This window comes from Helianthus annuus, chromosome 16 (assembly GCF_002127325.2).
Source record: "Helianthus annuus cultivar XRQ/B chromosome 16, HanXRQr2.0-SUNRISE, whole genome shotgun sequence".
NCBI lineage: Eukaryota > Viridiplantae > Streptophyta > Magnoliopsida > Asterales > Asteraceae > Helianthus > Helianthus annuus.
Window position 1 is genome coordinate 155359848 of NC_035448.2, and position 70356 is coordinate 155430203.

The following is a 70356-nucleotide window of genomic DNA, read 5'->3' on the forward strand; positions in this document are numbered from 1 at the left end:
CTGCCCTAAGTATGCCAAGAAGGCGGAAGAGACAAAGAAGTCAAATGCGAGAGTTTTTCGCATGGATGCAAAGGAAGCGGTCCAGAACGACAATGTGCTTACAGGTACTTTCCTCGTAAATAATATATTTGCAAGAGTACTATTCGATTCTGGCGCTGATAAATCCTTTGTAGACCAGAAATTTTGCCAATTACTAAATATGCCTATCAAAACCCTTGATATGAAATACGAAGTAGAGTTAGCAGACGGCACGATAGAAACCGTCTCAACTGTTCTAGAAGGATGTGAAATGTCCATTAGGAACCATTCTTTTCCTTTATCTCTACTTCCCTTCAAATTAGCGGGTTTTGACATTGTGCTAGGCATGGACTGGTTATCCCATAATCAGGCCCAAATCATTTGCGGCAAAAGGCAGATAGTTTTAAAGACTCCGAGTGGTGAATCGCTTACCATTCGAGGAGATACGCAGTACGGGTTACCCGAGGACGTATCTATGCTGAAAGCTTCAAGGTGTTTGAACAGAGGCTGTGTAATTTACATGGCTCAGGTGATAATTGAAGAACCGAAGCCGAAGATCGAGGATCTTCCTGTCATATCTGAATACCCCGAAGTTTTTCCCGAAGAACTACCTGGTTTGCCACCAGATAGACAAGTGGAGTTCAGAATAGACATCATTCCTGGAGCGGCTCCGATAGCAAGAGCACCTTACAGGCTAGCTCCAACGGAAATGAAAGAACTGAGGACCCAGTTGGATGAACTACTGGCGAAAGGTTTTATCAGACCTAGTTCATCTCCCTGGGGAGCACCAGTCCTATTTGTAAAGAAGAAGGACGGATCGATGCAGTTGTGCATCGACTACCGAGAGCTGAATAAAGTTACCATAAAGAATAGATATCCCTTACCAAGGATCGATGATCTGTTCGACCAGCTGCAAGGAGCAAGCTATTTCTCAAAGATCGACTTGAGGTCGGGCTATCATCAACTAAGGGTCAGAGATGAAGATGTACATAAGACAGCATTTAAGACTCGCTATGGTCATTACGAGTTCCTAGTGATGCCTTTTGGGCTCACAAATGCACCGGCTGCGTTCATGGATCTCATGAATCGCGTCTGCAAGCCGTATTTGGACAAATTCGTCATAGTCTTCATCGATGATATCCTTATATATTCCAAGAACCAAGCTGACCACGAGAAGCACCTCCGTTGCATTCTCGAATTACTACAGCGTGAGAAACTCTACGCCAAATTCTCGAAATGTGAATTCTGGCTACGAGAGGTTCAATTTTTAGGTCACGTTGTGAGCGAGCGTGGTATCCAAGTGGATCCCGCTAAGGTAGAGGCGGTTATGAACTGGCAAGAGCCAAAGACGCCTACCGAAATCCGTAGCTTCCTGGGGTTAGCAGGATACTACCGGAGATTTATTGAAAATTTTTCGAGGATTGCTGCGCCCTTGACTTCCTTGACCAAGAAGAAAGAAAAGTACATTTGGGGCCCAAAGCAGCAAGAGTCCTTCGAAATACTGAAGCAAAAGCTAAGCAACGCACCTGTGCTGACATTACCAGAAGGTACAGATGAATTCGTAGTTTACTGCGATGCATCACACACGGGCATGGGGTGTGTGCTTATGCAGAAGGGCAAGGTGGTTGCCTATGCTTCAAGGCAATTAAAGGTGCATGAAAAGAATTACACCACCCATGATTTGGAGTTGGGTGCCGTTGTATTTGCACTGAAGTTATGGAGGCACTACCTTTATGGTATTAAATTTGTGATTTATTCTGATCACAAAAGCCTCCAGCACTTGTTCAACCAGAAAGAGTTGAACATGAGGCAACGCCGTTGGATGGAGACCCTGAATGACTATGATTGCGAGATCAGGTACCATCCCGGCAAGGCGAATGTAGTCGCTGATGCCTTAAGCAGGAAAGAAAGGGTAAAACCCATTCGAATCAATGCCAAGAGCATTGAAGTCAAGAACAACCTAATCGAAAGGATATTAGCTGCACAGCGAGAGGCTGTGTTGGAAGCTAACTATCCAAATGAAAAGCTGGGAGTAACTGAGGAGCAGTTGACTCTTAGCAAGGATGGAATCTTGAGGCTGAACGGACGTATATGGGTTCCGATTTATGGAGGACTACGAGATGTTGTTCTCCAGGAAGCCCATAGTTCCAAATACTCAGTTCATCCTGGTGCTGATAAGATGTACCAAGACTTAAAGGCAAATTATTGGTGGATAGGCTTGAAAAAGTCTGTAGCCGCCCACGTAGCAAAGTGCTTGACTTGTGCTCAAGTCAAAGCCGAGCACCAAAAGCCGTCTGGCTTGCTACAACAGCCTGAACTTCCCGAGTGGAAGTGGGAATGCGTAACTATGGACTTCATAACCAAGTTACCCAAAACCAGGAAAGGAAACGATACAATATGGGTCATAGTCGATAGGCTGACTAAATCAGCTCATTTTCTACCCATCAAGGAGACGTATAGCTCCGATATGTTAGCCCAACTTTATGTTGATAAGATTGTAGCCTTACACGGCATACCTGTGTCTATTATCTCCGACAGGGATACTAGATACACATCTCACTTCTGGAAGAGTTTCCAGCAATCTTTGGGCACGCGTTTGAACTTTAGTACGGCTTACCATCCACAGACGGACGGTCAAAGTGAGCGTACTATCCAAACGCTAGAAGACATGCTTCGTGCATGTGCGATCGATTTAGGTGGTAACTGGGATAAGAACCTACCCCTGATCGAATTCTCCTACAATAATAGCTACCACACCAGCATAAAGGCTGCGCCTTTCGAGGCATTATACGGTAGGAAATGTAGATCGCCTGTTTGTTGGGCGGAAGTAGGAGAGGTCCAATTATCAGGACCAGAGATAGTTTTCCAGACGACGGACAAGATTGTCCAGATCCGGGAACGTCTCAAGGCTGCCCGCGATAGGCAGAAGAGCTACGCTGATCCAAAGCGTAAGGATTTTCACTTCGAAGTGGGTGAAAAGGTATTACTTAAGGTGTCACCCTGGAAGGGAGTGATGCGTTTCGGCAAGAAAGGCAAACTGAGTCCGAGATACATAGGACCTTTTGAGGTCATTGAACGAGTCGGGTCAGTCGCCTATAAGTTGAACTTGCCTGAAGAGCTCAATGGAATTCACAACGTGTTCCACATCTGCAATCTCAAGAAGTGCTTCGCCGATGAATCGTTGGTGATTCCGCATACAGATGTGCATATAGATGAGAGCTTAAAATTTATAGAAAAACCTTTGTCGATTGAAGATCGACAGGTGAAGAAGCTTCGCAGAAAGCACGTACCGATTGTAAAAGTCAAATGGGATGCTCGTAGAGGTCCTGAATATACGTGGGAAGTCGAAGCTACAATGAAAGAAAAGTACCCCTATTTATTTGAGTAAATCTCGGGTCGAGATTTATTTTAAGGGGTGAGGATGTAACACCTCGAATTTTTGTGTCCAATAATGTGTTAACACGTGTCATTGGTTTACACGTGGCATTGATATTAAATAAAGGACCAATTTTGACAAACCTTGAAAGTATATCAATTCGAGGGTTATAAATGTCAACAAGGGTAAATATACTGTATAGTAACCCTAAATAACGCTTGTACCTTCAAACGAATAAATCATAGATCGTACGGAAGCGAAACGCGGAAGAAAGTGAGAGATTACGAGCTACAGGAGTTAACTGTGTCAACATGTTTAATTATACCTCTGAGTGACCCTTTAACGTTCCCAAGGCTCCGTAACAGTATTATACGCTCACTAGAATATACTGTATAAATTCCGCGAAGTTCCGTCTTAAAACGAGAGAGTTATACTCGAATTCGTATGAGAAGGGTTAAAAGCGTCAACAGTGAAAGTTAAGGCTTTCCAAATAATTAATAAATTAACCGGGGACTTTATAATGCGGATAAATAACACGAGGCCCCTATCGGTAAATAACCGAGGGCCAAACCGCAAAGTTACCCCTTCAAACCCGAAAGGTCAGGTAAATCATTACGAAAGATTTCGTTATTAATTACCAGGATTTCGTAATCATTTCAAAAGATTTTAAAAATCTGAAAAACAGGCCCCACGCGACCCGCATTGCATTTGTGGTTAAGTTGAGGCGGGCCGCGAGCCTCCTCTTTTACTCGCCTGGTATTTAAATCCCAGGCGGCCCGCATTAGAAACGCATGGAACTCCCATGCGGGCCGCATTAGACGCCCAGATGCAGAATACTTGTAACTACATGCCTTTTGGAGCCTTTGAACGACCAACAACCAATTAATGGAGCATGGGCGCCCCCTACTCGACCCATACACCTTAGGGACACCTGCCCATGATCCATGATCAGTATAGGCCAATGTGGAATGATCTTGGGGTTCATTTTTCACTATAAAAGGCCATGTTGTGGTTACAACATTCACACAACTCAAACAACTCATCTACTGATCATTCTAAGCTCTCAAGTCCTTTTCTCTGCTCTATAATCAAGATACAACTTCTGTAAGTCGTTCACAACCATTTTGGTCATGCATTTCCATAGTTTTAGCCTATAAACACAACCGTCGTAACTAACGGTTGTCATTACAATAACTCAGTGATGGTTCAGTCTTATGACGAATCAAAAGTGGTTATAAGTTGGTATCAATGAGGGTAATAAACCCCTAAAAGGGTTCCCCCTGATCACCACTCTAACTATGTCAAATATCGAGTCAAACGTGCGGTTAAAAAGTCAACAGGAAGCTATTTTAGCGATTTATGCATAATCTATAATGTACATACTATGGAACCTGTTTTGACAATCATAAAACATGATAATAAGTATATAAACTTGTTTGCGCTCGTTTGAATCGATCATTTGCTATATTGAACCGGTTCGGAGCCGAATGTCGCAAAAGTTTGACTTTTGCTTTGACTTCAGTTCTGACCCGTTTTAGTGAGGTATAGATATACCTTAGGACTCTCTTAGGACCAGGTTACATGATGGTATAAACCTCTGTGATCGGTTCATGAGTTACCCGAGTCTTTTGCGCAATTCCGTCATTCGCCTAAAAGTTGACCGTAACGGCCTTTTGAAATTAAAACGAGTATTTCGGACACGTGAACGGACCAAAACCTTGCTTATTAAATTATAAGCATGTCCTTAAAGTTTCACGTCAATCCGAGGTCTAGAATGAGAGTTATGCTAATTAGCGCAATTTAAATAAACTTTTGTAATAAACGGCGCAATTAGCATAACACCTATCTAAACCAAGATTTCGTAACCAAAACTTTTACCCACTGTATTAAAATAATATTTTGGGAATTTTAAAGATTTTTAATAATTTTTACCTCGCTCATAACCTGCGGTTATGGCTACGGTTCGGTAAATACCGAATATGCCCTTTTCGGCCAAAACATGAGTTCTACAAGGTCTTTTGACCCGATTCCAGTTGCTACTGATTTTAAATAATAAATAAAGTATTTTAAGCTTTATAAGCTGTTCGGGAAACTCAGATTTCCTGTAGAACTCGAAAAGCCCTTTTAAAGCCTTTAAAATGACCGAAAAGCCCCTACGGGGCATAATATTAACTTAAACTCGTTACGGGCGTCACGGAAGGTATCCTACTGATACCGCAACCCATTTAAGGCATATTGACTTAGGAAATAAGCGTACGACTCTCATGGTTAACCGTTTCGCCTATTGCGCGCACGGTTCGGCTTATGAAACTAGTTTTCATAATTTAGCCGATACGGGTCAAATAATATCATTTGAACCCCAAAATCCAGAGTGTGAACCATTAACCCATATAAAACAAGTCTCTGAACTTGTTGGGACAGAATCACAATCCATTCTCGGTTTTCGCCTTTTCGCGCGATTAAACCATATCTATATATATCGGAACCAACCGGTCTAGGCTACGGCCATTATAACGACTCGTTAGGATTCTAAGAGGTTAATTAAAACCTTCGTTCCAGATTAGGAGCCCCAGTAAAAGCTATCGGTGATTTAATCCAAATTAAGGAAATATACTTGCAAAGGTAAATACTTTAACTTATTTCCCCTATATGGGCTTGGGTTACGGTATATTAATACCGCTTGATTGAGCATTGTATTCTTCCATCGCTTAGGTGGTTAAATTAAATAATATGATCGGCTCATTTAAACAGTTTTGTATCTTATAAGCCTTTGGGGGGTTTAATGACCGTTGTCCCGGATATCCTTGGCATCATTTTACGAAATGGCCACGACCATCGACATCCCGGTGTAGGCGTACACCCGGTATAAAGTGTCGACATTAAATTAAAAGACGTAGCCGTTGGTTTTTATACTACGGTTTTACGCAATGTGGTGTGTCTATAAATCTTTAACCCGGCACGACCCGGGCTACTGAACGCATAAAAGAACATGTAAAACGTTCACAAGATTTTATTATAATTTTCCCAAGTTATAAAAGAGTTTGTGCCTTGTGCATTCAAATCAATTTTAATAAACATTTTCAAATGTGTCAGTTGAATGTATTTACCAGTGTAAACTGACGTATTTTCCCCAAAAAGATTAAGTGCAGGTGCTAGACGAAATTGGCTGGTATTAGCTGCCTAAGCATCACGAATAGTCTCGCAAACTCGATGCCGTATCTGAATGAACAATATTTATTTATTTTGATCCGTTGTGGATACATTCGACTTCTGTAATACATTTGATATTACAATCAGAGGTTGAAATATATTTATTTATCTTTAAGCTTCCGCTGTGCATTATATAATTGTGTGGTTTGACTATATTGTTGCCAACATCGTCACGGTAATCCCCCACCGGGCCCACCGGTGAGACACGTGGAAATCGGGGTGTGACATTGGGCCATATCATAACCGAAGGGGGAGTTAGTACGGATCCGAAAAAAATAGAAGCGGTCCAACAATGGCCCATTCCGAAAACGGTCAAGCAACTTCGCGGTTTTTTGGGGCTGGCGGGGTATTATCGTCGGTTCATACGTTCATTCGGCATGATTGCACCACCACTCACCGACTTGCTAAAAAAGGATGCGTTTAAATGGGGTGAGGAAGCACAAAATGCATTCGAACGTCTCAAAGGTGCGCTCACGTCAGCACCGGTTTTGACATTGCCCGACCCCGCCAAACAATTTGTGATTGAGACCGATGCCTCGGCCAGAGGAATAGGTGCGGTTCTGATGCAAGAGCGACACCCGGTTTCTTTTTTATCACGAGCATTGTCACCAAGACAGAATGCACTCTCCGTTTATGAGAAGGAGTTATTGGCAATCATGCTAGCGGTAAAACAGTGGCATTACTACCTTATCACCGGACCCTTCATCATTCGCACGGACCAGAAAAGCCTCAAACACCTCCTCACACAAAAGGTTACCACCCCCTTACAACACAAATGGTTAGCGAAGCTTATGGGATATAATTATGCCATTGAGTACAAACAGGGCCGTGAGAATGTGGTAGCCGATGCGCTATCAAGAGTGGAAGGATCAGAATTATTTGTGTCAGCCGTCTCGCAGCTCGAACCGTTGCTGTTAGAGAAGATAATCGAAAGCCAAAAAAAAGATATCGACCTCCAACAGATAGCGAGCAAGATGGCAACGGGTGAAGGGCAGCCCAAATACAAGTGGAACGGCAGGTGGTTGTCTCGTGAAAATCGGATGGTGGTGGGTAACGACATCGCATTAAGGGAGGAAATGGTTAAACTGTGTCACGAGTCACCGGTAGGGGGCCATTCGGGAGTCCGAGCTACAGCGCAAAGGGTAAAGGAATTATTTTTTTGGAAGGGAATTAATAAAATGGTGAGGCGAATTGTCCGTAGGTGCGACGTATGCATGAGGGCTAAAACTGAGAACGTGGCGTCACCAGGTATGATGCAACCGTTACCGATTCCGCAGATGATTTTTTCGGATATCTCGATGGATTTTATTGGGGGGTTACCGAGAGTTAAGGGCAAGGACACCGTATTCGTGGTTGTTGACAGGCTCACGAAGTATGGGCATTTTATGTTATTGGGCCATCCTTATTCGGCTAAGGAGGTCGCACAAGTGTTTTTTGACAACGTGTTCAAGTTGCATGGGTGCTCGAGTTCCATTGTGTCCGACCGTGATCCGATTTTCTTGAGTTCTTTTTGGAAGGAGTTCTTGCATCTCCAAGGTATAGAGGCTAAGTTGTCCACGGCTTACCATCCGCAAACGGACGGCCAGACGGAAGTGGTGAATCGATGCTTGGAGGGTTATTTGAGATGTATGGTTATGGAGCGGCCTCACACATGGGTTAAATGGATAGCGACGGCGGAATGGTGGTATAATACCTCGTTTCATTCATCGTTGGAACGTACCCCCTTTGAAGCTTTATATGGCTACCGACCCCCACTCCACATTCCGTACATTCCAAGGGACGCTGCTGATAACGAGGCGGATGAGGTGATGCGGGATCGGGAGGCGGCTATTGGGGTGCTTAGACAGTCACTGTTGAAGGCCCAAAATAGGATGAAGCAGCAGGCCGATAAATGGAGATCTGAAAGGGAGTTCGAAGCGGGTCAGTGGGTGTATCTCAAGCTCCAGCCATACATGCAGAATTCGTTACGGGTACATCGGCATTCCAAACTTACTCCTAAATATTTTGGGCCGTTTTTTATTACAGAAAAGATTGGGATGGTGGCGTATCGGCTCGATTTACCGGAGGAAGCTCATATCCACCCGGTCTTCCATGTTTCGTTGCTGAAAGGACCGTGTGGACCGCCAGAGAAGGTTATTCCTCTACCTAATGAAGCTCGATTTAATTTGCAACCAGTGGCCGTGCTAGATAAGAAGATGGTTAAACGTGGTAATCGGGCGGCGGTGAAGGTTTTAGTGCAATGGAAGGATCAAGCAACTCAAGACGCTACCTGGGAGTTCTTGGATGATTTGAAGCTGCGTTTCCCGGATTTCAACGACCTCACTTTTGAGGACAAAAGTGGCTAAGGAGGGAGTCTTGATACGATTCAAGTTTTAAGTTTATGTTTTAATTTTAGTTTGCTTGTAACAAGGACCATTATGGCCTTTTTATGTTTTTGTGGGTTTGTTTTGGAACTTTGGTTTGGATTATGTTATTTATTGTGAATGAATCTCTGGAAACAAACATCCAGAAATTTACGTAACCTTCCGTCCTCCTCTAGCTTCTTGCGAAACCCTATCATTTTATAAATAGGGAGTATGCATTTATGGATTTGAAATCAGTCTAACCTCTCAGTTTCTTAGGCCACAGGGTGTGGCTTAATACCACCCCACCACCTCACCAACTATAGCGTCCCGGGGCGCCAACCACCATACCACCGCCGCTAAGAGGGGGGCGCTATAGCCCTTCCGCTAGCGTGCTAGCGAGCAAAAAGGGTGTGCAGGTGGAGCCCACCTCTTTTCAACCAATAAAATCTTTTTTTTTTTAATTTTGTTTAATAGGGGAGCTTTAAACCATTGCATGCAAGTTAAAGGAAGGGGCTTTAAAACCCCCTGTGTGATGTAGCGGTGAGGTGAGGTGGCGTGATAAAGCCCCTAGGGGCTTTTTAACACACCCTGTAGGCTTAATATGCAGTCCAACAAACATGACTTGTGAACTTGGTCATGTCCTCATATTTATAGGGTTGATACAAGTTACATCATTTATTGTAGTTTGTAGGTGAACAACAAGTTCTGTATTTGGAAACAGGGGCGGAGCTACCTTATGCCGGGGGGCAACGCCCGCTAGGGCTTGGCGCGGAAAAATTTGGAAAAATTAGTGTAAATTTTGGAAAAATTTGAGGTTTTTTGGATTTCGTTACGGCTTATTTATAAAACGTTACGGCTTGGCGGATTTTCTAGATCCGCCACTGTTGGAAACTCATTTGGAGTCACAGTGTGGAAATGAGTTTAGAACTAATCGCTCGCCTTAGCCTTACGGGATCAATTTTCCAAAAAGAGTGACCACTAAATAGGAGTAGCGAACAAGTGGGAATATAATTAAAGTTATTTAAACTGAAACCATGCTTTAATTATCTCCTCACTTGTCCACCACTCCTATGTCTCTCTTTAATAAGTAGCGTATATGCATTTTGGATTTGAAGTCAGTCTTGCCCCTCGGTTTCTTAATTTGTAGAAACCAAGTTCTGTATTACTTCATATTTCACGCCGAAATGAGTTTAGAGCTAGTTACTCGCCTTATGGGATTATTTTGCCAGAAGTTGTGACTGGTAGATTCACCAACACTCGTACCTCCAAAGACATCATTGGTCAGGTTCTTTTTTGTTTTGAGATTCTACATATTGTATGCATGTAAATTTTAGAGTAAATTGCTAAAACGTCCCTGAGATTTGGGCATGTTTGTCATTTAAATCAAAAACAACTTTTTTGTACCATATAGTCCTTTACTTTTGGGATTTTTTTGCTATTTTTATCCAAACATCTAATTTGTTTTATTTTTTCTATCAAACATTTGGATAAAAATGGCAAAAAATCCCAAATCCCAATGACGATTTTGGCAAAAAAGTCGGTCGTTTGGATGAAAATGACAAAAAATCCCAAAAGTGAAAGACTGTATGATACAAAAAAAAAATTGTTTTGGATGAAAATGGCAAACATGCACAAACCTTAAGGACGATTTTGGCAATTTACTTTAAATTTTAAGTTCTATTCAAGCATTGTAAACAATCAAGAGTGTATCTTTGACTCTTTGTAAGCTTTATTGTCTTGTTGATTACAGGTGAACTTTTAGCTTTTCCTAAGCTCATTCCACCTTCCTTATGGTACCTGAACTACCAAAGATATCAAAACCTATATTTTCTTCTGATGTTTATATTTGTGTTAAACTTCTGCTCAATTTTTAGTCGGTAAGGCGTTTTAGGAACCTGCACGTACAAGTACTTGAACACGAAATTAATACAACTAGACCGTATCAATACCATTACAGCATTACAGCTGAACTCGCCTCAAAATGATAAATTGTATAGTGATTCATAAGAGCTCGACAAGCTCGGCTCATCAAGCTAGTAGGCCTGGATGGTGAAACAAGTTAAGTCGACTAAACAGAAATAGGCTTCTAGAGTTCTTTTTGACAAACTGGATCAACACAGTGACATAACCCATTGAAGAGGTCACAATACACTCTTTGATAAATGCTCATGATGCCATTGAAGCCCGTTCTCCATTTTCGGACCCTTGTCTCATGTTGCAGCGCTCAACAATCTTAGTGAAATCCTCGAGACTTAGCTGCCACCAGGAACAGAAAGGTTTATAAAATAGCAAAGGTGGGTGATTTAGAAGAATATTATTAATACAGTACGATGAAGTGCTAACCTTCCCATCTCCATCACTATCAAAGAAATGAATCATATGCTCCATCTCATCATCGTTCCATGTAAAATCATGTGACGCTGCTGCTCTCTGCAAGTCGCGTAAATTTATCCCCCCTTTGCCTGCTTCTGCGATAACAAGTGTCCATTTAGCAATTCCTTTTTAGGGCAAGAAGTTATATATATAAAAAATACAAGGTGAACGTAATTTGATGTGAAAAAAAAAGACGAGAATACCCTTTATTGCAAAGAAAAGATGGTAAATCTGGTAGCTTTCTCATTTGTCAGTTCAACAGAGAATAAACTATTGGACTTTGACAAAAGATATAACAGTAAAAACTAATTTGAGAAATTACCGTCGAACTGGAAGAAGTGTAATATCAACTCATCCTCAGTCATTTGCACTCGACTTGTGAACTATTTGCCATGATCAAATCAAAGAAGTTCAATAACAAGCAAAGTAAGATTGTATATAAGTAAATATGCCAGCTGCCCAAAAAACAATTACCAGGTTTTTCCTCTTCCGTTTCCCAGAATCATCCTTACGTACACTCTGCTTTCTTTCAACATTTGACGCATTTGCATCAGATCTTTGAGGCGGCGTTTTGCTCTCTATATCCAAAAATCCCAGTGAATCTTGTAGAGAAAGAGCAATGGCCTGAATCAATAGGGTTGACTATTTGGTTATGAATCTTTAGACGAATGAGAAGCACACATTCATGCAAACAAAGAGAAATTTACCTTCATTAAAGCTTCATCATCATCTACAACATTTGAGGTGCCTGAAAGCTTTGAAACTTTCTTGCTAGGTGTTGAGTTCTTATGTTTTGGCTACAAACAAGTGAAAAAAGATTGAAAATTTACAGTAAGAGAGATCGCCGTTTTAAACTGTTATGGACTTCTCTTTCATTGAAAAGTTAAACAGAAGAATATGTGTTTTTCTTGCAATAACATATCACACATAATGTTTCAAAAATCAACTGCTCATAGTGATAAGACAGTAAGGTAACTTATTTTAGAAATCTTTAGCTAATGCAGCGTCGCTACACAGGTGTTTAGATGTGCATAAGAAGTCAATCAATCAATCAATCGTACCCAATAAATCCTACAAATAGCAAAGCTATTGGTAGGGTCTGGGGAGGGTGAGATGTAGGCACACCTTACCTCTATCCCTAGGGATAGAGAGGCTGCTTGCTGCTTCCAGAGAGACCCTCGACACCAAAGACATATAGTAGAAGAGCGAGAAACTAAACATATCTTTAAAAAGAGCAATACTAAATAACGAAAGAAGTGGTGGATAGGTAACATATATGAAAAAACACAATCAATGCAAAATCCGCCTAGACCATAAAGAAACGCTGAACATATGCCCCAATGTTCAGACCTAATGAATGTACTCCTAAAAGTCTTTAACCTTACTCCTACATCTCCATAGACCCCTATCCTGGACCATGTCCTCAGAGAGGTGTAACTCTAGCAAATCTTTCCTAATCCGCTCATCCCAAGTCAACTTGGGCCTACCTCGACTCCTCCTCCCTTCCACAGTTAAGCCTTCTACTGCTCTAACTGGTGTTGTCAATTGCTTCCTCTTCACATGCCCAGACCATCTCAATCAATTAGTTCTCGGAAACCAATCATTGAAGCAAATGTAACGCTACCAAACTATCTAGAGGTTTTAATCAACTGATTTCTGATCAACCATATGCCAATCAATCGCGTGGCATTAATCACTTCGAAAATACATATCCAACCACCCAATGACTCTACCACATGCGTGCATCACAAATATCGACAAAATACAAGCTCCTAAAGAACTATCAGAACACAAGAATAACTTAAAGCTTAGGGCATACTACATCATTTCTAGTAGTTACACTTCAAAATTTTAGTTCATACATATTTACTTCTAAATGCATAAAAGATATCAATTTTCTAAACAAATTGATCACCATAGTCGTATTCATCCATATGAATAATATGATGATAATAAATCCAATATACTACTTATACAAAAAAAAAAAAAAAAAAAAACATCTTTTTAACTGTTTTTGTGCAAGAGTGAAACTACCCAAATGTAAACAACTACCTTCCATCGAGACACACAAACCTCATCTTCGTTATCCGACCCGCTCGAAGAACTTGATTCCTCATCAATGGCAGATGGCTTATACTCCTCATCATCATCTTCCAACCCAACCTTCTTTTTGCCTTTTCCCTTCTTCTGGTTTTGTGAAATCGGAATCGAACCCATGAAAGAAGACGCCATTTTATCCAAACCCATTGCTTTCATTCTCGCTTTGTTCTCTTCGATTCGTTTCATCCTCTGTTTCTCGTACTCTGTCATTTTCTCTGATCCCCTGTTGACTTTGAATTTTCTCCGTGGTGTTGTGGAGGCTGCTGCTTCGGTTTCTGAGTCTGAATGATCTGATTGCGGCATGTTTTTGGTGGATTTGTGTGTGTTGAATTGGTTGAATATTGTAGGGGGATTGATTGATTTGGGGGATTTTGATTTTAGGGTTTTATAGGTGTTGGGATAAACGCGGGAAATTAACCGGCATTAGAATAGAAAGGGGGTGTTTGGGGTTCGACAAGGGGGTGTTTGGCACCCTTGCCCCATAGCGTCGCAAGAGGCAACCGACTCACGATTGTAAAGCCAAGCTAAGACTATGGGGGTGTGGAGGGGCTTGGTTGGGGGCATTGTTCGACACGTGGCGAGGTGAGATCCATAACATAATACTCAAAAACTAGGGGTGTGGTGTGGCTTAGCTTGGCGTGGCGAGCCATGTGGATTTTTTTTATTTATCTTTTTTGTTTAAACTATTTAAAATTTCACCCAGCCAGCCATGTCACCCAGCCCCTGCCCCACGCCAGGCTCAATTCCCATGCTAAAGGGAGAACGCTATGTCCAACGCCAACCCGGGGGGAGCAGCGGCGTTAAATGGCCAAAACGCCAAAAAGCAACGCTCCACACCCCAAAGCCTAAGAGATGGGGGTTGGATTGCTATCTCTGCCTCATGTATGTTTATGTCTGTGGGCTGCCACCCAAAGTGTTTACCTACGTGGAGTTCGAGCGCGGGTCTTCACCGGAAATCCCAAGAGGCCAACCGCTAGGTGACCTTAGTAAACCAATTTTATGTTTTCTAAATCAATTTTATGATATTTATATGCCATTTCAGGATTATCTTATGCACGTCGAATATCAAGTACACTTTATTCTATAAAGAAAAATGTTGTACAGATATTTGAGAAAAAAACATCTACATTTGAAAGGGTAAAAAAAGAGGGTCCAAGCATAAAACCATATATTTATTTATTGGAAAAGAATATTAGAACAACTTATGATATGTTGGAAAGGAAATTGTAAGTTCTTTTTTTCTTTATACTTAACACATATATCCTTCAAGAATAATATCTAAAGATTGATGATTAACACATATATCCTTCAAGAAATATATATATCTGTCTATTGTATGATTAAACTCTCAATTTTTTTTATAAAGATTGATGATACGTTTTTCTACACACTTTCATACTACTAGCCACTAGGTTATAAGTCCTTTGGTAACCACTAACCACGTCTATAGTATTGATTTGAAGGTAATAGAGTTCAACCGTCAAAATGCACACATTGTTCCACACAATATCTCTCTATATAACAACTAAACATAACAACCGTAATGTGGCTTATTGTGTCAATTTGTAAGTCGTTAAAATGGAAATAGTAATATTGTTGAACAAATGCATCCTACGTTCGTGATTCAAATATTTACTAGCTTGTCATTACTTATTTTTTCATCTCAAGCCATCTGTAGTGGTCCACAACTAATGTGTGATCACCGCCTACGACACCTTCTGCTCTCCACATCGTGGTTGAAATCACAATTGTTTCCCCCCGCCTTCAACGCCACACCGACGCGGTGTACACGCCCCAAAAACTGCAAAAGCGCCTCCTCCTGGGCAAGGAATTGAATTCCTCCACCGTTCCTAAGCATGAAGTGCTACACATGTTCTCCTCGATTAGTTTCCACAAAACCAAACCCCTTTTGTTGAAGGCATGTCATTTCTAGCTTTTCAAAGAAGACAAAAGGTCGTCTAAGAATAGTGCCTACAATGCTTTCTTGAACTATATAATTAAGAATCGTGAATATAAACTACGTATAGATGTTTCAAAGAGACATGATGTGATTGTAAAATATCTTTCTGCTATCTAGAAGTGGGGGTGTGCATAGATCGGTTTAGGTTGGTTTTGGCCAAAACCATAACCATAACCAATCGATTGTGACGGTTTTAGTTATTCGGTTCTGATGGTTATAGTAGGTCGGTCATGGTCGGTTAACCGTGAATTGGGCCTAGCTAAAAATAACTCAACACAGTATATAATTATACATTATTTGGGTCGAAAGTTTGGACTTGAAATTTGTGACAATGACAATGAAATAACTTGTTATTACACATTTATATATATTACTATATTACATAACATAAAAATACATATCATCTATTATATTAATAGCGATTATTGTCGAATATTCAAAGAAAATGATATGATATAATTTATAAATTTAAACAAACGTTCAACAAATACGATATGATACAATCGATAAAATTACACAAACGTTCAACCAAAAAACATCAAATATTGAAAAAATAATGAAAAGTCCAAGTCTGCCAAATATTTTACTATATGTCGGTTCAGTTAAGACGGGTATAGGAACATCAATGATCATAATCGACCCCATACTTTTAGTTTTCAGAAAAATAGTCATATCACCCATTGGTTTGATTTTTTGAGCTCGATTCTTTTACACAACCCTATCTAAAAGTGAAAAGTTCAAATAAAACAAACTATAGAAATGAAAGTCTTTAAGTTACTATGTATACATAGGTGGTATTTGACATTCCTTATTTTCTCTCAACTTTTAACTTATTGGCTTTTATAAGTTAATAAGTTGTTGCAATAGTGTTTGGGAAATAGAAAAGCACTTTTAAAATGACTTATATTTTACCCTTGAGAAGGAGCTTTTTGAGAAGTCAAGATTCCTGACTTCTCAAGCCCTAAAAGTCCTTATGTAAACAAATTCCCCATAAAGCCCTCACTTCTGCCGCAGACAATTACCCAGCAATTACTACCCAACAACCATCCTCTCCAACTTTTTTTTGAACGGCATCATCCTCTCCAACTACCCAGCAATTATACTCCATCAATTACACCAGACCTGTTCATACATCTGCTCTGTTCATCCGCAAAAATAGTAAAATTGATTGTCGATGGAATGTTCTGTTCATCTGCGCCAACATCCTCATTCATCATTAATCTTCAATTTCTCCAACTACTCATCTCTGTTCTCATTGATCTTCAATTACTCCCCCATCTACCACCCCCTATATCTACCAACAAAAACATCAAACTCGGGACATCAGCAACGTAGCGACATCAACAGCTTACCAGCGATCAGTTGCAAGCGACTTCAGCCCTTCTTCTTCCACATTCCAACAGGTTCTTTTGATTAACAGTTTTCCTTCTATAGTTGCAAACATATATCTGTTGTTGTATTTACTTACTGTGGGATTATTGGTCAAAATCATTGAATCGAAGATTAGTTCATTTACTGTTGTTGTATTTACTTACTGTGGGATTATTGGTCAAAATCATTGAATCGAAGATTAGTTCATTTACTGTTGTTGTATTTACTTACTGTGGGATTATTGGTCAAAATCATTGATCATATAAGTATATATAACCTTGTTGCTGCTGTTGCCGTTTCTTATGTTTAAATTATATTAACTGATGTTTATCGGCATTCAGTAAATGGATGAAATCGGCCAAAAAGTCGTTGATTGTGAAACATCATCTAACAAGAATAAATCGAGATTATTGTGGGATGATTTTACGTTCAAGCAGTTTGTCGATGCACGCTTGCTTGAATATAGAAGAGGGAATAGACCTGGTACAAGCTTTAGTAAGGTCGGGTGGGCGAATATAATAAACACTATGTGTGAGAAAACAGGCAAAACCTTTGAAAGAAAGCAAGTAACAAACAAATGGGACAGCATGAAAAAAGAATGGAAGCTTTATGATCGCTTGATGAGGCTTGAAACTGGGATTGGTGGGACGAGAAGCTTCATCGATGCATCGCCCGAGTGGCGGGATGAGAAAGTAAAGGTATGTTTTACTTTTACATATAGTTGAGAGTTTTTTAGTGGTGATTTAATTGATCGTATGAGCTTAACTAACTGTAAAAGTTTTTCATTTTGGGCAGTGGTGAAGTCACTGTAAAAGTATACCATATGGGTTTGAAAAAATCAAGAAGTTTTTGTACACTAGGCACAAAATTTATTGGCGCTATTGATGGAACACATGTGAGGGCATCGGTTCGATTGAAGGACCAAACGAAGTACATTGGTCGAAAGGGATATGCGACACAAAATAGAATGGTCGTTTGTGATTTTAACATGTGCTTTACATTCGTATGGGCTGGATGGGAGGGTAGTGCACACGACACCAGAATCTTCAATGAAGCCTTACGGAGGCCGGAGCTTCTATTTCCACATCCAACGGGTGGTTAGTATAAAGCATTTTTTTATGTTATTAATACTTGTTTGAAATGACTAACAAATGTTTGTTATATTTGTAGACAAATATTACGTTGTTGATGCTGGATACCCAAATACTAAAGGGTATCTTGCTCCATACAAAGGTCAAACCATTCGTTATCATATACCAGAATTTCAACGTGGACAGAGTAGTGCTATGCGTGCTCCTCGCGGACCAAAAGAGACATTTAACTATCACCACTCGTCATTGCGGAATATCATTGAACGAACCTTTGGAGTATGGAAAGCTAGGTGGGCATTGTTGAGAGATATGCATGTTAATTACACATACGAGCACCAAGTGAGTATTGTGATAACATCGATGGCGATCCATAACTTTGTCAAAAAGTGTGGTATGTTTGATGAAGCATTTAACACAACCCAACAAGAATCTTACAATCCCCGCAGTACTAGTGATGAACTTCATGAAGAAGTTCCGTCTACAAATCGTACGGATAATGATGGTATGTATATGGCAGCGATAAGAGATGTGATTGCGCAAGATATAATGGAATCACGAAGAAGAACATAGTATGACATTAGTTTGTTATTCTTGTGCATTTTTTTCGTGTTTTTTTAGCAATCTGAATGTAATATTATTATGTTCTAATTATGAAATTTTAAATTATATGTAAACAAATTTTATGTTATATATTTCATGAAGTTGTTTTTCAATATGCAAGAGCCATGAAGTTGTTTTTCAATATGCAAGAGAGAAAAAAAAATTAAATAAGCTAAACCAAACACTTTTTAAAGGATGTCCTTTTTTGGTCATTATACATGAATAAGTTAAACCAAACACCGTTTAAAAAAACTACTTATTGACTTATTGGCTCATAAGCTAAGCTAACCCAAACACTTTTTTAAAAATTCCTTTTCAAAAAGTCATAAGTTAATAAGTGCTTCTCACAAAAGGTCCTTTTTAACTTAAATAAGCTAACCCAAACACTATATAATCTAAAAGTGAAGAGTTCAAATAAAACAAACTATAGAAATGAAAGTCTTTAAGTTACTATGTATACATAATGAAAAGAATGACTAAAAAACAGAAGTTTTATATGAAATGAAAGGAAATTACTAGTAGATTGCATGATACCCAGAAACTGAACATCAGAAAAAAAAAAAAAAAAAAGGGAGAAATCATTAAATGAAGACCGATTGAATAATGTGACACCAAATAATGTCACCGAATATGACGTGTACGTTTATCCATCCATAACCAATTTTTTATCATTATTATTTTTAATTAATTAAAACTAGAATAGAAAATAGAATTAGAATACCGTGGAGGCTACACAAAACCCTCATCTTCAATTATATAATAATCACTCAATCCACAACACAATTCAAATTCATTCTCTTCAATCCAATCCAATTCAATCCAAACACGCAACCTCTTCTCCCCAATTCTTGCTAAACCGTTTCTGAATCCGATACGATTTCAACAACCAAACCCTAAGTTTCCGATTCATTTCAGCCTTCAGTTCGTTGATAAACTGTAAGTATTAATATCATCTCCAATTGTTAGGATTTTATCACTTCATAATTCAAGTAATTGAATCGGTATACTTGTAATTGATTTTGATTACTTCGTCTTATTGTTGTTCTTCATTGAATTGAGCTAGCTTTTGTAACTGATTGATACCTTCCGTATTGAAATTGTTGTGGAAATTAGGTTTTGTGTGGGTTTTTTTATCGTTCTTTTTTAATGATCAGATGTTGGTAGATTAAAGCTTGATTTTTAAGAGTATTTAGATTGTTTAATTCATGTGGATGTGTTTTGTTCTTAGATTATCAAGTCAACGGATTGACTAATCGGTCTATTCTACAGAATTTTGTTATTTCTTAGGGTTAATTTGCGATATTTATTACAATTTAGTATCTAATACCTGCTTGATTTTGTTGATAAGTTTTGATGTTGAAGCCATTTTTTTAATTAGCAGTTATTGAAAAACAATGGCTAAAGGTGGCTTCAAGCAAGAACATGAATTCTGTAAGTTCTTTCATGTTTCATGACAAAATTTTTTAATCCATGATTAATCAAATCAAGTCACGTATTAGCGCGGTTAATTGGTTATTATGTGTTTAAAAATGTTAACTTTTGTGTGTGTTTTGATTGTTACTTTTTCAGCAAAGAGGCATGCTGAGGCTTCAAGGATCAGGGAGAAATATCCTGATAGAATTCCGGTATTGAATTCTTTTCAAATCTCATTTGTCAATCTGTATTTATCAACGGATGTTAAACGCATAGTTGTTAATAGCGAATAGCGACAAGGGACCTATATGCTACATAGCGAATAGCGACAAATAGGAACCGCTATTTTATATATAGCGATACACTAGAAAAATAAATTTGAAATTTTTTATATGTATAATATATCAAAATACCTTGGTATATATGCTATTTTACATGTATATTTAACAAAAACCTATAAATCCAGCTATTTTATAGCTATATCTAATTGCTATTTACATAAAAAAAAAACTAACTGTATGCACGCTATTGGTCGCTATGACCCAAATAGCGACACTTGGTCGCTTCGCCACATAGCGCGCTTTAGCGGTCGCTATAGCTGCCATTGACAACTATGGTTAAACGAAGTAAATATTTACAACTAACTACATAAGTTGTTGATTGATTATTAGTGCAATGCAATGTCTATGTTTACACTTGTTTGAGCTGTCACACAGAACATATACAAGTTTGTTCCATGTCTTATATTTGTGTATTTTACTTAAAGGTGATTGTGGAGAAGGCTGAAAAAAGCGACATTCCTAACATTGACAAGAAGAAGTAAGTTTGTGTCTTTACTGTAGTAAACTAGTAACCTTGGTTAGGAAGAAACTAGCGAATAGTTAAGAAATTTTTCATTGATTCGTGCAGATACCTTGTCCCTGCTGATCTTACTGTTGGGCAGTTTGTGTACGTGATACGTAAACGAATCAAGCTGAGCGCAGAAAAAGCTATTTTTATTTTCGTGGAGAACGTCCTTCCACCTACTGGTATTGTTACAACCTTTATGTATTTCATTTAACTGCCCAAATGCCATATGCTTTTGAGCCATGTTCGATGTTGGTTGGTTCTCGCTTATCGCATTACTAGTGTTTCTATATTGGACCCTCCTATGTTGTCGTTCTATACAAAACTAATTTTAAGTAGAGAACTACATAAACAACACTTGTATATGTGATTTTGATTTTTTTATGTATTTGTAGGTGCAATAATGTCTACAATTTATGATGAGAAGAAGGATGAAGATGGATTCCTCTATGTTACCTACAGTGGGGAGAACACATTCGGGTCTGATCGTTAGTGAAGTTCTTGTCAATATGACGCTAAGTGTTTGCCTTTGCTGATAATGATTCTTATTTTCTGTATAGCTGTTTAGTAAATATTCTCTACAAAATTGTTGAATTCTATCCAGTTAATCAATAACACAGTTTCGTTCAGATTCTTTTGTCGAATATGTTTGTTTTTGGATTGTTTAAGGTGTTCTCTTATACACTGATCCGTCCAGGCGAGTTTTCAGGTTATATTTTGGTTGGTTTTAGCTTGTTTCTGGCTTGCCTGAACCAATATCAGTCAGTCGATATTTTTTTTGCTAGCTCTTCATAACCCAAGAGTTTGTACTACTTTTGTTTTACAAAACCGAACTTGTAACACTTTTAGCGACGTTCTTGGTCATCCTCATTTGTCGGGCGCCCCATTTGTGATGCTTTAAGAAGATGTGCATCTGACATAGGCTGGCTGAGGGTGATGTTACCAGTGTGATAAGATGATGTAGGAGAGTCGAGCTGAAGTGGGTTTCGTTTTTCATGGTTGTGCTAAATGTACCACTTTCTTAGGTTCTTACATTATCGGTGTGACAGATGACGTAAAGGGTGTTGAATTGGAATGAGTTTTGGTTTTCATGTTTCTCGATGTAACCAGTAAACGAACCAAAAGTCTGTGATCTGTTTGGTGGAAAATTCGTTTATGTTCATTTATTTAATAAAGCTGTACGTTTATGTTCGTTTGTTTATATACTCGAGTTATTGGTAAACTAATTGGCCATCTTCCATCATCCCATCATCCGTGAACAAAAAAAAAAAAACACTCATTTTCTTCGTTTACATAATAAACGGTTGTTCGTTTATGTTTGTACATTCATGTACGTTCGTTTAGAATATTAAAGAAAGAACACAAACCCAAACACAAAAACGTCCAGTCTGTTTAAGTGTCGGTTCGAAAGAAACTCGTACATTCTACAATTGAGTTAAAATAATTGTGTAAACAAATCGAACGAAAATAATTTAGAAACAAACTGGAAATAGAGTAGAGTCGGCAAAGTAAATGAATAATATGTAGTTTCTTTTTAAATAAAAATCTTGAAAATGGATTGTGTAAATTGCAAATGTATCCAAAAGGTGGAAAAGGGAAAAAAATACGAAAGTATAAAAGTTTTTTTTAAATACTTAAACGAGTTAACAAGTCAATCTGTTTTATACATGCCAACTCGAACCAATCTGTTTTTTATAACATGTCAACCCAAACATTGCTCGTTTTCTAAACGAGTTGTGTTAGTCGACCCAAAACTTGTTTTTTTTGTTTTTGTTTACCGCCCCTATTAAATAGTGAATAACAACTCTTTGTTGAAGGCGAAAGTGGAGATAAATGGATATGTTTTTCTTATAAATAAAGTATTTATATCTCTTAATTTATTTACTTTAGCTAACAAAATTATATGCTTTTTAGATCTAGTGAATGTATCGACAATAGGAATGCTAGGTGTGATCAACATAATAGAAATGTTGATTATTTCGAAATACAGGCATATTGAAATTTGTTTAATTATTTAGTTAATTACTCCTGATTGATCGGACAAATGGCTTTGGCACGGGGAAACTCATGGCACATTCTCGTTAAAGTCTATTAGAACTTAAAAGTGTAATTAACCACCATAATAGCTCAATTATTCATTGACTAGAACAGTCTTTTAAGAGACATGGTGTAGTGGTAAGATGTCTCCCCTCTATCTAAGAAGTGAAGATTTGAAATCCTATAAGGCCTATATATATAAGCATCATTTAGGATTTTAGTAGTTGGTTAGTTTTTATTAAAAAAAACTTCGATCGGAACAAGTGCCCCCCATTAAAGGTGAATGTGTTCAGATGGAAGTCCGAGATGGAGAGACTTCCGACCCTAGTCCCATCAACAACAAAAAAAAATATTGGTGTGGGCGATACATTTTGCCCGTCACGTTGTGAATTCCCTGATACAACAAAACATGTGCCCATCTTGTGTTCAGTTGCCAATACAATGTGGGAAATTACTAACTACATGTTGGGTTTTATGGAGATCCAAAACTAAAATAAGTTTTTACCAACAAAACTCCTTTAATCAATAAAATCATCAAAGATGTCAACATTCTTGGTTTCTTACGGGTAAAAAGCAAGTAACGTCTAGTCACTTTTAGTTAGGAGTGTTAACGAACCGTTCGGCAGAAAGTTCGTTTATGTTCGTTCGTTTAATAAACGAACGAACATGAACAAGAAAGTTCGTTCGATTAGTTAAACGAACGAACATGAAGAGAGGTCTCGTCCGTTCGTTTAATAAACGAACGAACATGAACAAGAAATTTCGTTCGATTAGCTAAATGAACGAACATGAAGAGAGGTCTCGTTCGTTCAATTGTGTTCGTGAACGTTTCGTAAGGTGTTCGTGAACATTCGTTCATTTGCCTTCCTGTGTTTGTGTTTTAATTAAAGGTTTTTGTATTTTTATATATTTTATCTATACTTTTTATATTATCTAACTTTTATTTATTTTATTATTCTAACAATCAAACTAAAAAACCCTATTTCACCCTCTTTATGCACCATTTCTATTACATTGACGAATACGATCAACCTCAGTTCCACAATAAGAGATTCAAGTTCTGGTGTTACTCTCTGAGCCATCCACCTTTATCCTTCGTTGCGTTCGCCAAATTTATTTGTGTCCGTGAGCACGCTCATTTCCTTAATGAACGAACATGAACATAAAATCTCGTTGAATAAATGTTCATGAACACATTTATTTTCTTAACAAGCGAACACGAACAAAGCTTTATTCGTACGATTACAGCACACAGACTAACTGAAATCAATCAAACCCAAACTTCACATTCCCGCCACATCTCCATCTCCCAGCGTGTGTGTGAGAGAGAGAGAGAGAGACCGCCATGGATGTGAAGCAAGCAAGCTTATCACTAGATTCTATAGTTTCATCCTTCAACGCTCGCATTGCAGAGCTCCAAGATCTCGTCGTCGCCCGTAACAGTAAGTTCACAAATTAGGCAAATTTACCCTAACTCTGTAAATCCAGTGAGAATTAGGTTAAGAAATGGTTCCACATTATTATTCATCGCTTAATTTCAGCTCTCATGTTGTTTGATTAGTGTATCCTGCGAGCAGCGTCACCGATTTGTCAGCAGTTGACGCTACATTGAAGGCTTTGGAGCTTCAGTTACAACAGATCAAAGATAGATTGCGTGAAGAAACCCTAGCCATTCCTAAAGCCAAGGTATGTTAAGTCTAGGGTTTGCATTGCATAATTAGGGGATTTTTTTTATTATTATTAGCTTAATTGCTCATCTAACATAAAAACAAATGTGTCTGTTCACACAAGTAGTTTAATTGCTCATTCAGCCGAGCCGAGCCAAGCTAAGGCAAGCTTGGGCTTGGCTCGATTATAAACCGAGCCGGCTATTACTACACACTTTCCAAGTTCAATAGTCTAAAATATTATTCAATAGTTCAAAACAACATATCCAAAATAAGTCCAACCTAATACTTTACGAACCAAAATCAAGCTCAACCAAACACAAAATAAGTTTCAAATTTCAACGAAATACAATTTAAGTTCATTAGCATGGTAGTCAACCCCCAAATATGCAATAGATATCCAATTGCACTCTAAATACATGCAAATAATAATAATGTTTTTTGGTAATATATTACATGTTTATAAAAATAATATACTAAAAATAAAATAATCTGAGCTAAACCGAGCCGAGCCAATCCGGCGAGCGAGGCTCATTTTCTAACTGACGGCTCAGTTTCAAAGCGAGCCAAATCGAGCGAGCTTTTTTCGAGCTAAATCTGAGCGAGCTTCGAGTGAATTCCGAGCCACCAGCGTTTTGGACAGTCCCAGGTATATCTAATTAAACAATATAACATGTAAATAAATATATACTAGGTAACATAAAAGGTTTATGAAATTAATCTTTTGAATTCAAGTCTCGTGCCCAACCTATAGAAAACATGAATAACAAGATATGAATATACTAGAATTGCATCTCTCCGAGGACATAGCTGGGAATAGGAGTTCTTGGAGACGTCGGATAAAGGTTATGGACTCTCAGGGGAGTGTTTATATTTGTCTTAGCTTTGTCTTGGTTAGTTTTCCTAAACTGTTTGGTTTCCTTAGCCATAGCTTTACCTTAGCGGTACGTTTGTTTGTTTGTTTGTTGGTGAATACTGACTCAGGTTCCATGATCTATATGTAGAAGCTGATTCAGGCATCTCTACAGCAACAGAAGAAGTTGCAGAATATGTCTGCATACGTGCCATCATATTTACCTCAACCCGAAAGGGAAGAAGTTGCAGAATGGTACCTTTATTCATTCATATATCTTGCTTGGCATATCGTCAGAAGTTATCATGAGTATGATTCCAGTACTGATTCCCATAATTTTGTTCTTCATTTTTTGTTTCCAGTTCTGTAATAGACGAACCCTCAAGGCAAGATCATTCTTTCGGGATTCATGATCCTAAAGAGGAGCCTCTACCGTTACCCAAAGTGAGCACCCATTCACCCCTTTTCTGCCTATGATTGGTGTTCCTAGGCTTGTAGACGAACTGAACAGGATGAACTATTCGTGAACTTGTTCGGCAGGAAGTTCGTTTATTTAATAAACGAACGAACATTAACACAATTTTTTGTTCATTTAATTAAATGAACGAACATGAACACACGTTTTGTTCGTTCATTTATGTTCGTAAACACCCGTCTATGTTCGTTCATTTATGTTCGTTCATTTGTGTATTTTACTTAAAGGTGATTGTGGAGAAGGCTGAAAAAAGCGACATTCCTAACATTGACAAGAAGAAGTAAGTTTGTGTCTTTACTGTAGTAAACTAGTAACCTTGGTTAGGAAGAAACTAGCGAATAGTTAAGAAATTTTTCATTGATTCGTGCAGATACCTTGTCCCTGCTGATCTTACTGTTGGGCAGTTTGTGTACGTGATACGTAAACGAATCAAGCTGAGCGCAGAAAAAGCTATTTTTATTTTCGTGGAGAACGTCCTTCCACCTACTGGTATTGTTACAACCTTTATGTATTTCATTTAACTGCCCAAATGCCATATGCTTTTGAGCCATGTTCGATGTTGGTTGGTTCTCGCTTATCGCATTACTAGTGTTTCTATATTGGACCCTCCTATGTTGTCGTTCTATACAAAACTAATTTTAAGTAGAGAACTACATAAACAACACTTGTATATGTGATTTTGATTTTTTTATGTATTTGTAGGTGCAATAATGTCTACAATTTATGATGAGAAGAAGGATGAAGATGGATTCCTCTATGTTACCTACAGTGGGGAGAACACATTCGGGTCTGATCGTTAGTGAAGTTCTTGTCAATATGACGCTAAGTGTTTGCCTTTGCTGATAATGATTCTTATTTTCTGTATAGCTGTTTAGTAAATATTCTCTACAAAATTGTTGAATTCTATCCAGTTAATCAATAACACAGTTTCGTTCAGATTCTTTTGTCGAATATGTTTGTTTTTGGATTGTTTAAGGTGTTCTCTTATACACTGATCCGTCCAGGCGAGTTTTCAGGTTATATTTTGGTTGGTTTTAGCTTGTTTCTGGCTTGCCTGAACCAATATCAGTCAGTCGATATTTTTTTTGCTAGCTCTTCATAACCCAAGAGTTTGTACTACTTTTGTTTTACAAAACCGAACTTGTAACACTTTTAGCGACGTTCTTGGTCATCCTCATTTGTCGGGCGCCCCATTTGTGATGCTTTAAGAAGATGTGCATCTGACATAGGCTGGCTGAGGGTGATGTTACCAGTGTGATAAGATGATGTAGGAGAGTCGAGCTGAAGTGGGTTTCGTTTTTCATGGTTGTGCTAAATGTACCACTTTCTTAGGTTCTTACATTATCGGTGTGACAGATGACGTAAAGGGTGTTGAATTGGAATGAGTTTTGGTTTTCATGTTTCTCGATGTAACCAGTAAACGAACCAAAAGTCTGTGATCTGTTTGGTGGAAAATTCGTTTATGTTCATTTATTTAATAAAGCTGTACGTTTATGTTCGTTTGTTTATATACTCGAGTTATTGGTAAACTAATTGGCCATCTTCCATCATCCCATCATCCGTGAACAAAAAAAAAAAAACACTCATTTTCTTCGTTTACATAATAAACGGTTGTTCGTTTATGTTTGTACATTCATGTACGTTCGTTTAGAATATTAAAGAAAGAACACAAACCCAAACACAAAAACGTCCAGTCTGTTTAAGTGTCGGTTCGAAAGAAACTCGTACATTCTACAATTGAGTTAAAATAATTGTGTAAACAAATCGAACGAAAATAATTTAGAAACAAACTGGAAATAGAGTAGAGTCGGCAAAGTAAATGAATAATATGTAGTTTCTTTTTAAATAAAAATCTTGAAAATGGATTGTGTAAATTGCAAATGTATCCAAAAGGTGGAAAAGGGAAAAAAATACGAAAGTATAAAAGTTTTTTTTAAATACTTAAACGAGTTAACAAGTCAATCTGTTTTATACATGCCAACTCGAACCAATCTGTTTTTTATAACATGTCAACCCAAACATTGCTCGTTTTCTAAACGAGTTGTGTTAGTCGACCCAAAACTTGTTTTTTTTGTTTTTGTTTACCGCCCCTATTAAATAGTGAATAACAACTCTTTGTTGAAGGCGAAAGTGGAGATAAATGGATATGTTTTTCTTATAAATAAAGTATTTATATCTCTTAATTTATTTACTTTAGCTAACAAAATTATATGCTTTTTAGATCTAGTGAATGTATCGACAATAGGAATGCTAGGTGTGATCAACATAATAGAAATGTTGATTATTTCGAAATACAGGCATATTGAAATTTGTTTAATTATTTAGTTAATTACTCCTGATTGATCGGACAAATGGCTTTGGCACGGGGAAACTCATGGCACATTCTCGTTAAAGTCTATTAGAACTTAAAAGTGTAATTAACCACCATAATAGCTCAATTATTCATTGACTAGAACAGTCTTTTAAGAGACATGGTGTAGTGGTAAGATGTCTCCCCTCTATCTAAGAAGTGAAGATTTGAAATCCTATAAGGCCTATATATATAAGCATCATTTAGGATTTTAGTAGTTGGTTAGTTTTTATTAAAAAAAACTTCGATCGGAACAAGTGCCCCCCATTAAAGGTGAATGTGTTCAGATGGAAGTCCGAGATGGAGAGACTTCCGACCCTAGTCCCATCAACAACAAAAAAAAATATTGGTGTGGGCGATACATTTTGCCCGTCACGTTGTGAATTCCCTGATACAACAAAACATGTGCCCATCTTGTGTTCAGTTGCCAATACAATGTGGGAAATTACTAACTACATGTTGGGTTTTATGGAGATCCAAAACTAAAATAAGTTTTTACCAACAAAACTCCTTTAATCAATAAAATCATCAAAGATGTCAACATTCTTGGTTTCTTACGGGTAAAAAGCAAGTAACGTCTAGTCACTTTTAGTTAGGAGTGTTAACGAACCGTTCGGCAGAAAGTTCGTTTATGTTCGTTCGTTTAATAAACGAACGAACATGAACAAGAAAGTTCGTTCGATTAGTTAAACGAACGAACATGAAGAGAGGTCTCGTCCGTTCGTTTAATAAACGAACGAACATGAACAAGAAATTTCGTTCGATTAGCTAAATGAACGAACATGAAGAGAGGTCTCGTTCGTTCAATTGTGTTCGTGAACGTTTCGTAAGGTGTTCGTGAACATTCGTTCATTTGCCTTCCTGTGTTTGTGTTTTAATTAAAGGTTTTTGTATTTTTATATATTTTATCTATACTTTTTATATTATCTAACTTTTATTTATTTTATTATTCTAACAATCAAACTAAAAAACCCTATTTCACCCTCTTTATGCACCATTTCTATTACATTGACGAATACGATCAACCTCAGTTCCACAATAAGAGATTCAAGTTCTGGTGTTACTCTCTGAGCCATCCACCTTTATCCTTCGTTGCGTTCGCCAAATTTATTTGTGTCCGTGAGCACGCTCATTTCCTTAATGAACGAACATGAACATAAAATCTCGTTGAATAAATGTTCATGAACACATTTATTTTCTTAACAAGCGAACACGAACAAAGCTTTATTCGTACGATTACAGCACACAGACTAACTGAAATCAATCAAACCCAAACTTCACATTCCCGCCACATCTCCATCTCCCAGCGTGTGTGTGAGAGAGAGAGAGAGAGACCGCCATGGATGTGAAGCAAGCAAGCTTATCACTAGATTCTATAGTTTCATCCTTCAACGCTCGCATTGCAGAGCTCCAAGATCTCGTCGTCGCCCGTAACAGTAAGTTCACAAATTAGGCAAATTTACCCTAACTCTGTAAATCCAGTGAGAATTAGGTTAAGAAATGGTTCCACATTATTATTCATCGCTTAATTTCAGCTCTCATGTTGTTTGATTAGTGTATCCTGCGAGCAGCGTCACCGATTTGTCAGCAGTTGACGCTACATTGAAGGCTTTGGAGCTTCAGTTACAACAGATCAAAGATAGATTGCGTGAAGAAACCCTAGCCATTCCTAAAGCCAAGGTATGTTAAGTCTAGGGTTTGCATTGCATAATTAGGGGATTTTTTTTATTATTATTAGCTTAATTGCTCATCTAACATAAAAACAAATGTGTCTGTTCACACAAGTAGTTTAATTGCTCATTCAGCCGAGCCGAGCCAAGCTAAGGCAAGCTTGGGCTTGGCTCGATTATAAACCGAGCCGGCTATTACTACACACTTTCCAAGTTCAATAGTCTAAAATATTATTCAATAGTTCAAAACAACATATCCAAAATAAGTCCAACCTAATACTTTACGAACCAAAATCAAGCTCAACCAAACACAAAATAAGTTTCAAATTTCAACGAAATACAATTTAAGTTCATTAGCATGGTAGTCAACCCCCAAATATGCAATAGATATCCAATTGCACTCTAAATACATGCAAATAATAATAATGTTTTTTGGTAATATATTACATGTTTATAAAAATAATATACTAAAAATAAAATAATCTGAGCTAAACCGAGCCGAGCCAATCCGGCGAGCGAGGCTCATTTTCTAACTGACGGCTCAGTTTCAAAGCGAGCCAAATCGAGCGAGCTTTTTTCGAGCTAAATCTGAGCGAGCTTCGAGTGAATTCCGAGCCACCAGCGTTTTGGACAGTCCCAGGTATATCTAATTAAACAATATAACATGTAAATAAATATATACTAGGTAACATAAAAGGTTTATGAAATTAATCTTTTGAATTCAAGTCTCGTGCCCAACCTATAGAAAACATGAATAACAAGATATGAATATACTAGAATTGCATCTCTCCGAGGACATAGCTGGGAATAGGAGTTCTTGGAGACGTCGGATAAAGGTTATGGACTCTCAGGGGAGTGTTTATATTTGTCTTAGCTTTGTCTTGGTTAGTTTTCCTAAACTGTTTGGTTTCCTTAGCCATAGCTTTACCTTAGCGGTACGTTTGTTTGTTTGTTTGTTGGTGAATACTGACTCAGGTTCCATGATCTATATGTAGAAGCTGATTCAGGCATCTCTACAGCAACAGAAGAAGTTGCAGAATATGTCTGCATACGTGCCATCATATTTACCTCAACCCGAAAGGGAAGAAGTTGCAGAATGGTACCTTTATTCATTCATATATCTTGCTTGGCATATCGTCAGAAGTTATCATGAGTATGATTCCAGTACTGATTCCCATAATTTTGTTCTTCATTTTTTGTTTCCAGTTCTGTAATAGACGAACCCTCAAGGCAAGATCATTCTTTCGGGATTCATGATCCTAAAGAGGAGCCTCTACCGTTACCCAAAGTGAGCACCCATTCACCCCTTTTCTGCCTATGATTGGTGTTCCTAGGCTTGTAGACGAACTGAACAGGATGAACTATTCGTGAACTTGTTCGGCAGGAAGTTCGTTTATTTAATAAACGAACGAACATTAACACAATTTTTTGTTCATTTAATTAAATGAACGAACATGAACACACGTTTTGTTCGTTCATTTATGTTCGTAAACACCCGTCTATGTTCGTTCATTTATGTTTGTTTATTAACATTTGTTTTATGTTTGTTTCAATTTAAATGCACAAGTACTTATCTTTATATAATTATTAAACATAAATGGATCTTTCTAACTACTTATATAAATATAACTAATTGGTAATTGAGCTTTCTAGTAATAAAAATGGTTTTCCAATAGAATCTATCGTAATCAATCACTAATTTACATGAAAATTACTTTATGTTCGTTTATGTTCTGTCAAGTATGTTCATTTGTGTTCATTAATGTCTGTTCAATTATGTTGATTTGTGTTGTTTATTGTTTTTAAAATTATGTCAGTTTAAGTTTGTTTGTTTATGTTTGTGAACTGTTCGTTTAGGTTTTAAACAAACTGAACATAAACTAACACGAACATGCCCATTTCTTTAATAAATAAACATGAACAAAACGATTATATCTCTGTTCGTGTTTGTTCGGTTCATCTACAAGCCTACGTGTTCCCTTGTGGTTTAAGTTGCTGTAATCACTAACCGGAAAATATATTTAATATTTTAGGAGAAAAAGGGTCGTGGTTCACCACCTGTGTGGTACATTACTGCTGATGAACTGGACTCCTTGTCATCGTAAGTGTAATCATCTTGTGTTTATTATATAACTGTTCCATTTATATATGATTTTAGATTATGATTATACGCCGTATTTGGTTAAAATTCTATTATGCAGGTATATGAGAGGAAGGCTAACTCTGGATAAAATCAACGCAGCCATTAACGACATGGCTGCTTATGCTGAGGCAAATAGCCAGCTTATGACAGCCCCTAGAAAGAAGGTATTTCGCATGATATCTCTACTCTTAAGTTATAAATCAAGTACCAGAATTTCTGATTATTTTTTTTTTCTGAAGCTGACAGAAAGTACCTTAGAGAAAGCTCTGGTGAGTACACGTTGTATCCTTTTATTTAAATGCAAGTAATGTTGCATAAAAATAAAGAGTTTTGGCGTGTAAGGGCTTTTAGAGTAATTATCTTTATAACTGCAGGAAATAAGAGATATAGGAGCGACAGAAGGAGTGAAGGGCAAACACTTCTTTCTGGAAACCGACGTTAAAGGACCTACATTGAAGCTTGATAATACTGGAAAAGCAATATTTACGGTAAGTTTCCTTTCTTTATGTCAATTATGTCCTATCCAGTTATCGGTTATATATCGGTTATCGGTCCCTTGGTGAGATATCGGTGCAAAATATCGGTACCGATATTATCGGCGATATTGACTGATACGTCACCGATTTTCCCGATATCAGTACCTTTCTTCTTATTTCTACCATTCGTCTTTCTTCTTATTGCTGCTATTAGTGTTTTAAGTCTTAATCATCCTACTTGCTACAATTGTTAGTGTTTTGCAAGTTGCAAAAGGTTACTTTGTTAATGGTAGGAGAGTGTTAGTGTTAAATTGCTATATATATATATATATTCAGCATTATAATATTATATTAAAATTACAGATATCCCACCACGATTACTGATATCTCAAATATCGGTCCTTTACCGATATCCGACTTTTTACCACATTAACTGCTCAGATCATATCAACTTTTGAGAAGTCAAAGAAAACTAATGAGGTTCTATTTCTTTGGTCTATAAATGTGCAGGTTCTTCGACACCTTGGCCGCTTAAGTGAAAGCCGCATTAAAAATCATCGAGTCTTTGTTCTATTGAGGCCTCATTGAGGACATGTTGATTTTGCAAGCCATCTTGTGACGTATAAACTTATACCAATAGAATTTGGATGTTTGCTTTCTCTGTTAAGTGTGTTGACCTATGCTTCTGTATTTTTTATAAGTTAGAATCCTCATAGTTTTCATTTCTTTACTCAAACAACTATTATTACTTGAAGATTGTATCTGCCTATAACCGCGCATGATGTTCTTATTCCATGCCTTTGATACATATGTAAGGATAAAAATTAAATGAGATATCATGTGACTAAAAGCATTACAAAATTCAACAAACAATGGTAATGAATCATCACGGATTATTACACAAAATACACAAATAAAGATTAGCACGACCACAATACAAAGTAAATGTAGATTAAATGTGCTACAATTACTTGTCATGCACATTTAAACCCTTCTGGAACCTTTTTCCCACAAGAATTGACCAACAAACTAAGTGCAACAGGCGCTTTAACCTTGAGGACACCGAGCACATTAGCCTTAAGTGCTGTGCACAGGCACGCTGCGGCTTCAAGGTCGGCTAGACCCTTCACCAACGAGCAACATTCACTATCCGGTTGAGCTCCAATGGCCTCATGAACTAGTCCCAGCCAGTCACCACAAACACCGAACTTTAGGGTATCTTTTGGACACTTGGTGGTTGGTGTTTTTGGAGGGCATGGGTGCTTGTTTGCAGACACAATAGTGAACAGAATCACATTAGCCAAAATGAAAAGAATAGAAACCTTAGAAGGATTCATCTTTGTCAAAAGAACACAAAACACCAAGGTTGAGTTGCAACTTTTCTTACTTAAGTGTGTGTGTGTGATGAGTTAAGATATGAGTAATCTATTGATGATAGAATTTGCATGAATGAGTGGTTCAGATGATCTGAATCATTGTCAGTATTCTGTTCATGAAGAATGGCCACATGCACTCTGTAACTCTGTTGTCACTTTGAGCAAAAAAAAAAAAGTTTGCTTTATTCTAAATGTTTAGTATTTTTCTTGACGGTGAGAAGTTATAGGTAACTAAAGTGATGCCACCAATATCCTGCTAACTAATTGGACCATGTAAACGCAACTGTTTAAATCTGAATTAAATAAGAAACTTGATTTTTACTATACCGCCTCGAGGGCAGAATAGTCTTTTAGGACTTAAACGGCTATTAAAAGTGGAAATTGCCATTGGTATGGTGGTCAATAAATAAAGAGAATGTGTGGATTTTAAAAATTGTTTAAAAGTTTCTCACCAATTGTTTTATAGGTTTTTTTTTTAGTTATTGATACAATTATCTTTATGTAAAAGAAGAGAAGTTAAATAGTGTCAATATGCTAATATGAGCCTTAAAGGCTTTATCTGTCTTTTTTAGTTTAGTGGGAGCCTTTGCTAACCAGATGTTTTTTTTTTTTGTGTGAGGTTAGTGCTTTGGTTACTTATGCTTTTTTTAGTTTAGTTTCTTAACAAACAAGACCAATAGCGTTAAGGAAAACCGCTTTAAACTTTTGAAAATTCTTTAAAGAACTGAACACCCGCAAATACCTTTTTGGGCATATTTTTTTATTTTTTTTTTCATTTTGCTACGAGTGCATCAAAACCGACTGAGTTCCTATCATTTTCTTTTACGCTTACATTTGTTTTACCTTATTGTTTTATCTTTTCATATTAATTTGATATTTAGAGCAGGGCTACGGCACAAATCGCATTAACACATTTAGGGGTTGTTTGGCAATTTCTGAATGGTTAAGTGTTGAACCAGTAAGAGGTCTGAACCATTAAGTGCTGAACCGGTAAGAGGTCTGAACCATTAAGAGCTAGTATAATGCTTAACCATTCAGACTTAGTATAATGCTTTACCATTCATAAGCAAATGTTTGAACCATTCAAACATCTACCCACGACTAACAAACAGTCTGAACCATTAAATGTTGAACCAGTAAGAGGTATGAACCATTAAGAGCCCCAATAAGAGCTAAACAAATAGTCCCTTAGATATCATTTTGTCTGATTTTAAGCATTTATTCATCGGTTATCATGATGTGCGATACGTAGCGAATTCCAATCGTGTCCCGGCATAACGCACGAATGATTACGACCCTAGTTATTATAATTTACAAGTGTATGATTCTCCAATACTAAGCTTTGAGTTTAGGCTTTCTTCTACATGGACTAATACGAATGATTACGACCCTAGTTATTATAATTTACAAGTGTATGATTCTCCAATACTAAGCTTTGAGTTTAGGCTTTCTTCTACATGGACTAATTGTTGGCTTGTTGCGATAAGATTGTTATTTGTTAGCCTTTGTTGTAAAACCATCAAGGTTCAGACGTTCAGTCATGTTAAATCCAATAATGCGTACAGTACAAAGTCCGGCCCACTACAAACAGTTTAACAATAAAAATCATTTGGGCCCAAAAGCTGCATTGAGAACTAGTGGTGCACAAAAAACCCGAACCCGAAAAAAAAACCCGGAACCGGGTATTATAAAACCCGGGTTTTTTATACCCGAACCCGAACCCAACCCTACCCGTAGGGTAGGGTAGGGACCGGGTATGCATATTTGATCTAAAACCCGAACCCGGAACCGGGTTTTTTTATACCCGGTTTATACCCGAAACCCGGTTTTATAAATACCCGGAACCGGTTTTTAAAAAAACCCGATTTTGATGTAATCTTGTTTAATTATGTATGCATTAAGACTTCTAGTTCTTATGATTTAACAAAATTATGTATGCAGTTTGATGTAATCTTGTTTAATTATTAGGTTTCTAATGATATTTGCTACCGCTACTTAATTATTTAGTATATTTCATTACAAGTGGAAACAAATATGCCAATATATGTTGGCCCTTCTATTTTCTTTGTTTGTTTAATATCATTATTAGTTTTTGTATTTAATAAATTGTGCCTCTGTTTATAAAGTTCAAGAATAACCACATGAAGAACTATAAATTGTGCCTCTGTTTATAAAGTGTGCCTCTGTTTATCAATAGATTTGATGTCTATGTGTGAGAGTTATGTTTGATACATTTTATAAGCATAGTTCCGGTCGGGTTTTTTTAATACCCGGTGCGGGTTTTTTCCCAACGCGATGCATACCCGAACCCTACCCGATGAATACCCGAACCGGACCCGAACCCGGAAATAGGGTATTATAATACCCGGGTTTTATAAAACCCGACCCGAACCCTACCCGAACCCGGGTATATAGGGTATATGTTTTTGGTAGAGAACCCGGACCCGGACCCGACCCGGTTTTTAAAAAAACCCGATTTTATAAAACCCGATCCTACCCGAACCCGATCCTACCCGAAACCCGGTTTTTAAAAAAACCCGATTTGTGCACCACTATTGAGAACTAGAGGTGCACAAACCGGGTTTTTTTTAATAAGACTATAAGTAGAAATCATTTGTAATTTGATTTATTATTTTTAAAATATTTTTGAACGATTAGCTACTTCTCTTTGTGTAGGAAGTCATTTGTAATTTAAGTCCGTCAAGTATTTGTTTATCGGGCTATGTATGTAAGTACTTGAATATTTTTTGTTAAACAGCAAAGTTATATCAGTCCCCTCAAAAGATTTGTCATTTTTTAACGGCAAATTTGGATTACTGACGGACCACTAGAGTATGATCGTGTCATCAGTTGAACCACCCGATCATATTCATCTCCACTAGGCAATAATGGTTATACACCAATTCAGGAGGAAACCCAATAAATATGGGAAACTCCCCCTTATGAGAATGAACCCAGGACCTTATGGTCCCTAAGCCTTGTGAGATTGACCAGGGCCTTAGGCCTTAACGAAATTGGGTATTGGTATCACTAAAGGTCTAAACCTAATGCCAATGAGCTAATAACTAATCTAAACCATAAGAATAATTTTGTAAGTGGGCGTATGTTGGTGTTTGTATCGGTATACCATATTATTTTTTTTACATATACAAAACGGGTTTTTTTAAATAACATGCCCTTCGAGATATCGGGCCCTGACCGGTGGTCCTCCTTGCTGACCCCAAGTAGGGCTATTTTTTTTTAACTGAAACCTGAAACCCAACTCGAAATCGAAGTCAATCGAACCCGAAGTAGACGAAACCGGAAGAACCCGTAACCAAATAACTGTAAACTCGAACCCGAATATAGTTATATGGATTGGTTAATGGGTTGAATAGTGGGTAATCCGTTTAACCCGAAAAATCCGAAATAGCTTTAAAACAATTAGTATATTTTCTAGATATAGTCATATCTTATAAAAGGACCTAATAATCCTTTATTATTCCATAATGTAGCCAACCATATCTTCTAAAATTTTTACATCACCATCATCTAAAAATTTTAAAATCACGAAATACATCCATATCTCTAATTTCTAAAAGTTTTAAATCACAGCATACATAATACATTCCATATCTTCGATGTCCTCCATTCTCAGCGACATATAAGAGTTGTTTTACAAAATCGTTTTTATAGTGTTCGCTAATAACTAGTATAAAAAATAATAGTTTCCTAAAACAAACAATACTGAATGATAAATCATACACGTTTATCATTTAGCCATAGTAACCCGATCACTTCAATACTGAATTTCTTTTATCCGGTCGAAAAATTCATAAGACCTTTAAAATATTAATTTTATTCGTTTAACTTCTAATTTCATGCCTATAAAACCACATAATCTTTAATTGTAATAAATAAAAGATAACCGATATCAAATCTTGCAATCTAAAGAGTTTTTAAACATACCCAAATGACAGATATCATACAACATAACTTTTTATACACATTCAAATCTTTAAATCTCATGTAATTAATAAAAAAATTATGAAATTAAAACATAAGTATGTATGTGGTAACATCGACCGGCGTAAATTATGTATTTTCTACATGATAACATAACTTTACATCATATTATTATAATGTGGCAAATAATAATTTTCTGATAATAAAACAATTAAACAACTGGGCTATTATACATGTACACATTAAACAATTGTGATATTATACATCTACATTTATACTCATATTAAACTTTTAATTACAATAATACTAATAATATTAATTGATCTTAGATTTCCATGGTTGAGATTAGTTTATGGAAAAGAAAATAATATCTCATATTTATTGACTTTCTCTCCTCACATGCAAGACACATACATACCAATTCCCCCCATCAATTTAAAACGTCCATAACCTTTTTCATATAACATTTGTTTTAAAAAATTCACCATAATAACGAGCGTTTTTTTATCTTTAATATGAGTATTATATTGTTAAATAAAAATAAAATAAAAAAATTATTTTTACTGGGTTTTCTTTGTATTGTGTTAAAGATTTTGGTCATTATGTCTTTCAACTGGGTTTTGCTCCTTACGTTTTTTACTAAGGTTTCTATACATTGTGTTATTATCAAAATTTATAACACAGTGTTAATTTGGGATATGTCCATTGCGTTTTTATTAGAACCTATAACACAATGTATGACACAATGAAGATAGTGTTATATTTAGGTTTTCTATACAGATTGTTATAGGTTCTAGTCATTATGTTTGTTATGCTATCGACTATGTTTTAATTTGTTGTCCATATTGTTTTTGTTTTGTTGCACATTGTGTTTTAATCCTTTGTTCATTGTGTTTTAGTCTGTTGTACATTGTGTCTTTTATCTATTGTCATCAATTGTGTTTTTAGTTTGATACTCATTGTGTTTAGTCTGTTGTCCATTGTGTCTTTTATATGTTGTCATCGATTGTATTTTTGGTCTACTTTTAATTGTGTTTTACGTTATGTTCATTGTGTAATACACAACCGGGTTTTCTCAATATGTTTTATGTTATATCCATTGTGTAATATGTAACTTCGTTTTCGATTTTTTTTAAAGTATAACAATAGGGTACTCATATTAAAGATAAAAAACGCTTGATTTTATGGTATAATTTCTTTTTAAATAAATGGCCTATAAAAAAGTTACGAACGTTTAAAAAATGAGGGGAAAATAACATGTGACTTGCATGTGCATGATATTTTTTCCTTATTAACAAAATTACCGTTCTCACTTGAACCTTTTTTGGACACTTGTCACTCCATAGTGGCTTCTTACACTTATAAATTTTTAAACTCCATTGTATTATAACTCAACCCTCATGTTTATATGTGATTTTACATGTAGTAACATTACTTAACATTAAGCCAATAAGTTATAATACTTACTCCCCTTATAATTGGTTTTCAGTCAGGAACCAAATACTTCTCATCTATAGTTTTTGGTTGTATGGTATATGTTGCAATTATTCCACCACAATGCACAAAGATTCGACCTTAAAGAAGGTTGGAATCATAATAGTAAAGGTGGAATTCATTTATCACATAATTGATTTATTGATTTTCATTTTAATGAATCAATATTCTTAACATGAGAGGGAGATAAAAAACAGTTGGAAAATTGGAATGAATTATCACTATTTTGTCTTGATCCTCATATTAAAAAGTGTGAACTAAAAATTCAAAGGATGATTCATTTATAAGTATTAACGAATTGATTACTGGACGTATTCACTGACCTAAATAGAGTGACTAGCTAAGTCACATGTACCAACTGCTAGTGGTCCAATTAATATTTGTGTCCTAGAAGAACCACCATACATTGGTGATGTGTCTACGGCATGCTTGAAACATGGTAGACTAGTCGGTTCTAAGAAAAAAAATCCTCGAAAATGGAGCAAGTAATGAAAATGGTCAAATCGGGGTATAGTAAAAGTGTCTCATGAAGAAACATTAGACATGATGGTTCCAGAAGAACCTTAGGTACCTGAAAATAAAGAAATCTTAGTAAATTATATCATGTCTATGTATATGTGGAACTAAAACAAAATTGACTTCGTTGATAATAATGTAGCGCTTGAAAAATTAAAAATAATGAGGATCAAGAACTAAAATCTGCTAATAAATGAAATGTGAAGTGATTGGCCAAAAGGGAAAGACACAAATGAGGTATAATTAATATCTCTCACGAATTTAGAAGTTTTTAGAAAAATGGCCGATACAACTAGAAGTTGTAAAATTTGTTATATACAAATGAGTCTTTTGTGCGGAAGTATAATGAGAAAAGTAAAATTATGCAATAACAAGCACAATAGGTAGAACATATATAATGGTAAAGACCTTTAGTCAATTATGAGGAGAAATATACTCCAGTGGTGGATTCAACAACTTTTTTAGTCTGGTAATGCTAGAGAGAATTGATATGTGGCTTATGGATATTATGATATCCTAAATATATGACAATAAAATTCCTAAAGGATTTAAATGTTCAAAATCATGTAAGTTATCGAGAACGATATAACTAATGTATACAAATTTGGATCCAAACACATTATATTTGTTGTATACATGGCTGAATTAAATATTAGGGAAAATTTCACAGAATAGTAACCAAGTTTTAAAAGTGTTCTAATTAGGTCATTGGTGTCGTTTTTGTCCCAATTAGATAACTTACCATTCAAATCAACCCATGTCCTTTTTCCATGTGTCAAGAAAAAAATGGAACATAAGATGTTGGGGTCGAATTATTTTAATATATGAAATTATATTTATTAAAAATAAAAACCATTTAATTACATTAAAAATTAAAAAAACAAGTTACAATCCACGTCATCACTCGACGTTAGCATCAAATAAAAGAGAAAAGGAAACAAAAATCCACATCACCACGGGTACCTATGAAATGGATGAAAAAACTCTTAATTTTAATGAAGAATGAATATTGAGTGACCTGATTGAAACACTTTTGAAACTTGAGTGACCTAATTGGAACACTTTTAAAACTTGGTTACTATTCTACAAAATTACCGCTAAATATTATTGGAACTCATGGTAAGTCATCTGAGGCAATTTAGTGCTTAAATGCAAACACCTTAAGGATGTAATTCCTATGCAGTAATAAACGTATTGTGATTGTGATATCTTAGTAAAGTATGTACAAGATGGTACTGATGCGGATTGGTGTGTATATGGATTTAAGTATATTTTAAGCCCTTTTTACACGTTAGTCAAGTTTTAAATTTATAAAACACGATATTTTACTAACACCAAACACACATATGGGCAAGTGCACCCATCGTGAGCGTAGTATAGTGTTGGCAAGATACCGAGGTCGTCCAAGGACACAAGAGCTTTTAGTACCGGTTTATCCTCAACGTCTAATCAAATCAAAAGTTAGAAAAAGATTTTAAACTAGAAAAAAATAAAAACTAACTAAAATGCTGAAAAATAAAATAAAAATAAAAACAGATAGACAAGATGAATCACTTGGCTCCGACTCGTGTATAGTGTAACCTTTGATTATTTCCGCACTTTTGTACTTTTTAACATATTATCTTAGTTATTGTAGTAGGCCCCTCTTTTGAAGGTGGCGTTACCCTCAACCCAGTAGTTTGAGTCAGCAAGGATACAATCCTAAAGGGTCGGATTATTGAAAGATAATTAATTAAGTTATTAATGCATATTGTGGTAGGCCCCTCTTTTGAAGGTGACGTTACCCTCGGCTAAGTAGTCTGAGTCAGCAGGGATACAGTCCTAAGTAGCCAGGTTAAAATATTAATAGTAGTTTAACTTATGAGGGGATCAAAGAGTTTGGACCCCCTCCATCCAATACCGGTGGGTATTGAAGGAGGTCCTACTAAATTTGACCCAGGTCCTTTGGAGGATCTATACACTGAACAATGGCAAGACTCTTACCAAACCGTTCCCTTAACCCCCGACCAGGTAGCCAACATACCTCCATATAGACCGTGGAGATATGAATGGTGAAAATCTTGTATTTTATATAGACAGTAAAATAATGCCAAGACACCACGGACAAACGATAAGGAAGAATCACCTTCAACATAAGAAACTAGTTATTAAAGTCATTAATACATAACCAAGTAAAAAGTGCGAAAAGATTAAAAATAAAAAGTATTACACTAGACACTTGTCTTCACCAAGTGATGTAAGAGACTTAGGCAAACATGGCCTTTGATTGTCAAGAACTCTTACGATCAATCTTGGATCCCGAGACGACTCACACACTCTATGATGGACAATGGATGATGGTTGTGGATGATGGTGTTGTGATGGTGGTGAGTGGTGGATGAAGTGTGAGAGAGATGGTGTGCCAAGGGATGAGTTGCAAGTGATCCAAGCACTCCTATTTATAGGCTGAATAGAAGCTCGGGCACGACTCCGTGTCCATCCTTCTCTCTTTCTTCATTAATTGCAGTTTGTCTGCATTAGTTGACCACGCCCCCGTGTCCGCTGAGCACGACCCCGTGTGCAGAAGCGTATCTGTACTATCAAGATTTTCCTGGATTCTGCGTAAAAAGCGTTGGTTTTCATAAGACTTGATATTTTTCATAACTTTTTATTTTGATGAAGCGTTTCAAACAAAGTTATTTTTGATAAACTTGTTTGTTTATTTCTTTGGCTTCATCCTCATATATATATATATATATATATATATATATATAGGGTAGGGATATGGTAAAAAGTGTCTAAAATGTAAGAAGGGTAAGAAGTGTTTTAAACCATTGGATATTTGATCTAATGGTTGAGATCAATAGGGTATAAAAATGTAAATTGTGTTTTAATTAGAGGGACCTTATGTAAAATTGAAGGGCAATAGTGTCTTTTTCAATGTTTGAAATATGGTAACCATATCATACACGACCAAAAAACTCCTACATTTACTCATTTTTCCTTAAATATCGGAATTAATGATTCACCTTAATTGTAGGAGGTCTTTGGTTGCATATTCGTCATACATTATCATAATGAGAACTGTAATCAGATTCATGGCATGGTGTTTAAAAACAACTGGATAAATTGACTATGATTCAAGTCATGGTGTTTTATCTGGAGACATTGTTCATGGCGTGGTGTTTTAAACATCTATGATTCAAGTCATGGTATTTTATCTGGAGACATTGTATAAAAATCGTAAACACCATGACTATGATTCAAGTCATGGTGTTTTATCTGGAGACATTGTTCATGGCGTGGTGTTTTAAACATCTATGATTCAAGTCATGGTGTTTTATCTGGAAACATTATTCATGGCGTGGTGTTTTAAACATCTATGATTCAAGGCATGGTGTTTTATCAATATAAAACATTCCCAGATTTTAAAACACCATGACTATGATTCAAGTCATGGTGTTTTATTTGGAGACATTGTTCATTGCGTGGTGTTTTAAACATCTATGATTCAAGTCATGGTGTTTTATCAATACAAAACATTCCCAGATTTTAAAACACCATGACTATGATTCAAGTCATGGTGTTTTATCTGGAATCCAAAAAACATTGTATTGTGATTACATCCAGGGTGTATTAACATCTGGAAAATCAATACAAAACATTCCCAGAATTTAAAACACCATGAGTACAAAACATTCTCTGTAGACATTGTTCATGGCGTGGTGTTTTAAAACATCTGGATACATTCTGGAGACATTGACTATGATTCAAGTCATGGTGTTTTATCTGGAATCCAAAAAACATTGTATTGCAATTTAAAGATGATGAAAAGAAGATATGAACAATATACGCTTAAAAGATGTTGCGATTAAGATGATGAAGAAATGATACGTAGGTGAAAATGGAATTGGATCTTGCAAAAAAATAGGACGACAGTTTTTTTTTTTCCAGTTATCTTGAAACTCATTTAATTGATAAGAAAGGTAAATTACTAATATACCCTTTTGAATTAATTAAGATAGAGGATACTTGTCATCACCAAATTATTTCTCACACTTCTTACAAAAGTATGACTTTGTACAGGATCCTTTATCTATATATATATATATATATATATATATATATATATATATATATATATATATATATATATATATATATATATATATATATATATATATTCAAGTCATAAGAAAAACCGAGCTTTGTTACTAAAATAAAGGGTTTAAAAGGAAAAAGGTTTAGGTGGGTAAAATGGTGTTTGAATTGGGTTAAGAAACGAAAAGGTTTAGGCTCAAAGGGGTTAACTAGGGGGATTTTGGGTAGGTGGTAAAAAAAAAAAATAATGGTGTAGAAATAAAAAGGGTTAGTCCTAATGCCTCCATCATTTACTTACTCGGGTTTAATTTGGTAAGGACCGGGAATGTATCGTCGTGGCAAGTTCTAGAGTCGTAAGAACCAAGCGGCTATTCACACAAGAAACGAAAAATGAGCATTTAGTTTAAAGATATGTATTTGTATCCTCAATAAAGGCTCAAAACTCACTTTTGTGGGAATGGGTTTTATGTCATCAAGTATATATTATCAAAATTTAACTAAGCTTGTCATGCCGTTTCATAATTTTCTTATGTTGGTTCTTTTTATCACGACGCTATCGGTTGTAAATTTGTAAAAATATAACCTTTTTAGAACTTGAAATTCCCAAGTTAATCCTAGACAAGTAAAAAAAATGGAAAATTTTTGAAAAAATTTGGGGTGATTAGCGGTTCCAATAGAGTTTTGTGTAAGGCTTGTTAATTAGGACTTGCAAGATTCAAGGTTTTAGCACCCCCCCCCCCCACACTTAAATTACACATTGTCCTCAATGTGTCCCAAAAATAAGTTTTTAGGTTGATTGAATGTGTGAAAAGGTGTGAAAAAGCAAAATTTTCTGTTACTGGGCATCTGGACACGACCCCATGGTGTCCGGGCACGGCCCCGTGTTCAGGTGCCAGTAACAAAAGTTTGTAAAAAGAAACAGAAGCCTGGACACGGGGGCGTGTTCAGTGAGCACGCCCCGTGTCCAGTTTACCTGAACTGGGCATTTTCTGCAGATTGTGCAGCATGGGGCCGTGTTGGGCGGGCACGGCCCGTGCTGAACTTGCTGTAACGAAGAAAAATTTGTCGGATGGCCCTGTTTTCATGCATGGGTCGCTGGTGCAAGTTTCCCTTGTTATCCTTCACCATCCCGAGTGTGTTTTATTCCTGAAAATTAAAACTAAACTAGAAAACATAAAAATTAATCTAAACTAAACTAAGGATAGTTCCGCGGAATGCCTCCGTGGTGCGCCACGTTTATAAGGGTCATTGGCTAGACCCAAAGCCTTGTCATATGTTACCCAAGGGGGATGTTTTGCATCCCATGCTACACCGTCGGAGAGCATCATCCAAACTTGAGTCAATGACCTTTATGTAGTTGACCGGGTCTTCGTCTTCTACTCTTTTTCCGACTCCAAACTTTTCTTCCTCGTCCCCAACCCTCAATGTTAGTGTTCCATCATTCATATCTACCACTGCTTGGGCTGTAGCTAGGAATGGCCTCCCTAGGATGAGTGGTACTTCGGTATCTTCCTCCATATCTAGTATGACAAAGTCGGCCGGGAAGACAAATTCGCCGACTTTGACCAATAGATTTTCAGCGACACCTTGTGGATATTTGATGAATCTATCGGCGAGTTGTATACTTATTTTTGTAGGACTTGTTTTTCCTAAGCCGACTCGATTGAACACTGATGAGGGCATGAGGTTGATGCTTGCCCCGAGATCTGCTAGTGCATTACGAATGGGAGATTTCCCAATCGAGCAAGGAATTGTGAATCTTCCGGGGTTAAGCTTCTTTTGCGGAAGTTTATTGAGTAGTAAGGCGGAGCATTCTTCGCCTAAGTTAACTAATTGCAATGATTCAGTTTTCCTTTTGTGAGTGAGGAAGTCCCTCATAAATTTTGAATATTTAGGCATTTGAGTTAGGACCTCGATAAATGGAATATTAACATGCAATTGTTTTAGTAAATTTTCGAACTTTGCGAATTGCTCATCGGTCTTTTGACGTATTAACCGACCGGGGTATGGAACTGGAGGAGTCTTAGCCGGCTCCTGAATTGGTGGAGAAGCCTTCTCTTGTTAGGGTGAGGGTGGAGTTGGTCGTTTTGATTGGCTTACTTCAGTTGGTGGAAGTGGAGCATCTTCAGGACCTACGGTACGGTTTCTCAACGTTATGAGATGTACTTGCGCCTTTGGGTTGGTTTCGGTATTACTTGGTAACGCGCCTTATGGTCTCTCCGAGAAATTTTGAGCTATTTGATTTAGTTGTTTTTCAATGTTTTGAATGCTAGCTTGTTGATTTCTAAAATTCGATTCCAATTGTTGAAATCGATCCGAGTTTTTCTTTTTGGTGTCAGAGATGAAGCGAGATACAGTATCTTCAAGCCTTTCTCGTCCACTTTGTTGTTGAGAAAAAGTTTGTTGTTGTTGAAAGTTAGTTCGTTGGTTTTATTGGTTACTACTATTGTCGGGATCTCTCCAACCAAGGTTAGGGTGGTTGCGCCATCCTTGGTTGTAGGTACCCGTTGGGGGACCCGACGACCTAGGTCTATTATCAATGTAGTTTATCGTTTCCGTTTGATCATCTAATTCTTTCATACAACTCCAATTTTCATGTGGCCCACCACACCCTTCACAAGCCATTACCGAGACCGTTTTTGCCATTTCTAATTTTTTGATTTTTGAAGAAAAGGCCTCGATTTGGGCTTGCAAAGAAGTGCTTTCATCAACCTTATGGGCGCCCGGGGCAACAGATTTATTACCTCGGGGAGTGTGCCACTGAAAATTGGTTTGAGCAATTTCCTCAATTTGATTATATATTTCATTTGGGCGACAATTACCTAAAAGTCCCCCGGAGCTAGAATCAAGTGTTTATCTAGTGTGTGGCAACAACCCAATGTAGAAAGTGGATACTTGTTGCCATACCGCAAGACCGTGATGAGGACACCTTCTTAGTAGCTCCTTGAACCTTTCCCAAGTTTCATATAAGGACTCCCCATCCTCTTGTGAATATGTATTAATTTCAGTCATTAATTTAGCCGTTTTAGCAGGAGGGAAATACTTATATAGAAACTTTTGGGCTAGTTCATCCCAGGTGGTTACTGAGCCAACTGGAAGGGTATTAAGCCAAGCCTTAGCTCGGTCTTTTAGTGAAAATGGAAACATACGAAGGCGGATGGCGTCATTTGATGCCCCATTGATCCGAAAGGTATCACATATTTCTAAGAAATTAGTAATATGTAGATGAGGATCATCGTCCGCAAGCCCATGGAAGGTTGCGGAGTTTTGAAGCATTTGTATTAAATGTGGCCGAAGTTCGAAGTTGTTGGCTTCGACATTCGGTGCATTGATAGCGGCGCCGAGATTACCTACGGTGGGGCGTAGGTAATCCATGAGGGTACATTGGTCCGCCATCGGAAGTGGGTCTCCCGAAGCTTTCTCCTGGTTTTTTGGTTTAAGTCTTTTTGTAAGAAAGCGTTCGGGTTCTTCGAGAGGTTCTTTTATGTCTCTACTGGGACTGGAGCTCATACACTATGTAGAAAGTTGTGGCGACTGGGTTCCTAGTCCTGCAATAAAAACAGAAAAGAACGTTGGTCAAAATGTTCACCACGGCCCCGTGCTCAGATGAACACGGCCCGTGGTCGGAGATAAAGTGATTGTTTTCCGGATCCCTGTTACTGGGGAGTTGGACACGGCCCCTTGTTGCACCGACACGGCCCCGTGCTCAACTGTCTGTAACTCGGAAAATAAAAACTGCCAGTGACAATGCTGGGCACGGCCCGTGTCCGACTAGGCACGACCCGTGCTGAGCTCTGCAGAAACTGAAAAATTACGAAAATCCTAAAAAAAAAACAGAAAAATTTAGAAAAAACGATTAGGCCGTTGCTTCCTAACTTTCTTAAAATCCTTGTGTCCCTGACAACGGCGCCAAAAACTTGATGCGCATTGGTGTGTATATGGATTTAAGTATATTTTAAGCCCTTTTTACACGTTAGTCAAGTTTTAAATTTATAAAACACGATATTTTACTAACACCAAACACACATATGGGCAAGTGCACCCATCGTGAGCGTAGTATAGTGTTGGCAAGATACCGAGGTCGTCCAAGGACACAAGAGCTTTTAATACCGGTTTATCCTCAACGTCTAATCAAATCAAAAGTTAGAAAAAGATTTTAAACTAGAAAAATAAAAACTAACTAAAATGCTGAAAAATAAAATAAAAATAAAAACAGATAGACAAGATGAATCACTTGGCTCCGACTCGTGTATAGTGTAACCTTTGACTATTTCCGCACTTTTGCACTTTTTAAGAGATTATCTTAGTTATTGTAGTAGGCCCCTCTTTTGAAGGTGGCGTTACCCTCAACCCAGTAGTTTGAGTCAGCAAGGATACAATCCTAAAGGGTCAAATTATTGAAAGATAATTAATTAAGTTATTAATGCATATTGTGGTAGGCCCCCTCTTTTGAAGGTGACGTTACCCTCGGCTAAGTAGTCTGAGTCAGCAGGGATACAGTCCTAACTAGCCGGGTTAAAATATTAATAGTAGTTTAACTTATGAGGGGATCAAAGAGTTTGGACCCCCGCCATCCAATACCGGTGGGTATTGAAGGAGGTCCTACTAAATTTGACCCAGGTCCTTTGGAGGATCTATACACTGAACAATGGCAAGACTCTTACCAAACCGTTCCCTTAACCCCCGATCAGGTAGCCAACATACCTCCATATAGACCGTGGAGATATGAATGGTGAAAATCTTGTATTTTATATAGACAGTAAAATAATGCCAAGACACCACGGACAAACGATAAGGAAGAATCACCTTCAACATAGGAAACTAGTTATTAAAGTCATTAATACATAACCAAGTAAAAAGTGCGAAAAGATTAATGTCACACCCCGATTTCCACGTGTCTCACCAGTGGGCCCGGTGGGGGATTACCGTGACGATGTTGGCAACAATATAGTCAAACCACACAATCATATAAATGCACAGCGGAAGCTTAAGATAAATATATAAACTTCAACCTCTGGTTGTAATATCAAATGTATTACAGAAGTTGAATATATTCACAGCGGATCAAAAATCATAAATATTGTTCATTCAGATGCAGCATCGAGTTTGCGAGACTATGTATGATGCTTAGGACGCCTATACCAGCCCATTTCGTATAGTACCTGCACTTATTCTTTTTGGGGAAAATACGTCAGTTTACACTGGTAAATACATTCAACTGACACATTTGAAAATGTTTATTTAAAATTGATTTGAATGCACAAGGCACAAACTCTTTTATAACTTGGGAAAATTATTAGAATCTTGTGAACGTTTTACATGTTCTTTTATGCGTTCAGTAGCCCGGGTCGTGCCGGGTTAAAGATTTATAGACACACCACATTGCGTAAAACCGTAGTATAAAAACCAACGGCTACGTCTTTTAATTTAATGTCGACAATGTATACCGGGTGTACGCCTACACCGGGATGTCGATGGTCGTGGCCATTTCGTAAAATGATGCCAAGGATATCCGGGACAACGGTCATTAAACCCCCCAAAGGCTTTTAAGAAACAAAACTGTTTAAATGAGCCGATCATATTATTTAATTAACCACCTAAGCGATGGAAAAATATAATGCTCAATTAAGCGGTATTAACATACCGTAACCCAAGCCCGTATAGGGGAAATAAGTTAAAGTATTTACCTTTGCAAGTATATATCCTTAGTTCGATTAAATCGCCGAGAGCTTTTACCGGGGCTCCTAATCTGGAACGAAGGTTTTAATTAACCTCTTAGAATCCTAACGGGTCTTTATAGTGGCCGTAGCCTAGACCGGTTGGTTCCGGAATATAAATATGGTTTAATCGCGCGAAAAGGTGAAAACCGAGAACGGAGTGTGATTCTGACCCAACAAGTTCAGAGACTTGTTTTATATGGGTTTATGGTTCACACTCTGGAATTTGGGGTTCAAATAATATAATTTGACCCGTATCGGCTAAACTATGAAAACTAGTTTCATAAGCCGAACCGTGCGCGCAATAGGCGAATCGGTTAACCATGAGAGTCTTACGCTTATTTCCTAAGTCAATATGCCTTAAAGAGGTTGTGGTATCAGTAGGATACCTCCCGTGATGCCCGTAACGAGTTTAAGTTAATATTATGCCCCGTAGGGGCTTTTCGGTCATTTTAAAGACTTTTAAAGAGCTTTTCGAGTTCTACAGGAAATCTGAGTTTCCCGACCAGTTTGTAAAGTCTAAAATACTCTATTTATTATTTAAAATCAGTAGCAACTGGAATCGGGTCAAAAGACCTTGTAGAACTCATGTTTTGGCCGAAAAGGGCATATTCGGTATTTACCGAACCGTAGCCATAACCGCAGGTTATGAGCAAGGTAAAAATTATTAAAAATCTCTAAAATTCCCAGAATATTATTTTATAACAGTGGGTAAAAGTTTTGGTGACGAAATCTTGGTTTAGATAGGCGTTATGCTAATTGCGCCGTTTATTACAAAAGTTTATTTTAATTGCGCTAATTAGCATAACTCTCATTCTAGACCTCGGATTGACGTGAATCTTTAAGGACATGCTTATAATTTACTAAGCATGGTTCTGGTCCGTTCACGTGTCCGAAGTACTCGTTTTATTTTCAAAATGGCGTTACGGTCAACTTTTAGGCGATTAACGGAAATGCGCAAAAGACTCGGATAACTCATGAACCGATCACAGAGGTTTATACCATCATGTAACCTGGTCCTAAGAGAGTCCTAAGGCATATCTATACCTCACTAAAACGGGTCAGAACTGAAGTCAAAGCAAAAGTCAAACTTTTGCGACATTCGGCTCCGAACCGGGTCAATATAGCAAATGGTCGATTCAAACGAGCGCAAACCAGTTTATATGCTTAATATCATGTTTTATGAACATCAAAATAGGTTTCATAACGTATACATTACAGATTATGTAGAAAATGGCAAAAATGACTTTCTGTTGACTTTTTAAGTGCGCGTTTGACTCGATATTTGACATAGTTAGAGTGGTGATCAGAGGGAGCCCTTTTAGGGGTTTATTACCCACATAAATACCAACTCAAAACTACTTTTGATTCGTCATAAGACTGAACCATCATTGATTTATTTTAAAGTCAAACCGTATTTACGACGGTTTGGTTTTTAGCTATTTACTAAGGAAATGTGAAACCACAAAGGGTTGGATCACTTACAGAAGCTTGAGAGCTGATTATAGAGCAGAGAAGAAGACTTGGGAGCTCTTGAAATGATCAGATAGAAGTGTTTTGTGTTGTGTGAATGTTATGAGCATAATGTAGCTATTTATAGTGAAATTTGGGTTCTAGGATCATTACAACACATGCTACACTGAGTATGGATGATGGGCAGGTGCCCCTAAGTGATATGGGTCGAGTAGGGGGCGCCCATGCTCCATTAATTGGTTGTTGGTCGTTCAAAGGCTCCAAAAGGCATGTAGTTACAAGTATTCTGCATCTGGGCGTCTAATGCGGCCCGCATGGGAGTCCCATGCTTGTTTAATGCGGGTCGCCTGGGATTCAAATAACAGGCGCGTAAAACAGGAGGCTCGCGGCCCGCCTCAACTTAACCACAAATGCAATGCGGGTCGCGAGGGGCCTGTTTTTCAGATTTTTAAAATCTTTTGAAATGATTACGAAATCCTGGTAATTAATAACGAAATCTTTCGTAATGATTTACCTGACCTTTCGGGTTTGAAGGGGTAACTTTGCGGTTTGGCCCTCGGTTAATTACAACTAAGGACCTTGTGTTATTTACCCGCGTTGTTAAGTCCCCGGTTAGTTTATTAATTATTCAGAAAGACTTAACTTTCATTATTGGCTCTTTTAACCCTTCTTCTACGAATTCGATCGTAACTTTCTCGTTTCATAACGAAACTTCGCGAAATTTATATATTATATTTTAGTGAGTGTATAATACCGTTACAAAGACTTGGGAACGTTAAAGGGTCACTCAGAGGTATAATTAAACATGTTGACACAGTTAACCCCTGTAGCTTGTAATCTCTCACTTTCTTTCGCGTTTCGCTTCTGTACGATCTATGATTTATTCGTTTGAAGGTTCAAGCATTATTTAGGGTTACTATACAGTATATTTACCCTTGTTGACATTTATAACCCTCGAATTTATATACTTTCAAGGTTTGTCAAAATTAGTCCTTTATTTAATATCAATGCCACGTGTAAACAAATGACACGTGTTAACACATTATTGGACGCAAAAATTCGAGGTGTTACAATTAAAAATAAAAAGTATTACACTAGACACTTGTCTTCACCAAGTGATGTAAGAGACTTAGGCAAACATGGCCTTTGATTGTCAAGAACTCTTACGATCAATCATGGATCCCGAGACGACTCACACACTCTATGATGGACAATGGATGATGGTGGTGGATGATGGTGTTGTGATGGTGGTGAGTGGTGGTGAGTGGTGGGTGAAGTGTGAGAAAGGTGGTGTGCCAAGGGATGAGTTGCAAGTGATCCAAGCACTCCTATTTATAGGCTGAACAGAAGCTCGGGCACGACCCCGTGTCCATCCTTATCTCGTTCTTCATTAATTGCAGTTTGTCTGCATTAGTTGACCACGCCCCCGTGTCCGCTGAGCACGACCCCGTGTGCAGAAGCGTATCTGTACTACCAAGATTTGCCTGGATTCTGCGAATCTTATAGTTGACCACGGCCCCGTGGTGTGCGATGGAAGGTTCTACAACTTTGTCTTTTCTGCTGACACTTGGGCATGCCCCCGTGCTCATTGAGCACGGGGCGTGTTCAGCCTTCTGTCTTCTTGATTTTGCTTGGGAAGATGCTGTCGGGGGGTCGGGCATGCCACGTTTGTTCCTTTTCTTGTATTTATGTTAGATTTAGTTGCCTTTTTGCTTCTTTTGTTCATTTGAGCTCATTTAATCCTGAAAATACAAAAGGAAGACAAAAACACAATTTTTCCAATATTAGTACTAAAAAAGGGTTAGTTTTACGCCACAATTGATGTAATTTATATGTTGCATTTTGTGCACATCAGTACAATACGACACGAAAGCAAACATCTTAAGGATGTAATTCATATGCAGCAGTAAGCATATGGTGATGTTGATATCTTAATAAATAGTGTACTAGAATAGCACAATATGGATATTGGAAATAAAGAAAGTGTTTAAGACATCTTCGCATATGATATTGAAACCGATATCTTAAAATGAGTAACCTTTTGTATCAAAACTCTTGAAGAGTGTATACACATACATAGTTGTTCAAGACGAAAAGAAGTCTTAATGGATTGATAATATATGGAGTTAACAAGTTCTATATATGAACTAGAATTAGCCGAGTCAAACATGATATAATCAACTGAGTGATTATCTCAAAAATATATATGGCTATGATATAATCGATCTATATGTTTTACTATATCAACAAAATCATGCTTTTAAATAGTATAGGATATGTTGACAACAACAATGTATCTTCTAAAGAGATAATATGCGAGTCAAGCATTTGTATAACAATAATTTTATCAGTCCAACTATATCTAGAAGATGTCGAGACATATTAATATGGACAAAGTTCACCTCTAAGAAAGTTACAGGTTGTTTTATCATTTGATATACAATAAATCACCCTTTTCGTATTCTAAATAGAAACTATTGATCCTGAAGTCCATATGTATTGCAATTGATACAATATTTCTCTAGTTATACACAACTGGATATATCTTTTATTAAAGTTTATCAATAAGATATAGTTTGTTTCCACTGAGAATACATGTACTTATATTGTACTAACATATCAAAAAGGTTTGGTTACTTTTGTAGATGCAGGGAATGCAGCATATCACATTCTTCGATCTTGTAGCATCTATTTACGAGAGGATGCGACATGATTAGTTTCATAACCTTGTTCAACTTAAAGAATTGCACATACAAGAGTAGAGACAAAAAGTTTGGAATGAAGATCATACATCAGTGTTCGACTTAAAGAATAGATAGACAAGATGAATCACTTGGCTCCGACTCGTGTATAGTGTAACCTTTGACTATTTCCGCACTTTTGCACTTTTTAAGAGATTATCTTAGTTATTGTAGTAGGCCCCTCTTTTGAAGGTGGCGTTACCCTCAACCCAGTAGTTTGAGTCAGCAAGGATACAATCCTAAAGGGTCAAATTATTGAAAGATAATTAATTAAGTTATTAATGCATATTGTGGTAGGCCCCCTCTTTTGAAGGTGACGTTACCCTCGGCTAAGTAGTCTGAGTCAGCAGGGATACAGTCCTAACTAGCCGGGTTAAAATATTAATAGTAGTTTAACTTATGAGGGGATCAAAGAGTTTGGACCCCCGCCATCCAATACCGGTGGGTATTGAAGGAGGTCCTACTAAATTTGACCCAGGTCCTTTGGAGGATCTATACACTGAACAATGGCAAGACTCTTACCAAACCGTTCCCTTAACCCCCGACCAGGTAGCCAACATACCTCCATATAGACCGTGGAGATATGAATGGTGAAAATCTTTTATTTTATATAGACAGTAAAATAATGCCAAGACACCACGGACAAATGATAAGGAAGAATCACCTTCAACATAGGAAACTAGTTATTAAAGTCATTAATACATAACCAAGTAAAAAGTGCGAAAAGATTAAAAATAAAAAGTATTACACTAGACACTTGTCTTCACCAAGTGATGTAAGAGACTTAGGCAAACATGGCCTTTGATTGTCAAGAACTCTTACGATCAATCATGGATCCCGAGACGACTCACACACTCTATGATGGACAATGGATGATGGTGGTGGATGATGGTGTTGTGATGGTGGTGAGTGGTGGGTGAAGTGTGAGAAAGGTGGTGTGCCAAGGGATGAGTTGCAAGTGATCCAAGCACTCCTATTTATAGGCTGAACAGAAGCTCGGGCACGGCCCCGTGTCCATCCTTATCTCTTTCTTCATTAATTGCAGTTTGTCTGCATTAGTTGACCACGCCCTCGTGTCCGCTGAGCACGACCCCGTGTGCAGAAGCGTATCTGTACTACCAAGATTTGCCTGGATTCTGCGAATCTTATAGTTGACCACGGCCCCGTGGTGTGCGATGGAAGGTTCTACAACTTTGTCTTTTCTGCTGACACTTGGGCATGCCCCCGTGCTCATTGAGCACGGGGCGTGTTCAGCCTTCTGTCTTCTTGATTTTGCTTGGGAAGATGCTGTCGGGGGGTCGGGCATGCCACGTTTGTTCCTTTTCTTGTATTTATGTTAGATTTAGTTGCCTTTTTGCTTCTTTTGTTCATTTGAGCTCATTTAATCCTGAAAATACAAAAGGAAGACAAAAACACAATTTTTCCAATATTAGTACTAAAAAAGGGTTAGTTTTACGCCACAATTGATGTAATTTATATGTTGCATTTTGTGCACATCAGTACAATACGACACGAAAGCAAACATCTTAAGGATGTAATTCATATGCAGCAGTAAGCATATGGTGATGTTGATATCTTAATAAATAGTGTACTAGAATAGCACAATATGGATATTGGAAATAAAGAAAGTGTTTAAGACATCTTCGCATATGATATTGAAACCGATATCTTAAAATGAGTAACCTTTTGTATCAAAACTCTTGAAGAGTGTATACACATACATAGTTGTTCAAGACGAAAAGAAGTCTTAATGGATTGATAATATATGGAGTTAACAAGTTCTATATATGAACTAGAATTATCCGAGTCAAACATGATATAATCAACTGAGTGATTATCTCAAAAATATATATGGCTATGATATAATCGATCCATATGTTTTACTATATCAACAAAATCATGCTTTTAAATAGTATAGGATATGTTTGACAACAACAATGTATCTTCTGAAGAGATAATATGCGAGTCAAGCATTTGTATAACAATAATTTTATCAGTCCAACTGTATCTAGAAGATGTTGAGACATATTAATATGGACAAAGTTCACCTCTAAGAAAGTTACAGGTTGTTTTATCATTTTATATACAATAAATCACCCTTGTCATATTCTAAATAGAAACTATTGATCCTGAAGTCCATATGTATTGCAATTGATACAATATTTCTCTAGTTATACACAACTGGATATATCTTTTATTAAAGTTTATCAATAAGATATAGTTTGTTTCCACTGAGAATACATGTACTTATATTGTACTAACATATCAAAAAGGTTTGGTTACTTTTGTAGATGCAGGGAATGTAGCATATCACATTCTTCGATCTTGTAGCATCTATTTACGAGAGGATGCGACATGATTAGTTTCATAACCTTGTTCAACTTAAAGAATTGCACATACAAGAGTAGAGACTAAAAGTTTGGAATGAAGATCATACATCAATGTTCGACTTAAAGAATAGCTCAAACAGAGATCAAACGAGAAATTATTGACTACAAAAGCTTCTGAACAACCTTCATAGAAGATCCACATTGTTACTTAAAAGATACATAGTAAAATGAGGGGGAGTATCACATATGTTGCACTCTTTTTCCCTTCGCTGGGTTTTGTCCCAATGGGTTTTCTTAGCAAGGTTTTTAATGAGGCAATACAGCTGATCCTGAAGTATCTGACAGAGAAAATACGCAATGCACTCTTTTTCCCTTAGCTATGGTTTTATCTCATTGAGTTTTCCTAGCAAGGTTTTTAATGAGCCAACATCACCAAGCGTATTAAAGAATATGATTTCATCATGTGGATAATCAAGGGGGAGTGTTATGAATGCATCATTACGTAGTGACTCTTCACATCTATAACCCCTATCTTTGTAGCTACTATTGTAATAATGCAAGTGCTTTTATATAATGAAAATTGGATATGATGTGAGATAGAATGAGTAAAAAAAACATTCTCTTATTCTCATGTTCTTTTCTGTACATTGCTAATAGGTTCTAGTTGTTAAATGATACATATTAATTAATTAAGAAAATTTGTCTTCCTATTATTATATTATACATATTAATTTGAAGTATTTATGAATAGTGCTTCAAATTTGAATTAGAATTTAATTTAATTGGAAATCACTATAAGCCTTCTTGAATATTAATTTGAAGTCTTTATGATAAGCATTTCAAATTTGAATTTAATTTAACTGTAAACCACTATAAGGCTTCATGAAACAATTCCAGGGTTGGATCGCTTAAATCTAACATTGTTTTTGAAAAAAAAAATTAACCTTCCAAACGAAAAAAAAACATAACTGAGATTCACCATCAATACAATATTTCTAAGATAGTTAACGTAAGATGGTTTCTAAATATTTAGTTGTTCATTAAAAACAAACTCATATTTTTATGTTTTTTATTTTGATAATATTTATATAATTTCTTCTGCGAAGATTAATCCGATATCTATATCGATACCATAATGAACCCAATCAATATCATCCGAACAACATCGGTACCGGTACTGGTGTTCCTTTTTATGGTTCTTGCTGATATAAAACGTGAGTCGATTGTTATACCGAATGAATGTATCATATCAGTACTGTAATGAGTTGAACCGATATCAATTGAATGCCAGTTGAACCGATATCAATTGAATGCCAGTGGTAACATACCGCCACACGCGACGAGCATATACCCTAGTTAATATAAAAACTAAGTCATAATTTACCAACCCCTTATTTTATTTTAATAGCCATCAATTAATCTCATTTATTACACAAAATAGGCTTTTTTTATAAGAGCCTAAATCGGTCACTAATTATAATAATCAGTCTCAGTCATTTTTAAGTCAAATAAATTATACTTTATAGGCGAAGTATATTATACAAAAATGAAATATTAACGAAAACAAATTAATATTTATAATATTAATTTTTTAAAATATACATAGAAAATTGATGAACAAAATTGGCTAGTTATGGTCACTGTTTCAAAAAGACAAACATGAGGGAGGGTGGGGGGTATAAAATGCCACAGTAAAAAACAAATATAGTACCTGACACGTGGCAGAAGCCCAGTACATCATACATTCTTGTCCTATACTCAGGTGAGTCAAACTTTTTGTTATCCCGAAATACAATTTCTTTGGGACCAATAACCAAAATACAAAACCACCCCTTTCAATAAAACAAATTAAAACCATTGATGCAATATATAGAATAAATATATAAATCGTAGATAGAAAATAACTTGCGATAATGAAAATTACACTCATTATCCCTACTATTTACTGACAACTAACACTTCGCCTTAGGCCATTCGTAGTCATAAAGCCCTTTGTGGGGCGTTATGCGACACGTGTCGTGCCACGTCACACAGGGGCTTTATGGGGCGTTATATCACTAGAATCCGTAGTCATAAAGCCCCTACCTATCATTACCTAATTATTAAATTTAAATTTTATTAATTAATTAAAAAACACTTGCTTTTTTTTATTGGTCCATTTTTGAAATCCTTCCCCCCATCAAGCGCTATATATATAGCGCCACCCACCATCTTTTACTCATAAAGCCCCCTGTAGTGGTGTTTGGGGCTTTATAGGGGCTTTATGATGGCATATAGCGCCCCACTACACAAGCTCTTAAAACACATGGTCGTGAGATTTAAATACAATATAATCCCACATAAGTTGCATAGGAGGGCATTGTAGTCCTTTTATGTCATCTTTCATTTAGCCTCTACAAACATATAGGACTACATTTTTAGTTATGGTTCATATATGTTACTTGCATTTATTTGATAGTTTCCCTCCAGCATTGTCTTCTCCATCTTCTTCATTCTTGTAATCAAAATCTTACATTTTCGATTCAAACATTTGTACAAACATAATTAGGCGATATCTCGAAGATGGTTTGTCACATAAGGGATGCAAATAGGCAACACGGAGATGGTTTTGGATCTTTCTAATCATTTGTTCGGAGAACTCGCAAAGATACCGATCTTGCTCATGATGATATAAGAAAAGGAAGTTTATTTGATCTTATTGTAAAAGAATAGAATGTTGAACATTAGTTCGGTGACAAAACCCACTTTTTATGTGTAATGTTCTTTGTTTCTTTTTCGGTTTGCTAGTTGCTATAAAATCTTGTTGTTCAAAAAAAATTTGCTGCACAATTTCAGTTTAGGGTCCTTCTTTTGTTACTACCAACTAGTCATTGTCAAATTGTGTCAATAATGATCAGTTTTTGTTCATTTTATAGAACTTTTTTGCCAACAATGGTTATCCGTTGTGCCTAACTTATGCCATTTCGTAGCATCGAAAATTAGGGCTTCAGTTTCTAATGCTAAGCGCAAACAAAAAAAAGGTCATCGTGTTCTTCATTCGAACTTTAGCTTCCAAACAACTTACTCTAGCTTCAAGTTTGTTTTTCTAGCTCACGATAACCTCAACATCATGAACACAAAGTGGTGGGTCGATCAAACCAATAAATTTATAAAGAATTAAAAATGTACCCACATTTAATTGCATTTAAAATCAAAATTAAGATCGTTACTAAATTACCAATCCAAGCGACAATAAAAGCTAAATTACCAATAGAAGCGACAATAAAAGCGACGACAATCAAAACAGGCCTTCCACATTAACAAATCATGAATCATCAATGAGTAAGAGCTTTGAAGGAGACGAAGATTGCAAACGATTAGGTTTGAAGAAAGAGTTTAAAGAACAAAATAAAAAATGTTTACGAAAACAAAAATAATTATGAAGGGTGACTTAACTGAAAAAACTAACAATCATTCTTTAAAAAAATATTATACATGTGAATGAAAAAAAATTGTGAGTTGTTTCTAAGTAGGTATTACCAAAATCCTAATATAACTCTACCACACAACCAGGGGTGGATTGAGAGTTGGCTTGTGGGCCCAAGGCCTCACTCAAAATCAAACTTTTAACGTAAATTTTGTTAAAAATATTTTGGGCCCGTTCATAACTTTATAAAAAAGTTCGAGATCATTAGTAATGCTAATGCTCCTTAAGGGATATTTTCCGTCATATTAGTAATATAACGCTCTTTTAACAAATGTATAATAGTCAATCCCCTTCATTCCCTTTTAGTTATTATTTTCCAGTTTTTTTTCCTCCTAATTTACCGTGATACTAGAAACCTGCCATCCCTCTTTATGCCCTAATAACGCCTAGGGGGCTGTGTTGAGAGCGTTATCAAGCCCTTTCATACCCCTATAATGTAATTACGCATGGTCGGAGTTGCCGTTTTCAACACCTAACTCATCGTTTGATTCCTGATTGATTGCCGAATTGCTGTTTTCAAGTCAGGGTAAATCAAGGTACACGTGTTCAATTTCACTTTAACTTTGGTCTCATTAATCTAAAGTTTGTTTTCTATAAATTAACGTAATTTTTTTGGCTCGAGCTGTTCTAAGCCTACATGTCCCAACTCCTTCTAACATAACTAATTTTCTGTCTTAACTTGCGAAAGGTTTTAAATCCGTCACTGCACATAATTGCCCGTGTAATCAACTCTCGGAGTTGCATGGTCTCACAACTAAAGGTAGTTAAATGAAACTTTTTGGAAAATAGAGGGGACGTAACCGAAAATATTTCTAACAAGAGAAAGATAATAAGGTGGTCCGAATATCGGAAGACACCGACTCGATAGATATTTTTCCAGCTAAGCAGGGAACATGTGGGACCACTTCAATTATACTTTTACAGTTTACACCCACCAAATCCAGAAAATTAAATGTCAACCCTCCAACTCACTGCTTGCCATAAATTACCAAAAGTAGTCAAGTCATCTATCACACGAAAATTACATTGCACGCCAAATGCAATTTCCCTAATCTTATGATAAATGCTACATACATAACCTTATATGACTTAGTTCATTGGTTTAATTAATGCAAAAGAAAAGTTAAAGAGATCACATATATGATATATGAGAATAATGAGATGATGTTTCAAGGTTTTTGGATTACCTTGAATAAAGTTTCGAGTGGTGAGAATCTCAACGGGTAATGTTTAGGCACCTAAGAAAATATACGATGATTGTAGATCCCCACGAGGAAACTCATATGAAACCCAACTATAACGAGTAATTGGGTACCTGATGATATGTGATACGGTTTTATAGTCAGATATGAGATTACGATAGCCAAAAACACATCCCAAACTTGACTTATTGCCATCCATAGTGACAAAAATCATCACACTTCTAGGTATTGCCTCTATCTCAGAGACAATCTTGTCTTTTGAGCCTCTAGTGTCATGAAGTTATGTCTTATTCTATGTTAAAGTTAGGTGTAAATGTGTTGCCAATGTTGTGGTGAAACCTGTCTTATCAATAATCTAGTACTTATTTAATATCTCATGTTAAATGTCAGATCTATTGTTTTTTTTATTTATTTTCCACTTATTTAATATTATGTCCACAATCCCTGATTAATTGATTATATATTTTTTTCCTAAGATCTTATGATATTCTTTTATTAGTTTATAGATTAATATCCTAAAAATCACTTCTCATTTTACAGAGAAACACTCAACACGATTTTTGTATATTCTAAGATTGTCTCTATCGCGCCTCTAGAGAGGCCACCCCTAGCAAGCTTCTCCGACGTGGACCAACGTAGACAATGAGGTGGAAGAGAGAGGGAGGGGAGTCGTACGTCGCCAAGGGCACACCCGTGGAGCAAAGAGACGGGGATTGTGAGAGAGGAGGTGGGCCTTGACTGGGGACCTGTTGCAAGGGGAGGGTGAGCTGGCACCAGGAAGAGGGTTAGACGAGCGGCCACCGTTGGAGATAGCCTAATAAGCAATAAGGAAGGGAATTTGTTACCCCTTAAACGAATTAGAATTTCAGTAAATGACATTTTAAGGGTGTATAAAAATGATAACATTCCAAATTTGTAAAAATATCAACATTGATACATTAAATTTTTATCATGTTTCAAGTTTTCATTTAAAGTTGCCAATTTTTGCTAAGATAACGTTGTACGTCAACCAAAAACTACACAAACATAATTAAAGCATAGAGCTAAATGCGATATAAAAGTCCAAACGTTAGTCTTAACCGATATCATTAATAACAGAAAAAGACAAATCGAGGGGTGTTCGTGTAATATACAAAACATGAAGGTAGTAACTAACAAATATGTTCTATCATTTTATAGTAACCTTTTAAAATACCTATGACTCACCCAATTGGCGTCCAAGAACTCACACTGACCGTTAGATTAAAGTCAACCCAACATTTGACCACCTCATCTCATTTTAGATTTTACTACCACATTCACTTCAATGAAAAGGTGACCGGCGGGGGAGACCCTTCCTCCGGTTCACCGAGAAATCCGACTGCATCGATGTAACCGGGAGACACTCGGTTGCACGACCAGCGGATTTCGAGCTTCTTTTTTTCCTCACGATCTCGGTAGTGGCAGTGGAAATGATTGTACGGCAATCGACACCGCCTACCGCAGCCCCGTTGCTGGCGCTAGAACCCGAAGAAGTCCTCAGCGAAATGAACGGTTCGAGAACCGAATCCGGTGTCATTAAACCGTCATCAAAACCGGCTTCCGGTAAAGTGAGCACCTCGCAGTCGTACAAGTATTCGGACATCATCCCCTCGCTTGTTAAAATATGGTTAACCTGTTGGAAACAAACTAGTTTATTAAAACTGGGGATGAAATTAATAATCAAAACAAGTTATATTAGAAATTTGTTGGCAAATGAGGAATTTATGGTAGATATAAACATATATACTTGTATTCATTTCAAAATTAAATATACTTTAAGAACCGTGGCAAGTGTATAAGACGGTAAATAATTGTTTACCCGACTACATTTATCTTTATCTTTCCTGTTAAATCATTACGTAAAAGTTTAGAGTAAACTGTCAAAATGGTCCCTGAGGTTTGGTCACTTTAATCCAAAACTCAAACCTTTTGAATCTGGGTCTTGTGGTTTCAATTTTGTTGTCATTTTCATCCAAAAGCAAAATCTTGTCAGATTTTTCAGTTAACATCCAGTTTTTTTGTCATTTTCTTCCCTTTTAATGAAGGACAAAATTGTCATATTATTTTAATTTATTATAATAAAACATTAAAAGACCATTTTACCCTTCATTAAAAGGGATGAAAAAGAAAAAAAAACTGGATCTTAACCGAAAAATCTGACCAGATTTTGATTTTGGATGAAAATGACATCAAAATTGAAACTACAGGGACCCAAATTCAAAAGGTTTGATCTTGGACTAAAGTAGCGAAAATGACCAAACCTCAGGGACCGGTTTATCATTGTACTCAAAAGGTTAAGATAATATTGGTTATGAAAATAACAGGCTACATGTGTGTATGTATTGATGTATGGATACACTAGCATACATATGCATAAATACATGTGTGGTATATATATGGAGTGTGTGTGAACACTGAACACTCTGTGAGAAATAGTGAAATACAGATATTTATGTCTGCATATCATTAAAATAGATAATAGAATACCCCTTAAGAATCTAAATTCAGGTTTAAAATCAAGAAATGTAGTGTTTCAATTAACACGAAAACACTACACACACACTTGTATATATATATATATATAGAGAGAGAGATGAGAGAGAGAGAGAAACCTTGCAATAGATGGAACAGAAGAAATACGGATCTTGAAGGGCTCTATGGCAGCTGATGCAGCTATTGCTTGAATTTCTACAAGCTCTTGTTTGAAGCCTTGGATTCAAAAACACAACTTTTGCACTGTTTGTAGTGTAAGACTGTAAATAGAATATAAACAAACAATTAACCACATAAAGATATATATTCACAGGAATATCGAAAGGTGATGAAATAAATTAACTAACAAAAACATATATACAAAGTTAAAAGTTGAACACATTGAATTTTATTTAAAAATTAAAAAAAATCACTGGAATATCAAAAGATGATAAAACAAAAAAAAAAATTACAAAATTAAGTATTATGACTCACTTGAACATAGGAACAGTCCATCAATTTCTCAGCATCACCAACCCTAATAACATCATGGTACACATACCTCCTTATCTACAAAACCAAACATAAAAATAAAAAAAAATAAAAAATTAACGTTAAAATTTTAAACAAATTGATGAATTATACTTCAAACGGTTAATATTTAGAAACCTGTAGGAGACGATGAGAGCCGTGAGGTGTGAGACAATGAGGGCAAATACCCACACAACAATCAAGACAAAATATGTTTTTCTCGTTCTTTCTCACATCATGATGTGTTTCGCATGCGTCGTAGAATTTCTCCGACAAAAGTGTTTCCAGCCACATAGGTAAGTTTGCTGATGACGATGATTCAACCTTAAAATCACAAAACAATAAAGAAAATATTATGAATTGTTGTGAATTTTTATGAATTAGGGTGGTCAAAAGATGAGAAATTAAGTTACCATTTTGTTGGAGAATTGAGAAGATGATGAGGTTGAAGAAAAAAAGAAGGAATTTGCAGAGATTTTTAGAGAGAGAAAGAGGGAGAGCGGCGGAGGTGCAGAAAGGAAGAAGTGATGGAAGAAGGTGGAGGTGTGGCTATCCGATATTTAAAAAGGTCTGGTCTTTTTGGCTTCTAGCTTCACAATTTTTCTGTTTTTTTTTCTTTTAATATTATTTTATTATTATTTGCTTAGGATTTGACTATTCAAATCATTACCTAAGTGTTTTTAATTATTATATTTACGGTGTAAGAAAATTTATTAGACTGCTGGGTATGGGGCGGGAGTTTGGGCGTGGGTAGGGGGAAAACGCCCAAGCCACCACCCCGGGTGGGCATGGGTTTCGGCGTGGCCCTTGGGGCATGGGTTTCAAGCCGGGCGTGGGGCGGTTTAGCCATCCTAGTTGGCTGAATATCATTGGCTCACCCGCCACGTCATAGCGGGCCATCCCAAAAGTTTTAAATTTTTAAATTCAAACCGTTGGCTTGGCCAAACAGTCACCCAAACCCCAACATCCTCTATAAATACCCCCAAACCCCAACCGGGTGGTCCATCCCAACCCCCACCGTGGTCCCAAAAATTCGACAAAACCCACCCGCTGCCCCAGCCGGTCACCACAAACCCAACATCCCACGAACCCGCTATGGCATCCTGGACCCACCACGAAGAACTTGCCCTAGTCACAAGCGTCGTTGACGCTATGAAGGGGCGGCCACCGGGCCAAACCAAATATTGGCCGGAAGCTTTCGCGGCCTACCGACTAAACGTCGGTAACGACCGCCACAACATGAACGCGTGCCAACATAAATGGCGCGAGCTACGTCCCAAGCTCGAGCGTTTCAAGGCTTACTACGAAGCCGTTCCCGGGGGCGAGTTAAGCCACGAGGACCGGGTGGCGGTGGCGAACATAGAGTTTCGCGGCAAGGAAAAAAAGGCGTTCGACAAGATCGATCTTTTTGAAATTTATTTAACGCTTTAGGTTTCTTATTTTGTAATTTTTAGGTTTATGTAATTTTATAAATAATGAAGTTGTATGTTTTTTTTTTATAAATGTTTGTGTGATTTTTTTAAATTTTGTATATTTTTTTTTATAAACTACCCTGCCACGCGGTGCACCCAACTTAAGCCCAACCCACGCCCCACCATACCCCGCGGACACGTACCAGGCAGTGGGGGGGGGGGGGGCTCCCATTCCACGTGTCATCACCCGCCCCAACCCACGCCCAACCCAAGCCCCACCATACCCCGCAGTCTTATGGTTCGTTCGATTCAGTAGTTAACATTATCGGTAATCGTAATTGAAGCTATCTGTTAATCGGTTTAGTTTATTCGGTAAATTTGTCGGTTTTGAGTTCGGTTCAATAAATTTCGATTAATAACCAAACCAAATATTGGCTAAAACTTTTGCTTAGACATACATATAATAGAGGTATAAATATATAAAATAGATATATAAATACATGAATTGGATCTATAAATAAATAAAATAAAGGTATAAATGCATGAAATGAAAGTATAAAACATGACATGAATGTATAAAAGATAAAAGTATATGAAGATTTAAATGATTTGGTTCGGTTGATTTCGGTTAACTGATGGTACAAAAAATATTTGTTAACCGATTTTCGGTTGATTTTGGTTCGATTTTGTTGGTTTTCGGTTTAGTTTTAGTTAACGGGTCGATTATTGCTCACCCTTAGACGTTACAATTTTATTCTTATAATTATAGTTTGTCATAAAATTCTGCTAGTTTGTTAAATATATCTACGTATTTTATTGTTCGATGTGTGTAAACTAACCGGGCCGAGCTCGAGCTCGGCTCGTCATGTTTTTATAAAGCTCAAGCTCGAGCTCGGCTCGGTTCGAGCCTATTTATTTGAGCTTGAGCTCGGCTCGCGAGTAAAACCCAAAGCTCTAGCTCGACTCGTCTTGGCTCGAGTTATTTTAAAAACAACCTCAGGCGAGCTAAAAACTCGGCTCGAGCTCGCTTCAATATCACTTAACAAGCCAAAGCTCGGGCTCGTTAAAGCTCGGCTCATTCGAACTTTTTACCGATCCGATAACAAGTAGCTCTTGAGTCTCTAAGCTTGTTTACACCCTAGTGATGAGGACCTTTAATTGCTTATCTTATTTATTTTACGATTTTAGTATAAATTTTATGATGAAGAAACACTCTAATATTATAGAGTAATATTGCGGTAAATAGTGGCTATCAAGATACACCAAATTTAGAGTGTAACTATTTATTACATTAACTCTTCAGAAACTCATTTTGGTTCATTGTATTAATGCGCGTTTATTATATATCATTGTCATGTTTTGGTTAGCATTATTAATTAATATTAAAATATCAATTCGTTGTATTTATGTATTTTTGATGTACATATGTTATAGGTTTCTATAATTAATCCTCTGATAAGGTAAGTGTCGAATACTCAACCTTCGGATGACGTTGGCTGGATCTTCAGTGACGTCAAGAGCTCTTGTCCTTGCTTGCTACAAAAGAGTAAACCGTTAGCCTCGCCACGGGGGACCCCGGGAGGGGGATCCGTGACCAAGCTCCGGCGTGAGAGTAAGTAAACTTGCCGGATGAGATAAGGAGTATTTTCCGATGAAGATATTCACCGGAAAGTTCCTATCTTGGTGTGAATCTAATTAATGAGTTATGTGTAGTAAATACGAGGAATGTTGGTCGGACTTTAATGAGATGAGAGTTAATGAGAGCAGTAAATGAGAAGTTGGCCGGAGATTATACATACCTTTGACCTATCCTTTCTCTTCCTTATATAATGACCAGCCCTTATCTCTTAGAGGAGTGTCCCCCATGTTATCCGACGGTATTTGTGGTTCCTTGGGAAAGTCAGACACGTGTCTGACCCCAACGGTGCGATATCTTTCCTCATTAATACACAGCCGGATCAGTACGGTGATGGTGACCGGATGCTCCTCTTATCAAGCATTTAATGAACCTGCTACTTCCTTAGCTGTTTCCCGCTTAAACGAAAGAGGAACCTTAACAAGCAAGGGTATTTTATTTAGTGGACTTTTAAGTAATTGGGCTCCCAAAGAGAAAGGCCCAAAGCGGGTAAAGTGGGCTTCCCCACTGGTCCGTCGTCAAGTCATCTTTAGTCCCTGGTTCTGAGACCCGAGGCTCATGATCCGGGGCTGAGTCACAACCGCTTAAGAGAGATGATTTCCCCTCTGGTGGGCCCACTCCTGATCAGTTGCCGCTTACTGTATTCGTTAATCATGACATCGCCGAATTTACTGGGGCGGGAATTAACTCCCTAGTAGCACGTGCCTTCTTTTTTAAATTTTGAAGAGACCGCTGATGTGACGGTTACTTGCATGTCAGCGGTCATCTCTTTAAATACCCCTCTTTTAACCTCTTCCGACTTCATATTCAAATTCTCCATCTTCCTTTCTTTCCCTGTAATCACCTTCCCCATTCACCGTTCCTTCACATTATGAGTCGTGGTGGCCGGTCGTCGATAAGGTCTATCTTAACGGCGAAGGACCTGAAATCTTTCATCGAGGCATATAATATTCCGGATCGGTTTTCTCCTTCTTTGCCCGACCCCAATGAATCGGCAGAATGCATGCCGGATAGGATACCCATTTATACTCTTGCCTTCTCTTCTTGTGGGGTCCGATACCCCCTTTCTGCCTTCAAGATTTCTTTGCTTCGTCATTTCGGTGTACATTTCTCACAGATTCACCCTTTGGGGTTCATGAGGGTAGTTCATTTTGAACTGTCCTGTGCCGCTATCTCAGGGGAACCCTCTGTCCCTTTGTTCTGTATGTTTTACCGGCTTATTTCCGATGGTGACTGGTTCACCTTCGCTAAACGACAGAACAGTGTTTCGAGGCCTTGCTACAATTTCATGCCAACTTCTACCTATCCAAAGGACTGGAAGTGCAGATTCATCTTTGTTTCTGCGGCTATGCTACCGGAGTCCCCTGTGCCAAAGGATCTTGACGCCGTTATTGAGGATGTTGTCCCCACCCTTTCTGCAAGTGAGACCGTCCAGTGGAAAAGGATGTGTGACAATCCAACGAGGGCTTTCACTTTCTCTGAGGGTATGCTTGCTATGGGTGGTCTGAGCCCTTCCTACCCAGTTCGTCCAAGAGCCTTATTCGGCAAGAAAGGTATTTCCTTGTTCCTGGTTTGCTTCTTACAGTCATTTCCTTTTTTATGCCTTTGGGGACCCATAGTCATCTTTGGTGTCTTGTGCAGAGATAACTTTGTGGCGGCTTCTCCAGGGTGATTCTAAGGATGTAAAATACGTGGTTGATGATGAGGTTGATCCCCGGTTGAACGCGGAGGTACAGGTCGTGGGGGGATCCGTCCAGGCAGGGGGCTCTGTTGCCCTGGGTGGATCTGAGGAGGATCCTTCTGGTGGGGAGGAAAGTTCTCCCGACCTTCCTCCTGTTCATCCCTCCGGTCAGAGCGACGATGAAGAAGTGGAGATACAGCTAGTTCGTAAAAGGAGGTCTGCCAGTCCCCAACCGGCTCCTGCACCTCGCAACATTCGTCAGAGGCTTCGGAGTGCAAGTGGTCAGAAACTTCCTCCTTCTTCCAAGGCTGCTTCTGACCTTCCTCCCGCCGGGGTCAAAGGTTCCCTGTCCAAGTATTTAAGGTCCTCAAGCTTAGTGAGTGCTCCATTACTAGTAAGTTATCTCTTTTTTTTTCTTTCTGTGTCATTTCTGATTGTCCTTTTTTCTTGCTTCATAGGGGAGCTCCCGGGAGCCTATAGAAATTCCAACTGGTCCTTCTCCTTCCCGCATCCGGGACAAAGCCTCTGAGGTGGGGGTAGCTCGCTTTTCTTCGGCCTATGAACTTTCTCCATTACATGCTACTGGGACTAGCAAACCTACTTTTCAGGAAGGTCTTGCTTGTCGATCCCCCCTTGCCCCTCTGTTTGCTGATGCCATCCCCACCACCTATGTTCCCAAATGGAAGGTAACTAGTTCTTCCGTAATAGGGACTCCTGAAGCTGCCAGGGACTTTCTGAGTCATGCTGTCCCTCCCTCACATAAATTTGTAAACTCTGCCTTGAGGGATGATCTCTTTGAAGATCAATACAGCATGTCTTTATGTGAGAGCTTCTTTAGGGGTGCTGGGATGCTGCAAAGGATTGACGATTTGAGGAAAGCAAACGAGGGACTCAAGGCTGAGCTTAAGGCTTCCCAGTCGGTTGTTGCTAGGCTTAGAGGCCAGGTGGTTGATGCTGAGAGGAGGTTACAGGAGGAGAAGGTACATGGTCTTCTCCCCCCCTTTTTTTTATATATATACGTACTCACTGACTCTTTGTCTAGGGAGCTGGGGCTATGCTTGAGAGGAAGGAGCTGGCTTGGGAGCAGGAAATGGCGTCGCTGATCGCGGAGAAGGAAGAGCTTGTTGCTGAGCTGAAGCATGTGAAGGAGGTTAGCTCCGTTTCCCAGGAGCAGCTTAATACCATGTATGCAGATTATGGGATAACTTTAGATGATAATCAATGATTGGCTGGGGAGAAGCACTGGTTGATTACTGAAGGTTTTGGGGCTTTCCTCACTGCTGTTGCTCAATCAGAAGACTTTAAAAGCGGTTTGGAGGAGGTTTATAGGGCCTATAGGGATGTTGGCTATCAGGCGGGATTGAAGGATGGCTATGTTTATTCTGCCCAAGGCCTGGGTAGAAAAGAGACTCCTCTTTATAATTCCAAAGCGAAGAAGAGGTTGTCCAAACTGAACGAGGAGTTTGGGCGTAAAACCCCGGCCATCCTTGCCAAGATCCTTGAGCATCCCTTGATTTCAGTTGATGAACTGAAGGCCCTGTTCTCCTCTGCTGGTCCTTCGTCTCCGCTGTCCCTTTCCGGGGGTGATCTCCAGTGAACTCTGAACATTTGATGAACTTCGATATGGTTGTAATAACTCTAACTTACTTTGGGATACTTGTATGTTTTGCTTGACTTTCTTGGATGGTCCTTTGTGTTGGGGACCATCTTGACCTCTAATCGTATGGCCTATGGTTATGTATAGCCCCCCCTCCGCTTTGTTGTATGTTTCCTTGTCCTGTCTATTTTGTTTTGCAGGGGTTTTTATCGGAGGTTAGCTTGGTGATTCCCTGGGGATTTTCAAGCTGTCTTAGCGAGGAGTTATGTTTTCATTTTACCTTGCTGTGTTT

The 70356-nt window shown here is 37.5% G+C and overlaps 8 protein-coding genes and 1 non-coding gene across 12 annotated transcripts; 6 read left to right on the forward strand and 3 right to left on the reverse strand.

Annotated features, from left to right (window-relative positions):
- Nucleotides 1-10857: 10857 nt before the first annotated feature.
- Nucleotides 10858-13986, reverse strand: LOC110930601 (centrin-4). Of its 3 annotated transcripts, none has more exons than XM_022173934.2 (6): nucleotides 13375-13986; nucleotides 12030-12119; nucleotides 11797-11946; nucleotides 11645-11705; nucleotides 11293-11411; nucleotides 10858-11205 (listed from the first exon to the last, which is right to left on the reverse strand). In XM_022173934.2, the coding sequence occupies exons 1-6, from the start codon at nucleotides 13723-13725 to the stop codon at nucleotides 11116-11118; spliced, it is 861 nt and encodes a 286-aa protein (XP_022029626.1). In that variant the 5' UTR covers nucleotides 13726-13986; the 3' UTR covers nucleotides 10858-11115. The 3 variants fall into 3 exon arrangements, with proteins under 3 accessions (XP_022029626.1, XP_022029627.1, XP_022029625.1); XM_022173935.2 differs by having other exon boundaries at nucleotides 11293-11417; nucleotides 13396-13985; XM_022173933.2 differs by having other exon boundaries at nucleotides 11293-11417; nucleotides 13375-13981.
- Nucleotides 13987-17097: 3111 nt separating this feature from the next.
- LOC110932515 (L10-interacting MYB domain-containing protein-like) lies at nucleotides 17098-17554 on the forward strand. Its single transcript, XM_022175843.1, has 2 exons — nucleotides 17098-17451; nucleotides 17549-17554. Exons 1-2 carry the CDS (start codon nucleotides 17098-17100, stop codon nucleotides 17552-17554), a joined length of 360 nt encoding a protein of 119 aa, XP_022031535.1.
- On the forward strand, nucleotides 17158-18532 carry LOC110928278 (putative nuclease HARBI1). The gene is made up of 3 exons (XM_022171370.2): nucleotides 17158-17451; nucleotides 17549-17850; nucleotides 17924-18532. Exons 2-3 carry the CDS (start codon nucleotides 17577-17579, stop codon nucleotides 18412-18414), a joined length of 765 nt encoding a protein of 254 aa, XP_022027062.2. The 5' UTR covers nucleotides 17158-17451; nucleotides 17549-17576; the 3' UTR covers nucleotides 18415-18532.
- A 599-nt stretch (nucleotides 18533-19131) lies between these two features.
- LOC110930600 (autophagy-related protein 8f) lies at nucleotides 19132-21347 on the forward strand. Of its 2 annotated transcripts, none has more exons than XM_022173931.2 (6): nucleotides 19132-19380; nucleotides 19826-19875; nucleotides 20014-20069; nucleotides 20624-20676; nucleotides 20767-20885; nucleotides 21099-21347. In XM_022173931.2, exons 2-6 carry the CDS (start codon nucleotides 19839-19841, stop codon nucleotides 21194-21196), a joined length of 363 nt encoding a protein of 120 aa, XP_022029623.1. In that variant the 5' UTR covers nucleotides 19132-19380; nucleotides 19826-19838; the 3' UTR covers nucleotides 21197-21347. The 2 variants fall into 2 exon arrangements, with proteins under 2 accessions (XP_022029623.1, XP_022029624.1); XM_022173932.2 differs by having other exon boundaries at nucleotides 19136-19380; nucleotides 19823-19875.
- A 2650-nt stretch (nucleotides 21348-23997) lies between these two features.
- On the forward strand, nucleotides 23998-26686 carry LOC110930598 (autophagy-related protein 8D-like). The gene is made up of 7 exons (XM_022173929.2): nucleotides 23998-24182; nucleotides 24302-24426; nucleotides 25412-25515; nucleotides 25623-25704; nucleotides 25963-26015; nucleotides 26106-26224; nucleotides 26438-26686. The coding sequence occupies exons 1-7, from the start codon at nucleotides 24086-24088 to the stop codon at nucleotides 26533-26535; spliced, it is 678 nt and encodes a 225-aa protein (XP_022029621.1). The 5' UTR covers nucleotides 23998-24085; the 3' UTR covers nucleotides 26536-26686.
- Nucleotides 26687-29312: 2626 nt separating this feature from the next.
- Nucleotides 29313-33164, forward strand: LOC110930597 (spindle and kinetochore-associated protein 1 homolog). Its single transcript, XM_022173928.2, has 9 exons — nucleotides 29313-29521; nucleotides 29641-29765; nucleotides 30751-30854; nucleotides 30962-31043; nucleotides 31789-31856; nucleotides 31957-32062; nucleotides 32138-32167; nucleotides 32273-32386; nucleotides 32885-33164. The coding sequence occupies exons 1-9, from the start codon at nucleotides 29425-29427 to the stop codon at nucleotides 32960-32962; spliced, it is 804 nt and encodes a 267-aa protein (XP_022029620.1). The 5' UTR covers nucleotides 29313-29424; the 3' UTR covers nucleotides 32963-33164.
- Nucleotides 33165-33186: 22 nt separating this feature from the next.
- LOC110930599 (putative lipid-binding protein At4g00165) lies at nucleotides 33187-33906 on the reverse strand. Its single transcript, XM_022173930.2, has one exon. The coding sequence runs from the start codon at nucleotides 33709-33711 to the stop codon at nucleotides 33349-33351; it is 363 nt and encodes a 120-aa protein (XP_022029622.1). The 5' UTR covers nucleotides 33712-33906; the 3' UTR covers nucleotides 33187-33348.
- A 12790-nt stretch (nucleotides 33907-46696) lies between these two features.
- LOC118488541 lies at nucleotides 46697-46803 on the forward strand. The gene has a single exon (XR_004885085.1). It is a non-coding gene; the product is annotated as a small nucleolar RNA R71 (small nucleolar RNA).
- Nucleotides 46804-61769: 14966 nt separating this feature from the next.
- Nucleotides 61770-64271, reverse strand: LOC110928277. Its single transcript, XM_022171369.2, has 5 exons — nucleotides 64152-64271; nucleotides 63877-64062; nucleotides 63703-63777; nucleotides 63348-63488; nucleotides 61770-62368 (listed from the first exon to the last, which is right to left on the reverse strand). The coding sequence occupies exons 1-5, from the start codon at nucleotides 64152-64154 to the stop codon at nucleotides 62018-62020; spliced, it is 756 nt and encodes a 251-aa protein (XP_022027061.1). The 5' UTR covers nucleotides 64155-64271; the 3' UTR covers nucleotides 61770-62017.
- Nucleotides 64272-70356: the final 6085 nt, after the last annotated feature.

Coding starts and splice junctions, on each gene's coding strand:
- LOC110928278 (XM_022171370.2), top strand. CDS start 17,577: ATGGGTTTGAAAAAATCAAGAAGTTTTTGTACACTAGGCACAAAATTT. Junction 17,851..17,923: donor ATTTCCACATCCAACGGGTG/GTTAGTATAAAG, acceptor TTATATTTGTAG/ACAAATATTACGTTGTTGAT.
- LOC110930598 (XM_022173929.2), top strand. CDS start 24,086: ATGGATGTGAAGCAAGCAAGCTTATCACTAGATTCTATAGTTTCATCC. Junction 24,183..24,301: donor TCTCGTCGTCGCCCGTAACA/GTAAGTTCACAA, acceptor TTGTTTGATTAG/TGTATCCTGCGAGCAGCGTC. Junction 26,225..26,437: donor GAACGTCCTTCCACCTACTG/GTATTGTTACAA, acceptor ATGTATTTGTAG/GTGCAATAATGTCTACAATT.
- LOC110930600 (XM_022173931.2), top strand. CDS start 19,839: ATGGCTAAAGGTGGCTTCAAGCAAGAACATGAATTCT. Junction 20,070..20,623: donor AATATCCTGATAGAATTCCG/GTATTGAATTCT, acceptor TTTTACTTAAAG/GTGATTGTGGAGAAGGCTGA. Junction 20,677..20,766: donor CCTAACATTGACAAGAAGAA/GTAAGTTTGTGT, acceptor TGATTCGTGCAG/ATACCTTGTCCCTGCTGATC.
- LOC110930599 (XM_022173930.2), bottom strand. CDS start 33,711: ATGAATCCTTCTAAGGTTTCTATTCTTTTCATTTTGGCTAATGTGATT.
- LOC110932515 (XM_022175843.1), top strand. CDS start 17,098: ATGGATGAAATCGGCCAAAAAGTCGTTGATTGTGAAACATCATCTAAC.
- LOC110928277 (XM_022171369.2), bottom strand. Junction 63,489..63,702: donor TGGACTGTTCCTATGTTCAA/GTGAGTCATAAT, acceptor TTCTATTTACAG/TCTTACACTACAAACAGTGC. Junction 62,369..63,347: donor TCTGTTCCATCTATTGCAAG/GTTTCTCTCTCT, acceptor TGTTTCCAACAG/GTTAACCATATTTTAACAAG.
- LOC110930601 (XM_022173933.2), bottom strand. CDS start 13,725: ATGCCGCAATCAGATCATTCAGACTCAGAAACCGAAGCAGCAGCCTCC. Junction 11,706..11,796: donor AACGGAAGAGGAAAAACCTG/GTAATTGTTTTT, acceptor CATGGCAAATAG/TTCACAAGTCGAGTGCAAAT. Junction 11,418..11,644: donor ACACTTCTTCCAGTTCGACG/GTAATTTCTCAA, acceptor TTGTTATCGCAG/AAGCAGGCAAAGGGGGGATA.
- LOC110930597 (XM_022173928.2), top strand. CDS start 29,425: ATGGATGTGAAGCAAGCAAGCTTATCACTAGATTCTATAGTTTCATCC. Junction 30,855..30,961: donor AGGGAAGAAGTTGCAGAATG/GTACCTTTATTC, acceptor TTTTGTTTCCAG/TTCTGTAATAGACGAACCCT. Junction 32,063..32,137: donor TGACAGCCCCTAGAAAGAAG/GTATTTCGCATG, acceptor TTTTTTCTGAAG/CTGACAGAAAGTACCTTAGA.